Source organism: Hirundo rustica, chromosome 1, assembly GCF_015227805.2.
Source record: "Hirundo rustica isolate bHirRus1 chromosome 1, bHirRus1.pri.v3, whole genome shotgun sequence".
Lineage (NCBI taxonomy): Eukaryota > Metazoa > Chordata > Aves > Passeriformes > Hirundinidae > Hirundo > Hirundo rustica.
Window position 1 is genome coordinate 124693597 of NC_053450.1, and position 72089 is coordinate 124765685.

The 72089-nt window shown below is 39.2% G+C and overlaps 1 protein-coding gene across 1 annotated transcript; it reads right to left on the bottom strand.

Moving 5' to 3' along the window:
• Positions 1–1981: 1981 nt before the first annotated feature.
• On the bottom strand, positions 1982–29467 carry SP4 (Sp4 transcription factor). Its single transcript, XM_040073516.2, has 6 exons — positions 29188–29467; positions 28414–28514; positions 26370–27918; positions 6822–7050; positions 6387–6586; positions 1982–5355 (listed from the first exon to the last, which is right to left on the bottom strand). Exons 1-6 carry the CDS (start codon positions 29192–29194, stop codon positions 5108–5110), a joined length of 2334 nt encoding a protein of 777 aa, XP_039929450.1. The 5' UTR covers positions 29195–29467; the 3' UTR covers positions 1982–5107.
• Between the last annotated feature and the right edge of the window lie 42622 nt (positions 29468–72089).

A 72089-nucleotide genomic window follows, 5' to 3' on the forward strand; every position in this document is an offset into this window, starting at 1 on the left:
CCAACTAAATGCCTATGTTCCTTGACCTGGCAATTTACAAGTAGGCAATTTTTGGTACTTGCTATGAAAACCGTCCAACAGACCATGATAAACTGAACAGAAAAATGGCCATCACTACATCCACAGTAGCTGGGCAAAGCATCAATATACCTGCTCGTAATAACCTCTAGTCAGTTTTAGTGGGGCTCTTCTAGAGGAGTTATCTTGCTGTCCCTTTCTCCATGGAAGGTATTCTAACAAGCAAAGATAACACATGCCAGCTCTAGGTCCCCACAGCACTTCCACTTTCATTGGCAAATCTCATGATATCAGGAAATGATGCAAGTAGTTTTGGGGAAAAGAATTGGGAAGCAGGGGCATGGAAGGCATTAGGAAGTTCAATATGAATTAATCCTGATATTTGCTACCTAGCCAGACAGAAAATAAAGCTATGGAATAAATATAAAAATGTAACTTTAGATAATTTTAGCAATGGTATTGAATTTACAGTTGCAGACAGATATACTCAATTTGGTGTCACACTTAATGCTTCCCAGAGCAGAATGATCACATTTGAAGGACTAAAAGGGTAAAATGTAACGTGCACATTCATCCTTATGTTCTTATGTAAAAATTTCTTATTTTCTGATATAGTATTTTTGAAACGGTGGAAGCAGAGGACTAGCCTCTTACCAGTAATGCAGAATTTGCTTCAAAACACTCCAGTGCAACAATACTAAAAAATTGGTCAGTAAAGACATATTAGTTGGTCAGATGTCCATTTACTTTGAATTACAACATAGATTGACTTCAGAAATTTGACATTCAAAGAGGTTACTGAGACTTTAACAGGCATTTAATCAAACACATAATAATGAATTTTATATCTCAGTAGGAAAGAAGATTTTGTTTTGCAGTACAAGGTTAGAAGTCACAAATTATAAATTCATCTTGTTTTGGAAAATGGAAGAAAGTGGCCTTCTTACGTGTATATGTGGTGGTTAGGGACGTGTTTTAGTCGTGGGTCTTGCAGTGTTAGCTTTTCAGTGGAGCTCAATGATGTTAAGGTCTTTTCCAACCTAAATGATCCTGTGATTCTCTATGTATTGCCTCCTTCATGAAACAGCATTGCTTATTCATGGCAAAAGTACGGTAAAGTCTACCATAAAAATTTTTAGCGTTTAAAAAAAGAATTAGTATAACATTATCATTAGCAATTTGGCATACCATGAAAGTTATTTTAGTATTACACAATGAAGGAACCTGTTGACATCTCACTAAGAAAAGCTCAATAGATTTTCTGTGAGTTGAAGTCAGTACTTTCAGGTTTCCATTTATTTTATATTCATTCACTGTGTGCAATATAGTGGCACTTCTATTATTTATCTCTGTCAAACCGAATTATCTTCTGTTTTCTAAATTTGTATTTTATCTGTGTGTGCGTGTGTGTACATATTCCTTACCTTAGGAAAATTTTCCCTTTGGTGTGTTCAGGAATAACCGTAGCTTCCATTTGCAAGAGCTGAACAAACCCCATGCAATTCATGCTGAGCTAGAATCTGCTGGTTTAATTCCCTGCTGGGAGTCTGCCAGTTGGGAAACGCTGACCAGCAAGTACAGGTCTTAATTACACAAATCCAGAAGCTGCTGCCAACCTTTCCCCATTGAGAAGCATTTGTTTTCTAGTGTTCTTCTTGATGAACAGATTATCACACAAACATAATTTATTGCTGCTTTATATTGTAAGCAATTAAATGAAGAAACCTTTTAAACTCAAGGGAATTTTAATAGGTTACTTGCAAAATGTTATTGCAGGCAACAACTTGTACATGATTTTAGTTCCAAACCACCAAAAAATTATACAAATCAGCATTGTAAAAGTGTCAGATTAATGCCTTACAGGCTTTGCTGGCAGAATTAGTTCCTAAATTCTAGATGCGGGGAAACATTACTATCATTTTTTTCCTTTTCCATTTTTTTAGAAAAATTTACAAGTGAAATATTACTACAAAACTTTTTTTTTTTTTTATAAGGAATTTTTGCAAAACATTTACATTTTTACCATCAACTATTTTTCTGTTTCAAAATCGTTATGTAGATTTAATACCCTATGCTGCACATCAATTCTTGCGGGATGACAATTCAGTGACATGCATAAAAAAACACCACAAGGCATTAAAATGAAGACTTAAATACAAATATTGTTGCAATAAAACAGTTATAAAATTGAAAAATAGGACCTAAACATCATGCTTACTTAACTTTGACAAATTAACTTTTTCTCCTAGATTACACACTTTTATTACTGCTCTCGTGAAAGAATGTGATAAATAATGACTTAACACCAATTGCTAATGTAATCGGCAACACATACACAAACCTAACCAAAGAAAGTATATTGTAAGAAAAAAACTATTCTAACACTGGAGTTCTACCATGGTAAATACACTTTGCACTGATAATTACAATAAAGCAAAAATTTTAATGGTGGCAAAGGGAATGAACAGTGAAATGCCATTAAACAAGATACTACTGCACATCTGTGCCCTATTACTTACAACAGCTATATCCCACTGAGTCAAATAAAGGACATTGAAATTTACGATCCTTTTAAGACAGAAAAGTGGATTCAGAATGGTATGCAGAACAGACTGGCAGAATGTTTCTAATTCCAGTGGTAAAATGTGCACCTGCTAACACAAGTTAATGTACTTGAGATGCTATGAAGCCAACCAGATTTAGATTTGGATACATCTATAATAGGGATTCATTGCAGATTAAAAATTACTTCCGTTTCCTATCTGCATACATAAGTATGCATGAAAAAATTACGTATGAAATGGTTGTGCAGAATGCTTGTAATTTCAGTTTACAAAACTGTTAACTTTTAGGAAATACGATATTAACATTAGGAAAGTTCTCCTTTGCATAAAGTAATGTAGAGCACTGATTGTGAAGCATAATGATAAAATATATCTTTGACATTTCATTTCCTTTATAATAAAATTAACAGTTAATACTACCTAATGTTCATCTGTATTAAATGTAACACCTAATTGCTTCTGATGTTTTAAATCCAGATACATCAGTTAAGAGTACTTTAAATAAAATATACAAAATAATGTACAAAACCCAACTAAAATTTAAAGACTCTTTTACAAGTCTAAAAAAGCTTTAAGAAACTTGAAATTTATAACCACAGTGTAAAATTGTTTTTCTTTAATCTCAAAGCTTTTTATGTAAACTGAAAGTATAAAATACCCTCAGCTTAGTATTTTGCTACAAAGGGCTGGCCTAAAGTGTACACAGTGTAAACAATGGTATTTCTTTTGCTTCAAAAATACAGAAAACACCACAAGATTGATAAATTGATCAGATGAGAAGTATATGACCTTTAGGGAATGCACAGGGTACCTGTTATATCTCGCAAACCAACAGCTACCACACACATTCTTCCTTTCATAATTTATAGGGGAAAGAAGAACATCTTCTTGCACTGTACTTCCTTCAGTTACATTAAAAATATTTTGGTGTATAAATCTCCTTAAAAACTGATCATGAGAATTAAGTGACTGTAGATGTAAAAGGTTATATTTATGCCTAGGGGAATTAATTAAAAATCCTGAGAGTGAAATATTTGGCCATCTTTCCTCCTTGTATCTACTGGAATTTTCACACAGAAAATGAATTTTTTTTTTTTTTTTAAACTTTTTTTTTTCTCCCCCCACATTTTCTCTATATTCACTGTCACATCTGAAAATGTAATCAAACCTTTGAAACCAAAAGTCATGTCCCAAAAAGATGATAATATTTCTCTTTTCTCTTTGTTTTGTGGTTGGAGGGTCAATATAATATCTGTATCTGATAGGTACAGATTTTTATTACCAGCCTACATATTATCCTTGAAGAGAAAAAAGAAGATGGTTATAGGGGAAAGAGAAAAGGTTTACTTACTTCTTTTCTTATTAAAATGTGATAATTATTTTTTTTCCTTTGGCTATTAAGTCAAAGCACAAAGAACTCAGCACATTAACCACAACGTAATAAACTAGTATTTACAGAGAGGAGATACTGGACAACACTCAGTTGTCTGATTGATTTCCATGAATTCTAACAAAACTAAAACATTGAAACAACTAAGGTTGAGCTTTTAAGATTCACGTTATCTATGAGTTAGAAATGGGCCACAGATGTTTTAAAATACAGAATCACAGAATGGTTTTGGTTGGAATGGACTTTAAAGACCATCTAGTGCCAACCTCCTTGCCATGGACAGGGAAATATAAAATGAAATGGATTACCAAAAATTGACACAATTTTTTTCATTCTACATAAACATACCATTACTTTTGTAAATCTTACATTAATATCTTTCTATGGTTTTATCTTTCCTACTGTTTACATTAATTCTATGTAACCTAGCTCTCCACACGAAGAGAGGAATTAGAACTCACTGATTGTCATTTATACACACTACTATAATGTAGTAGTCAAAATTAATCTGAGGCCCACCTCAGAACCACTTTGCAGCATGCATCACGCAGCTGCTATTTGAGTAATTCCAAAACTTGAGAAAAGATGGCCAAAATGAACCAATGTGTTGTATGGACTAAGCAAAACCCCAAAATATATCCACTGTTGCTCATCCTGTATTCTGTTTTGCTGTGCCGTATGGGAAAAGAATGCTCTCATGAAAATATATCAAATTTATGTTAAAAACAAAGTGCCTTCATCAAATGGTATTAATCCTAGTCAAGGTCCACCCAGTTTTACATTGATACTATCTGATTTTATAAACACATTAACATACAGTGCTAAAATAGGGGGTAAAGTTCACTTAAAATCGTTGCAGAATATACAGACGTATAACTAAAAAAGTACAGTACGGAAATATTATTCCTCTATCTGTTTATCCAGTCATCAATTTGCGTTGTTTGTATTTTTGAAATTTTTGTCTTGTTGCACCGGTGTACACTTCCCATGCTGACCCTCCAACCTGGAACACTTACAGAAGTCATGACTGAAAAAAAGATTTCCTGCTCTGTAATCCACTTTACCAGCCCACTTCCATATCCTGAAAGGTATGTAAACTTAAGTGCAGCACTAGGTGTCCATATAAATGATCCTTTCAGAATTCTTCCATGTTTGTTGAAACGTTAGGGGTTGCTGGGTTTGAATCTTGAGAAATGGCAGCAACAGTGACAATTCTTGGAGAACCAAGAACCTCAGTAACTGAAGAGTCCAGTTCTCCTGAGGTAACAATAGCAAGGGCTGTTCCACCACCCTTCTTGTTCTGATGAGTTTTGACGTGTTTCGAGAGATGGTCACTTCGCATAAACCTTTTAGAACATTCTGGACACTCAAATCTCTTTTCACCTTTTTAAAAAGAAGAAGAAAACCAAAACGTTACTGAAAGAGAGCACTTAACACTGCTTGATCATCTGAATCTCACCTTATTCTATTCAACATTCAAAGTGTCTTTAAAAAGACAGGCTTTCTTTCCCATCTGACTCATTTCCAGGTGTGTTCTGTTCAGTCACAGGCTTTTGGCCACCTACACTCGACAACTAAAATGTTCTCAACAAGTATTTGCTATCCTGTGATTATCTGATGAGAAGTTTGAATTTCAGGACACCAGAGAGTTTTCATAAACTTCCATAAACCTGCCAAAGGGATGGAGGCTATTTAGATTACAGTGATGGGAAGCAAATTTGGAAATATGAACTCAAATGCTCCATGAAGATATATGAAATCGACATCAAGAGAGACAAATTCAATTTACCAAAAGGGCCTGTCACTGTTCAAATGTAATTAGTGCTTAGACATCAGGTGCTACAAGTTGGGGGAGGAGGGACAGGGAGGGGAAGACACTCTCCTGGGGCTAAAAATATGAAGGCTGATAAAATATTCAGCTTTTAAAAGAACAACTTTTCCATTCTGAACTGTTAAGAAAATTTGCTTTATCAGTTCCCGCTTGAAACTCCAGGAAAATTCCCAAGACCAAATCTAGTGTATGGACTAGGTTAAGGACTGAGATAATCCAAGTGAGGAAAAAATAACCCTCCCTCATCCATGGCCAATTCTATGTGCCTGACCTAAATTTGTTACATTTAGATTAGGCACTAGCTAAGATACATCATCTATCTAGGATGAAATGGTCATCTTTTTCTAGGCGACACACAAAAGAACAGTTGGAACAGATCACTTTTTATTTATATGATTTCACAGTCAGCCTAAATTAATGAAAACTGGAATCTACCACTTCCTTGTTTTGAAGTTACTTTATTTACATTTAAGGATAATTTTCAGCTAACTTATTAGTAAGTGACAACCTTGATACCATTGTTTAACTATGGCCACGACAACTCAGACTTGCTGTACTATGGATACAGAGAGGGACGACCAACCTGTGTGGGTTCTTCTGTGCCTCTGTAACTCATCACTTCTTGTGAATCGTTTGCCACAAAAAATCCAGTTGCAGACAAATGGTCTTTCACCAGTATGCCAGCGCAGATGTGCCCGAAGGTGAGATGTCTTGCCATAAACTTTTCCACATCCTTCAATATGGCAGATATGCTGTTTCTTTTTTCCTGGCTCATTGCTGCCTCTAAAAAAGATCATATTTAAACAGCTAAGTGGTTATATTCTTAAACATTACTAGCTATTAGGAGAAACATTTCATGCTAATAGAGGCAATTTTAATCCCTGTCTAAAAAAGCCCACACAAATGTGCTTCCTAATAGAAAGCATTAAAAATCTAGGCAATATAGGACAATCTCATTCCTAAATGAGGCAAGCTGTGATAAGGTGCTTAAATACATATTGATAAAAGTTACATTTACCTTCCTTCTCCCTCTCTGCAATTCGGACATGAGCAGGCAACTCTTCTCAGTCTCTTGCCAGGCTGCACTTCCTGGTCAGAAGCTTGTTGAGCTTGTTGAAGCTGCACTTGTGTTATCTGATCAGGACTAACAGCACCAATTGCTGCATTAGCAATGCCACCTACTGCTACGGTTACAGGAGCTATTGTGGCTTGCTGTACTTTTACTCCATCCTGTCCTTGCTGTTGACCTGTAAAATAATTTTTTTTTTTACCTTTTATTAGTCATTTCAATAAGTGAAATGCACAAATAAACTTTATACATTTACATTAGGTGGACAAAAATCCACCTAATATTAAGGGAAGCCACATACAAAATATTAAATCCAGCCATTTTCCTGAAGCGCTACCTACCTGCTAGCTTAATGTAATTTGTTATTAAAACAGCACAAGACTACAAATTACTGACTGATACTAAGAAAAATTAACTAGCTTAACAAATGTACTCTTTTTATTAAAAGCTGAGATAGGCAAAATCTTACACAGGAATATTGTTCAGTCAATTGACAATTAATGTCTCTCTAATAGCCTCTGAACTATATCTGCATTGAGAAAACTACAATCAGCTAATTAAGAAATTGTTTTAAGGCACTTAGAGAACTGTCACTTCTCTTACAATCTGTCCTGAATCAGCATCAAGACAGAAAGGAACTTTTGAATGCAAAAGAAACTTAGGACTAGACTTGAACAAGCTAACATACCAAAGCTTTCTTGAGACTGTTCTTTTGCAGGATTCTCTGCTCAGGATGAGGTAATCCTGGGTCAGATGTATAAATGGAGGGACAAGAGGCAATAGGAGCCCTGGGGAAAGAGATCTGGTGTTTGGGTTGATGGCAAGCTGTAGATGAGTCAACAGTGTGCCCTGGCAGCCAAAAGGGCCAGCTGTACCCTGGGGTGCACCCAGCAGAGTGCAGTGAGCCAAGCGAGGGGGAAGTGACTGTCCTGCTCTGCTCTGCACTGGTGCAGCCCCACCTCGAGCACTCTGCGCTGGTTTGGGTGCCTTGATGTAAGAGGTACATCAAATTGCTAGACTGTGTCCAGAGGAGGGGACCAAGATGATGAAAGGTCTCGAGGGTTAGACTCACAAGGGGCGGTTGAGGTAATTTCGTTTGTTCAGCTGGGAGAAGAGAAGGCTAAGGGGTGACCTCCACAAAGTCTACACCTTCCTCAAGGGACGCAGAGGAGGGAGAGGTACTGATCTACTCTCTCTTCTTTCAGGTGACTAGTGATAGGACGTGAGGGAATGGCATGAATCTGCACCACCCAAGTTCAGGTGGGACGTTAAGAAAAGGCTCTTCACTGAGAGGGTGGTTGATCACCAGAACAGCCTCCCCAGGGAAAGGATCAAATGAAATTCCAAGACCGATTTGATGAACAAAGAATTCTGCTTCATTGTGTAAGTCCATTATCTCATTGGCTTTCTTGATCTAAGGAAATCTGGATTATTGGCTTGATATTAAAGCAAAAGAAACTATTCCAATAGAGGTATGAAGTGCAGTTTCTTGAACAACAAAGTGATTTTACATTTCTTTTAAAAATTAATGCTATACAGACTTAGAAAATACATCTAATAAACTAAATCTGACACAGAAACATGCCTTCCAGCCACAATATGACAACACTGAATGCCTGCCCTTCTAGTAACAGGAATGGGACAAAATATAATTAGATACTGCTATTTTCAAAAATTCACTGCCCTCATAGTGAAATTAAATACTATATCCTTATTTAGAGAGTGTAATAGGCAACCAGAATCCTTTAGAACAGAATACAATATTTTAAGACATGAAAGTCCTCAGTATTGAAACAATAATTTCAAATGTAGAAATTCCTCAGGAATAACATGATTCAGAGATATTTGAATGGGTTTAACGACTTTTGTAGCATCCATAACAGACACCACCAATGAGGATAAGAAGAACTCTCTCTCTGAAGCCTAAAGTGCCCATCTACTGAGCGAGTTGACACACAACCCAGCATGGGACAATGACTATTTCGTTCACGTGATTGCTGAGGGGCAATAGATGGCACAGACTATCTTGTGTAACACCATGCTACCAGCCAGAGACAAAACCTAACACACACCACCTAACACCACCACATACATGCACACAGGTTAGGACTGAAGAACATGATATACAGAGAACCTCATAAAGGGACTTGATTTGTATCTGAAGGCCACTGTTTGCTACAGGAAATAGAATAAATCTGATTTCTGCCTAGGTCAGTACCAGGTTATTTTCACCTGACGCATTGACCAAATTTTCCCATTTATCTCCCTTAGTTTGTGACTGGAAGTTGTATCTGATCTGCTTAAATATGAATAAACATGAATTCCTTGTCTTCTTAATAAGGCCACAAGTACTGACAGACTGTTTTCAGCTCTCTGAAAAGAACAAGGACAAGCCCATTAAGAGATAGAGCTTGAACCACACTTGCTGTTGGAAAGACAGTAAAACAAACAAACAAAAAATCCAAAAGGATTCTGGTATCAGCAGAGAAGAAAAAATAATTACAGGCTTAACCTTGAGTGCAGAGTCCCCATATGTTTAGGATAGAGCCAAGTCTTTCTTTTCAGAATAGCAATGTACTGGAAATGTATTTATTTCCCATACTTTAATGGGAAAGAAAAGCACTCATGATACTCCTTGAGGGAGAATATGATAGGGTAAGAAGAGCATTATGATATAAATGCAAATAGTAATAGCAAGTATTTTGGTCTAACAGTGGCTGAAGAGGACACTAGAGCTTCCAAAGAAAGTGCTAGTCCTGGGGCAACTTCTTATCAGGCTATTAAGCTGTTGGAGCACTGACTGAATGCTATAAACTGGCTATAAACAGCCACAGTCAAAAAAAGGCTAATAATTTTTTTTTTTTATATCTAACTCTTATCCTAATATGATAATACTAACATAGTAATGTGATTGCTTTTGATAAAAAACAGTTGCAGTTTCTGGTGAGCCAAAGGTAAATTAAAAGGAAGAACTTGCTCAATGTGCAGTCTTTTGCAGAGCACAATCCACTCTTCATCTGTTAAACACACACAAGGTACAAACTCCTTTAATTCACAGAGCAGCTCTATAAATGAAGGGTCTCTGAAAGGTCACTACAGAAGTTAAAGATATAATGGATATTGTGGCCTACTGCAGCCACCTATTCTATTCTCATTATCAGTAATATTTTTGAGTACATTGTTAAGAATTATGTTTTTTATTACAGTCTGTTAGAAGGATGACTCCATCTATGTCACAAAGTCCTACTAGAGCAAAGATGTCCTGAGACCTAATCAGTGTGTGGTCAGAACTCAGTTGAAAAGGATCATTAGCTCTTTCTCCCCAATTTTCTTGAACTGATATGAAAGTTTCAATGAAACCTTCCCCTGGATTGCTATCTTGAGGTGATTTGAGGATGTGGTATCCTGGTATCTCCATCATCTGTATTTTTGCTCAGAAACAAGCCCTGCAGATCTAAACTAGGCCCAGAGAGACAGAGAGAGCAAAGGGTGGGGAGAAGATGCACACCTTCTGCAGAATCCTATCATCAGAAACTCCATTTTTACTCCGTTGAAATTCCTCTTCTCACAGACTGTGCTGCCTAGCGTGGACAGCGAAAGAAAAATAAAGCTCTCAGAGTGTCCTCTGAATTCACAGCCCTGCAGCCAGGAAGAAAAACCAGTCTTTCTTTACTTTTAAACTAGCTTCTAGTTCAGTAGCTGAGACAAAAAAGTTTTCCTCTACACTGTAGCTTCTTCAGAGGAACTGTTCAACTCTGCTCAGCTCCAGAGGACCAACACCAAGAATCCATTCCAGCAAACCCCAGAGTGGAGAGGCCTACACTGCACCCCCCTTGGACGCTGCCTCGCTAGCTCCTAAACAACAACAAAAAAAGCCATAACTACAAAAAACACCTTTGGACTCTGAATCTCTAAACCTACCATCTCTTGACAGCAACAAGGAGTTTTACTGTTTAATATTATTAATTTTTTCATGTTTGTGAGTACTTTGCTCATTAAATAAACATTTTTTTTCCACTTGCCTCAAAGAAAATTTACCTTCTGAACTGGCTGGGGGAGGGATCACTTAAATCTGCTTTCTAAAGAGACCCCTTCAAAAGTTTCCTCCCTAAATTTACCCTAAACCAAGACAGCTGCCAAACCAAGGCTTTTCAAACAAGATATAAATGGAGGCACTTAGACCCTGAGGAGGATGACTCCTTCTCTCATCCCATGATTACTGGTTAATATTCAGGATATAATTCTACTATATGACCAATCACATTTATAGAGAAGCCTGTTCAACATTTCTAAAAATCCAATGTATTTTGCTGATTCCATATGAACAAACATTCACTGTCCAAGTAATGAGATGACCAACTACAAAAGGGTCTTCTGACACTTCTTCACAATATCAATTACCACTGCTGACATACACTTTACCTTTTTGAACTTTCCTTTTCCCATGTAAGGACAGGGCATATCTTGGAATACAGGATATACACTACAGAGCTACAGCCTTAATCTATTTATGAAACATAATACAGTGACACATTTGAGTAGAAATTCTTCACAATAACCATAAAAATGACAAACAATACAAAGGGGATAATGCCGAGTAAGGTTGCTCAGACAGACAATTACATTCCACACATGGTTTCAGTTAAACAGTAATTAGATGACTACACTTTAGATAACATTAACTAGTTATAACATTTTCTAATATGCATGTTGAGTTTTCTTCTTTAAATTGATTTCATGGAGTCACTATCTTAAACTCTTCTCTTGGATTCCACTTAGTAAACTCAGAACAGAAGGTTCTGAAGCTCTGAAACATCATAGACATTGCCTTATTCAAAGAACCAGGCTGCAACATTCAATAAGCAAATCTAGTTTTTTGAGGCAAAAGAGTAACTGAAAAAAGCACACATACATGATAAATATTCTTTGTCAGAGATTTACGCAGCTATGAGAAAACAATAATGTAATTACTGGACTTAATTTTTGTTTTGAACTCCTGAGAGAGCACCCCAACAAGCTAGCACACTAGTAACACACAGGGTAGAAATGTACCTACTCTCATTTTAAAGCTGTTAAATATAAAAAGTCTTTGCTCTTTGAGAATAATAGGAGTGTATTTTAGACCATTTGAAATACCTTTTCTCCTGATGAAAAATCAGTAAATTTTCACAAAACAAATGACAGAACATGCCCCAAATCTCAAAGTAAGTCTGCTATAGACTTGAGTTCTATGGGATGTTTTTTTAAACTATATACTAAAAATTCTATGGATCACTAGCAGCTTTAACTGTTACATCACATGTGCTTATTATCGAGGACGAAAAATAAAGAGACTATAAAGGGAAGATAAGAGATAAATCACCTCTACCAAGGAAAAGATACTGAGAAGACTTAATATTGATATGAGTTTGTCAGCAGCCTACTAAATTAAATGAAGACAACTTCTAAAAGTTTAAAACAGAGAGGATTTTTCAGTTGAGAGGATCTAGGTCTAAACTGGCATCTTATTTAAAAAAAAAACCCAAAACCAAAAACAAACCCAACAAACAAACCTGCTTACTCTAAAAACATGTGGTTGAGATAATGTTATCCACACAGGAACAGAATGATCTCTTGACACTCTTTGATGGAGAAAAAAAAGGCTTATTAAAAATATTCCTTTCAATGTCTTACTAGAGACATTAAATGCTATTTAAAGCCTTCCAGAAATGCTGCTACAATCAGGAGATCACTTGAAATTGCTTCTTCCTGACATACTCCAAACCACAAGACCTGATATCACTACACTTCACCATTCATAATCAAATCCTTCAGTAACAACAGCTCTCATGTTTCAGCACAGGTTTCTGAAAGAGATCTAAGAGGGTACAAAGTCACACTTCAGTTCCTCTATGTTATTCTGTATGAGCTGTGAAAGCAGTCACTGCACACTGACACCTGATACTGGAATAGAGAAAGTTTTCTCAAGTTCCCATGACTTCTTTAATAATTATTTCTAAAATTGTGAAATATCTTGATTAAAAAAATCATCACTGAACTTGTGTATGTCTGATCTTTATTGTACATACTGTCAGGATATAAAGTTAAGGCACAAAAATATAACAAAATAACATTGATATAAAATAACATTGATACTCAGTTGCATTTCATTTCCTCTCAGGCCTAAGTTCTCTCTATTGGATAGTAATCATTTATTTGACCATAGGACATAATGCATACAGCAAGGAAACCTGATAGATATTTACTTTACAAGTCAAGTGCAACTGAAGTTTCACTTTTTGCAATATTACAAATAATATTATGACTAAATAGAAAATTTTAAGCTTCTTAAATAAAAGAACCTGCATGATCTTAGTCACTAATCTAAGCCATTTAAACCATTAAGTAAACCCATTACTTATTAACATGAGATACAGGATTATCAAGAAAAATTATTGCACATCCTTTATTCTTCAGCATCACTTGCTCAGCTTTCCGATTTTGCAGTAAAATTGCATCTTAGCAGGTAAAACTCACTATACTTTCCCATACGTGAGTTTGTAACACATTCATGCAAGACAATTTAACAACTTTAAGTAATTACTATGAAACCAAATAATACATACATAAATGCCCCCAATCACATTTTCAGTTAAAGTTAATTTGCAAAACCATAACAGCACTTGAATGATTTAAGAAAGCTAATGCATTGTACCTAAAATGTACTTTTCTACAGAGTGATTGACTGCTGGTTATTAGGCTTGGCTATCCATTGTAAGTCAAACCAAGCTTCCTTTTACCACACACTACACCTGCTCTCCTACTCTTGTTCACCTGAAGTAGCAGGCATGAAACACAACTCTCTGAGGCAAATAAGGCAGAAGGGAAAGAAAAGGACTTAACTTCATTGATATACAGAAATCATGAGAGTAAAGCATTGGCTCTTGGAAAGAAGAGAAATTTAAGACTAAGAAAAGAATACTTCTAAGTGCTGGTACATAGTTCCTCAGAAAAAAATATATGTATTTCCTGTTGTTGGTTGTGCAGCCAAAAGATGAGAGCATCAGTGACAGAGTTATCTCAGTAGGGTGCATCTTACTGCAAAATCTGAGAAACACTTTGCAAAATGTACTTAGAGCCACAGTTGCTAATGACGCAAAAAAAGAAGAAAATTTGTTCAACTGCGTATTCTAAAAAGCAAAGATAAGGCTGCTGTTAGAATCCATAATTCAATGCATATCACTACAAGACAGCCTGCAGAGTTCCAAAGCTCTACAAGCATCAGAGCTGATGCAGCAACTCATCCATTTACAACTCACTGATAACAAAGCAATGGGAAGAAAGAAGTTTCTCATCTTCCCTTGCCCTGCATATTGCCAGGTACTGTAAGCTTGAAAACATCCTTTAATATTCTTTTTCCACAAAGACATACACATAATTTATACTTAGATAATATCTATATACTTTATATATTTAATACAATATACTTATAATAACATGTCTATATAATAGAATACGCTTTGATTAAGGTATAGCCAAGATTTAAATATTGTTTGAAAATATCGTTAGAGATCCTCAATTTTTATGAAAAAATATCTACTATGAAGGATGTTTCATGCTGAAAAAAAGCATAAACCATGATTAAAAATTATATATATATGTAAAGACAACACTGAATTTAAATATTTACACTGAAGGTTATGCCGTATGCTGACAATTCTGCTCTCTCTTCTAAGCAGTGGTTAATAAAGATTTATGAAGAAATAATATGTGACAAAAGAAGAATTCCCCAGATCAGAAACTGCAAGCACTGATACAATGGACCCACACACTCTGTACAGAAGATCAGTTTGGAGTAAGGAGAGGAATTGGATTCACCCAACTACTACGAGTCATCACAAATTACAGCATTGTGTCCAGATGCTACTACAAGCAGAAAGTTTCCAGTGCAAACTGCAGCATTAAATAGACATCTGGCTTTTCTGCAGCAAGTTTCCATCTTTTGTCCATGGCTAACTCTGTCAAGATTTGTAAGAACTTGTTATACTCCTCTTCAAAAGCTTTTTAAGTCTCAGTGTGTTAAAAAATTACTGAACAGCGTAACTATGCCTAACTTCTGTAGAAAGTACCTCCTCAAGAGTGAAACTTAAGACAATAAGGCTTGAGGGGTTTAAGCATACTAAAAAACATGAAGTTTGTTTCCATTAGTGCAAGAATCATATTGGTAACACAAAATCAAACCACTGCCCCAAAAATTTCACCAAGTCACTTTAATGATTTTTCAAAAATATAAGGCTTTACCCAAGTGCTTTAGGACAACATGAGGGCACTTCAGTACTTTGAGACAGAAAATAAATTTTCCCAGCTGGTAGGACCTTTCATTAAACTGAAAGCAAGTTCACTTTTTATTACTTTATTAAACATAGAAAGAGCCACCAAAAATACTACACAAAAAGACCCATACAAAACAAATATAAAAATCAAACACAGTGCAACAATTTCACAACATTTAGTTTTGAACAACAAACTGGTGGTTTCAGTTAAAGCAAGGCAATGTCTCCAGTTGTTTTGGATACTGTGACTTCAAATGAAAAGAAAATATGGTCAATTGATTAAGTATTCCAAAGAAGGAGATGGAATCAGAAAAGTAACTTGTTATACTAATGAAAAAAGACCCTTTCAAAAAAACCTTGATTTTCATCATTATTCAATAGTCAAAAAGAAAAGTATATTTAGGGTGAATGTCCAGGAACACTTCTCTGCAGATGGACACAAGTAGTTTCCTGCATGCTGGAACTTAGAGCAACAGCTGAAAACCCAAGCACCACCAGTGCTGCAATGTATGAGACACACTGCATGGAAACTAGCAGCAGATGTAAGAAATTGAGATTCTTAGATTTACTTTTATGGAACATCTCCCTCTCCCCCATCCTCTTGTCCCAATTCTCAGATTACTCTACAGTTTATAGCCACAACAGAATGTGGCCCAGTTCTTTCCTTCAGCTCTTAAACAGGGGTAGGACTAGAAAGAAACCTGTGGACTGTCAGTCTCCACAGTCTGACTAGAGAAGCTCAATACCTGACAAACTGAAACAAAACAAAAATCAAATGCCTTACACACTTCTGTCACATGGCAACAAAACCACACACTCAGAAAGTGCCATTTCCTGCATCTCCATCCAATTTATGAGTATTGTCATGCAGTAATAATAACTGAGTAGAAGCAGAATAACAGAAGTGGGCTAACATGAAAAAATATAAGCTAAGGTTCCAGTACTCAATTTGGATTTTGGGAGATAGGGCTGGGAGATTTTCTGGGTGGGTATTATGGGATTTTGACTATGCTTTAGCTGGTTTACATATTTTACACTTGACTAGAAGGTTCATGACTTTCCTTGAAGTAAATAATCTGGCTATAGAAATGTAATGTTGATTAATATAAAAGTAAATATACGGGGAAAAAAAAAAGAAAAAAAAAGCAAGGTGATTAAAAGGCATTTAAAGGACATTATCAGGAAAAAACCCAAGATTTATAAAACATTTTTAAAGATCTTACACAGTAAGACCTAATATGAGCCACTAGCTTTGGTTTTATTAGCAGCCTATGGATGAATAGGCTGACCAATAAAACTGACTTGTTCATTAAAGATGTAAAAACTGAAATTTTGTTACAGCCTTCATCAGGCAAGGACCAACAAAACTACATATTACAGAGTCATAAAAGAAGGGCCACATAAATCTGTAAGATCCAAACCCAGAGAAGTTCTGACATTTTCTCTAACACTGTAACCCCACAAAATTTTTTACCTAGTCTTGTTTTTCAGATTAGGACAAACTAAAAAGCTTCATGCTTTTGTCAGTTACTTCCTGATGACCAAAGAAACAAGAAAATTGAGGTCCATATTTCTGTAACTTCAGTATTTTTCTCAAGAGAAATGCGGTCACATCATCACTTGAAACTATAATTAAGGAAACTCAGGCTTGTTCTTAACATGTATCCCAAGGGTTTTCTTGGCAGGAAGACATTAACTGATAATTCCCTCTTTAAAACAAAATAATACTAGTCTGCCAATCTCTGAAGATTAAATCTGGATGTTGGAGTGATACATTTTTCCCAATGACCACCTGATCAAACATCAGTGGAAACTCCACTGTTAGGAATGGATGCATACAAAATCAATATAACTGTATAACCACACCCCAAACTAAACTAAGCATGTGCACTGATGCTACATTTCTTAAGAGACTATAGATGTTCAGAGTGACTATTTTGGTGAGAGCGTCACAACCAGAGTAAAATATTAATTTTAAAAATTATACTTCATTATGCAGTCCTGACTACTTCCAAAGTTACTGTGCTATACCATATAAATCAAGCTACTTTTATTAACTAAATTATCCATTAAAAATCACTGACCACTAAAAAAAATAGTTGTTTTTCAATAATCATAGAACGTCCTGAATTGGAAGGGACTCACAAGCATCGAGTCAAATTCCTGGCTCTCCATAGGGCAATAATAACACTATTCCACTTGAAATTAATATTCCTCTTAGAACACAACACCTTATTCCAAACATAGTTAGCTTTTTCAATAATCAACACTGCTGCTAAAATGTTTTTAATATGTTAAAACAGTTAAGAAATTTTTTTCATCTACCAGCTCCAAAATCATATGAGACTTAGAACTCCAAAATTTAAGTTATAGTGAGGAAGCTGTTGAAATTAAATTTTGAATAGGCTTCTTGTCTTTCCCTCACACCAGGTGGCAATGAAAGAACAAGCAGGTTGGCTTAGCACTTGCTTTAAAATAGAAAAAAATACTAACAAACTAATGAAGATGTGCCGTATCTCTCACTTGCTTGGCATTTTACGAAAAAGGAAGCTCAGCCAATTCTTCTCCTGTTCTATATGTTCTGACTTCTGACCACAGGGATTGAGAGGGAGGATGGCAAAACCCAATATTCTCAAGAGAATGTATCTGTATTGATGATATACATAATCTAATATGGAAATGTAGCTTTAGTAACATTCTTCTTTGACGACTTTAAGGCTTACATTTTGTTCTTGATGTTTATAGCATAAAAATAGTTCATTATAAACCTATTTTACCCGGCAATTATGACCAAAGTTGGTACTTGAAATGCTTGCCCTTCCCACTTTATTTTAGAAGTAGCGATGAAGTCATGCCTTGCTACTCACAGGTCATGCAAAAAAGACTCACTTTAGTAAGGCATATTTACCAGGTTATTCTCCATTGGCAATTTATCTGAACAGGCAGATTGCACATTCCTGAGGCATCCAGTTCAGAACCAGTATATTGACACTTTTATTTTTATGCTGTCATACCATGGCAAATGCTTGTTTACAAATGCAGTTTGTTGCCAAACTGTTTCTGCCACTGTACTGAATTTCAGTTTAGGAAAATGCCATAACTAAAGCAATTTTGTCATTAGGAGACTAAATGCTTCTCCTGTAATTACTTTGAAACATTTGAAAAGGATGACAGTACCACAATATTTAGAACACTGTGGTTCTGCAACAATTCTCAGCTCAAGGCAGCTTGAGAACAGTTGTGACCTTTCATGACTTTGGAAAAAGTATGCTACTTTTCTATACTCCTCCCATCTACACTCTCAGAATGCCAAGTCACATACCATGAAGTAAAAACCAAGACAGACTCCTTTTTTCACTCGTTAGTTTTTAATACAGCTCAGTACTTTGTACTTATCTTTTTAGTACAGATTCCACAGCTTGCAGCTTGTTTCTTTCAAGATGTTTGCTGCATCTTGCTTGTCAATGAACATCCAGGAAAACACTGCATGTTATTTTAAAAAAATAAATCATGGAACCCCTGTCCTACAGCTCCTCTGACTTTTGTCTTTGGTGTTTATATTTGCTTGTATGTAATGCGGCTGTTTTAAACCCTTTTCACCTTGTTACCACCTACAGGAATACCTGCTTAGCTATACCACTCACTGAGTTCTCTTTCTAGACATACTCACTATTACATTAATGCAAGAGGTGCGCCACAGGATATGTTGTCACAAAAATGCATTTTCTTTTGTTCAACAATGTAAGTGTAATATTCTAGAACTTTAGACTAAACATCTTCCCTTCCCTCAAAATCTAGCATATGTAATAGAGAATAATAGAAGACTGATAATAGTATGAAGATTAATCAGGTATTTTAAGTTTTCATAATAGAGGAACTTAAGAACTTCAAATAAAAGCACGTTTTATGCAACAATTAAAACACAATATATTGCAGACAAATACTGAATGCATAAGAAATTAAGCAGACTCGGAAAAGACAAATTCAGAGAAAATAAATCTATCAAGAACTATTAAACTTGTTTTTTAAAAAAAAATCCCACTTTTGGCTCAGGAATATGCAGATGACTGAATGAGGGAAGAGAATCTTAGCTCTGCTCTTGTATGCATCACCTGTAGTCAGCATGAGACAGGGTCAGAAATACTTTTGATTCTTATATTCATAGAATCACAGAATGTTTTGGGTCACAAGGTACCTTTAAAGACCATGTAGTTCTGATTCCCCTGCCATGGGCAGGGACATCTTCAGCTAGATCATGTTGCTCAAAGACCTACCCATCCTTGTCTTGAACACTTCCAGGGATGCGGCATCTACAGCCTCTCTGGAAAACCTGTTCCACTCTCTTACCAGAGTAAAGCAGAATAAAGCATTTCTTCATTATGCCCAATCTAAACCTACAACCTCTCTGGAAAACCTGTTCCAGTGTCTCACCAGAGTAAAGCAGAATAAAGAATTTCTTCATTATGTCCAATCTAAACCTACCCTTTTTCAGCTAAAAACTGCTGCCCCTTGTGCTGTTACTGCAGGCAGGTCTTGGTAAAAAGTCTGCCTTTCTGACAAGATCCCATTGTACATCTAAAAGCTCCCAGAGCTTTCTCTTCACTAGTTTGAACAATCCCAACTCCCTCAGCCCATCTTTATACAAGATGTGTTTCAGCTCTCTGATCATTTTCACAGCCATCTTCTGGACCAGCTCGAACAGATCCACGTCTGTCTTCTAGTGGGGATCCCAGCACAGGACACACTGCTATGGATGGGGTCTCCCAACAGGGGCAAAGAGGGAGAGACCCACAGCCCTTGAACTACTGGCCTTGTTTGTTGTTATGTAGCCCAGGATACAATAGGTTTCCTGGGCTGCAAGTGTACATTGCCAGCATATATACCATTTTTTGTCAACTAATATTGCCAAGTCTTTCTCCCCAGAGCTGCTCTCAATCCATTACTTCATCATGCAATCTATACTGATATTAGAGATTGCCCCATCACAGGTGCAGGACCTTTCATTCAGCCTTGCTGAACTACAACAAGGTTCACATTGATCCACTTCTCAAGCCTGCTAGACCTCTCTGGACGACATCCTTTCCCTGAAGCACATCAACTGCACCACTCATTTTGGTGCCATCTGCAAATTTGCCATGGGCACCCAGAATCCCACAACATCATTAGTAAAGATACTGACTGTACTGGTCCCAGTATGGACCCCTGAGGGACATCATTGATTACTGATCTACATTTGGAGACTGAATCATTGGTGGCAACTCTGAACGTGGCCATCCAGCCCTATCATCCATAAAATCCATATCTCTCTAAGGCTACTGTGAGGGACTATGTCAAAAACCCTTCCAATAAGTCATGGCAGATGAAGTACATTATTATCAGCATCTCTTCCTTCACCTACCGATACAGTCACTCCATCACAGAAGGCCACTGGATTAGTCAGGCACGATTTGCCCTCTTGAAGCCATGTTTGGTGTACATTTAGGAGAGCATGCTGGCTGTCTCTAACTACCTCTGTACCCATATGCCTGGACACAGCTGGTAGGAGGTGTGTTCCATGATCGTACCAGACACAGAGATGAGGCTGACTGGTTGGTAAGTTCTCAGGAGCTTTCTTATTACCTTTCTAAAAATGGATGGGTGTTTCCCTTTTTCCAGTCACTGAATGACATACAGTTAATCTAATCCATTTGTTTCCTCTTTAAAGAATTGGGTAGAATGCTTCAAAGTCCTCATCAAACTTTGACCCAGAATGACAGTCACATCTAAACAATATATTGAGCCTTTGAACTCCAAGTTCTAAAACTAGTGACTGTCGCACAAGAAGAGTTAATAAAGAGAGAAAGAAGAGAAAGCCTTCAAGCTGGGTGCAGACAAGTGGGAAAATACACAAGAAATCAGGAGACCTCAAGGTACTGACAAACTGCATAACTACTAGTCATGGTGATGTGGCCAAAGAGAGAAATAGAAATGCCTTAGTACCTCACATTACTACAGAGTATGAAACAGAATGACAAGGCTCATTGTATTTTTAGAGTACACCAATAAGAACATTTGGCATTGGATTTCACTGTCATTAACAACAATTTTAGAGCCCATCGCACACCCCTACATAAGACTTAAAACTCTCCAGCTTTACTATTGCCAGACAACAGACTGTTCCACTGAACAGAAGTCATTGCTGGTTATTTTGGGTGGATGAACTCCAAATTCTCCATAATTCAGGCCATGTCACCATTCATCTTCAAGAAAATGGCTTGAACTTGTGTTGCAAGGTGATGGAATCCGATGACTTTTGTTCAAAACAAGTAAAACATCTTGGAACAAGTATTCATAAAATACAAGTAACATTTTTCACTATTTTAAAACAAAAACATCTAATTCACTTTTGTATGGGGCAAATAACTCCATCATCACGTAAGACAATTACTCTAAGATGTATAATTAAGGTAGATATGTGTTTGATTGATTACTTCTTTTTCTCATAAGAAAGAGGGAATTTTTCTGAAGGACAAAACCAAACCAAAGAACCACCAAAGAAATCCCAAACAAACCAGAAAACCCAACAACAACAACAACAACAACAAAAAAAAAAAAAAAAAAAAAAAGAGAGAGAGAGAGAGAGAGAGAGAAAAACACCAAAACCAACCAACAAGACAAACCAACTTAGCCTACAAAAAGGAAACAATTTTACAGACTGCATTTTTCTTACAATCTACTAGACTAAAATTAGTCCCTTATATTGTCAATTAACACATCTAGACAGAACAAAGGACCTGAAAATAAGCTTTAAAAAGGCAAAAGATACCTTATTTTTAAAAGAGGCTGGGGACAGGAATCTTTTGAGCCCGCATCTGCAACTCTCACAGCAGAAACCTTGAAAAAAGGCAAGTGTACCTTGCAGTATCTTCTTTTCCCTAAGACCATAGGGGCTAAATCCAGGATGTTGCCACCTATAACATTCCAGGCTATCCTCTTCCATAGGGAGCCATGAGCAAAATAACAACTGACAGAACAGAGAAGAAATACTTAATGCAGAACTAGCTTAGTAAAAGGCTGTGGGCAGGTACTGACCTCATAGCAAGGCAGGTATTAGTAGACCCCTGAATGTTCAAGCAACCATAGTAGGTTTTATGTAGCCTGTTGTTTGCCTCTTAATTAAATAACTGCTTGAAGACCTGGTTCAAACGCTCAGAAACTTAACTGGATGAGAATATTAAAACTTTCCTCTGTACACCTAATTATGCCTTTGACTGACACTTTGTACACCTTAAACTATATGGACTCAAAGATTGGTGTAGACTTTAAGGGACCTCTGGAGACCATCTAGTCCCATCACACTGCTCAGGCAGGGACACCTACAGAAAGTTGTCCAGGATCATGTCCAGCCAGTTTCTGAATATCTCCAAAGATGGAGTCTGCAACTTCTCTGGGCAGCCTGTGTCAGTACACAGTCGCTTTCACAGTAAAAAAATAATTTTCATTGTTGATATGGAAGTTTTCCCTCACACCAGAAATTGCAAGAATGTGAGAACTTCTCTGCTTTGCTCTGCTTTTCGAGCACATGCAACATACAACCCTAAGTATGGTACTTACAAGGATCGTTTTTTGAACTTTTAACTGAAAAAAACACAACAAAAAACCCCAAATACACTTATACATCTTGCTAGGTTTACAACCTTTCAGTAAAAAGATTATGAAGGGTAGACTAAAATAAAGTATTTACCAGAAGATTTTAATATTTTTCTTCCTAATGTGAAATTTTTCTCGTTTGGAATTTAGAATCCATTTGACAAAATAACAACAACAAAACCCCAACAAAAACTACAACTCCTCCCATTTCTCAAAATTTTCTATAAATTAACAACTGTTATAAATTTAAACTATGTATTTTTCTGCTTTACTATTTTCTATCACTCTAGGAAAAAAGTGCTTAAATATCTCACTGTGGAAGTAACTAGGAAAACCACTGTTCATGGAACAAAAATATGACACAAATACAAAACCAGTTATTTATTGTGATTTTTTTTTATTGTGATTTTAAAAGTTTTTGGTTTTTCTTTTCCTAGAAATTCAGCTGTCTTGATTGAAGGGGTTTGATTGAAGGACAAAGTAACTTCTTTTCCCTAAGGAAGTTAGAGCACCTGAATCAATGCATGGGATGAGTTCTTCACCCAGCCTTCTTAAAATTTTCTGGACATACTCCATACAGGTCTTTTCTAACACCTACTTCTACTGCTCATTTGTGGCAAATTATATACTTGTGGAGAGTTCAGCTTATTTTCAAGACACTTCACACTGGCAAGCTCAGGTACTGCAGAAAAGAAATACCCGTCTGCAGATACTGAGGTAGCTGAGCTGTTTGTTTTTCAAAAGGTTTCCTGTAATGATGCTTGGGAATAACAAAAAAACCACTTCAAATAAAACCCAGCAAACCTGAGGAAGTTAACAGCCCTGGTAAAGTCAGCTAATTCTATTCAGGTGGCAAGCAAAGTTGAGATCTTAGCATGTTCGCAGTTTTCTGTTTCATAACCATTCTTTACTTGGAATCTTAATACAGCATTAAAGACTGCACATCATGTTCTTTCCTTTCCATTCTACCATGTCTCCCATTCCCAGAGTGTAGAGTCAGGAAGTTTCATAGGAAAGAAGCAGAGATAAGTAAGAGAAGGAAATTACAATTAATCTCTTGCATTCACAAAGCTTGTTCTTTCTCCATAGTATCAGGTCCAGGGGGAGAAATAGTACCTTGTTGACAAAGGAAAGGAAAAAATATCAGAATATTTACAGGGGTGTGGCACTCCTTCTATGGGGAAAAGCTAACAGAAATGGGGTTGTTCAGTCTGAAGAAAAGAAGGCTCTGGGGAGACCTTATAGCACCTTCCAAAACATAAGGGGCTACAAGAGACTTGAAGAGTGAAGACAAGCTTTCTACAAGGGCATGTAGTGATAGGACAATGGGGAATGGCCTTAATATGAAAGAGGGTAGGTGTAGATAAGACATAAGAGAGAAGGCTTTTTACAATGAGAGTGGCAAAATACTGGAACAGGTTGCCTAGAGAGGTGGTAGATGCCCTGTCCCTGGAAACATTCAAGGCCAGCTTGGATGGGGCTCTGAGCAACCTGATCTACTTGAAGATGCCCCTGATCATTGCAGAGCAGTTGAACTGCATGACCTTTAAAGGTCCCTTTCAGTCCAAACTATTCTATGTTTCTATGATACACTGCTGTCAAAAAATTATGGAAATGGCTGTAAGGCCTTTCAGGAACAGGGCGGGAGAGAGCAGGCACAATGAAGAGGAATTCAGTGGTTACAAAATGTAGTCTAGCTAACATACAAATACTGTGTGACTAAGGCTTGGCTTGTCCAGGACCATACTTATGATTCATTCCCCTTTTTTCATCCTCAAGTTACCAATCTCAATTCCTTTATTTTCTAAAAGACATCATATGCAAGCACAGGTAGGGTTAATACAACCAATAAAGATGATATTCAGAATATCTTGCTCTAATACCTGCTAGTATGTACTGAATAATAGTACACCATTAGTAAGCAGAGAAAAAACCTACATGCAGAAAGGTTCTTCCACCACCCCCAAATCTAAGCTGTTCCCAGAGGAGGCTTCCTATGGAGTCCTCTACCAAAGCAGAGATGGTTTTCTATCTAAGAAAACTGTCAACCAGCACCTTCCCATCAAGATAAAAAGTGTTCCAAGGTAAAAAGGACTGCAGCTGCTCAGCTACAGCTAACCAAAACTTCTCTTTGAACCAGTACAACTAAACACAAGGTCAAGATTTTACTTGTGATTACCCAGATTAACACTTGTGTGACACTCCTTAAACAAGCCAGGTTTAGTGCATCTAACTCACCTCTTAGTTTGATTCATGCCATTCCATGCTGAGAAGTACCATAGCAGATGAAATTCTCAGTAGCAGATTTCTTACTACTAAACTATGTTAGTAATTATGTCTCCTCAAAAACATTTCAATTAAAGAGAACAATATTTTGCCCAGTTAAACATTTGTCATCTTAGCATATGATTATAAAAAGCCAAACCATTTAAGAGTCAATATGATACTAATGTTTGCTTATGCAGAGTGGAGAGCAGATGAATATGATGTATTTTTTCTAACAGTTTTATAGTAAAAAACTGTGCCTATAGTCAGGCTGTTGTTGAAAAGAGTTTATTGTAATTACTTCAACAGAAGACTTTACTTCTATGACATAAACCCAATTGATCAAGTAGTGATCAAACTGACAAAGAGAACTCCTACCTAAATGAAGTTTTATCTGAAACACTAAAAGTCAGCAGATTTTTTATAGAGAGTTGTCCTTGTGGGACACTGAAGAGTTTGCACAGAGTTTACTGTAAAACTAAGCCCAGTTATCCAGTCTAGAGCCTTTTAATAGCTCCCTTCCCAACTATTAGACCAGCATAACCAAACAGGCATTTCATACTATGTATCACAAATTCAACAGCAAGTACTGAAGTAGAGTCACCAGTTGGTTTTACCTTTTTATTTTAAAGCAAGCCACAGAAACTATGTGCAAGCACACATTATTCCACTCAATCACTTTGCAGAACTCAAACTTTTAGGGGAACAACTTCATGAGCTACTGCAGAATGCAATGAGTAGTTTCCATATGAATATATGCCAGGACACAAGGCATCCCAGCTCACATATTGTCACTTCTCATTCTACATCCCCCAAAACGAGATTAGGAATACTGCCTGGTTGGAAAAAGCTTTTTCGTGTTGTTTTTCAAACATATCAAAGCTCTAATAGTAAAGTCTCATGTTCACTTCTGGAGCCTACAAGTCTTCAGTAAGATGGAGGACAGAAGTATTTAAATATAGTTTATCAAATACAAACAGTTCCATTTCAACTGACACAACTGGTAATATTAATTCAATGTTTAGCAAAAATGTCAGTTGCTTTAAAAATCTCAATTTTAGTGATAAGTGAAAGATATTTCCTCACAATTAAAGGTTTAACATTCATTACAGAAAATTATGAAGAAAGAGTATTAATCTAAAATCATCTGGTATTCTTGTAAAAAACAAAACAAAACAAAACAAAAAAACCAAAAACACCATACCAAAGCCACAACCAACCACCACAAACATAACAAAACAAAAAGCCTCTACAAACACGCAAAACCCCAGAACTTTGTCAGACCACTCACCTGCAACGCTGGTAATGGTAACAGGAACTCCCTGAACTTGAACACCTGCAGCACTGAGGTTGGCAACACTTACTGTTTGAAGATTAGGTACTGAAGCAAGCTGGGCAGCATTCAGAGTGATGGGGGTACCAGCAACAGCCACGGGAGCAATCTGGGCAATGGTTGTGCCACCACTTGAAGACACAGGGGTAATGGTTAGTTGTTGGGGTAACCCAGCATTTTGAACTTGCAGATTTGAAAGGCTTTGCAGATTCTGAACCTGCACAGTTTGCCAGCTGATCTGTCCTGACGGTGTTAAAGTTGGAGCCCTGATGAGCACCTGAGTTGGGCTCACTGCCTGCAGCTGAACATTCTGCAAAGGCTGCTGCTGGATGGTCTGTATAGTCTGCCCTGACTGGAGCTGAAATGACTGTGGAGGAATGGCCTGAATAATCTGCTGTTGAGGCTGCTGGATCTGTATCTGCTGTAGAATAGGCTGACCTACGATCTGGACCTGTTGAAGGGAGCCTGACTGGTCCTGGACATTCTGTAGTCCATTGGACTGAAGCTGACTGGAGCTTTGGGCTTCGGAGTCTGTAGCAGTTGTCTGAGGTTCTTCAGTCGCCGGCTCTGAACTGCTACCTGCTGTGCTTGTGTATTGGCCTGTTTCTGCAGAGCTTACCAGTGTGTCACTGCTAGTCAGAGATGTTGAGGCAGTGGTTGTAGCAGTAGAAGATGAGGAAGGAGACTCTGGCATGGTACTACCAGAGGCAGAAGTGACAGGTGTAGATGACAGCTGATTTCCATTGGAAACTCCACTCTCAGTAGACTGGCCAACTTGCCCTGAACTTCCTCCAGTGGCAACATTGTTAATCACAGGCAAAGCCAGGGTTACCCCACCAATGTTTATAGGGAGCGTTGTTACAACTTGCGCCTGAGTACCAGGAATAGTTTGCAGTTGCAGTGGTATGGAAACACCAGGCCTAATTTGGACCGGAACTGTCTGATTTGCTAGATTTTGAGCAATAACATTTCCCGAAGCTGTCCTGTTTGCAGTTGTGAGGATAGCTTGATTATTTCCTGCAGGAATAAGCTGAATTTGGCCCTGTATATCTTGTAGGCCAGTAGCGTTGGATGGATTGATTTGACCTTCTGTTGTCTGAATCTGCGGAATCACTTGGTACTGGACGCTACCACTTGGATTCTGTACTTGAATGACTTGGAATTGTCCAGGGGTCGTTGTAGAAGAATTGCCTGATTTGGTTTTTGAAGGAGATGTACTTCCATTGTTACTGCTGGAGGGACTTGGTGCGCTTGAGGCAACAGAAGATCCTTGTTGAGCAACATTATTTTCTTTTGAAGCAGAAGGAGCAGCGGCAACAAGCTGCCAAGCATTTCCAGCAAGCTGAGTTGTTACCAATTCCAGCTGCTGTGGCTGATTCTGAAGCTGCACCAAACCTTGATTTGGGTCTATAATAATCTGCTGCTGTCCAGTTCCTTGATTCTCACCAGGAGTTCCTATTTTGCTGCAAGTGGCTGCTAGCAAAGCAAGAGGTGAAGGCTGAGAATCCTATCCATAAAAAGAGAAAACAGAAGGGATTCAGGAGAAGAGTGCAAGTATGAACCATCAGAAGTTAGCATTAAGGTTTGCACAGGAAGCTTAAAAAAAAAAAAAAGGTGCTTCTGCATAGAGACTAATGATACAGCTCTGAATAAGGAAGTATGAATTGCTGTAAATAATCTTTAAACATAGTGCTCTTAAAAGTCCCTAATTATCAATGATTATGTGACAGCCAAGACCTCAACTGAATCACCAATTTAGTCTTTCCCCCCCAACAAAATAAAGAAAAAAAAATTAAAAATGCTTCTATTACACGGAAAGCAGCTGATCACTGCAAAATGCAATTGAACAAACATGTCCAGGCAGTAAAAACATTGCACCCAACCAACTGTGTTTCATCCAACCCAAAGAAAGATGCCCTGAACAGGAAATGCTGTTAGCTGACCATTTCATTTTAAATGCTAATAATTTGGACACTTCCCTATTCGGCTTTGTGTTCTTTACCTGTGAGCCTCCAGTTTTCCCTTTTTTATTATTATTGTTGTTATTCTCTGCCTCGGGAGATTTCTCTCCCTCTGTGGGCATAGTTTCCTCCTTCTTTTGATCTGCAAAAATATCAAGTGTAACAGGTTAATTATTCACCTTCATTTATACAATAACAAAACCTACAAGCATATCCTTTTCGGTTCCCAGCTTGTCGCTTTTGCCTCTTCATAAAAACAACAGTACAAATCATTATTACAAAAGAACGAGTCCTAAGAAACGTGGTTTGAAACCCAACCCATGGGGGCTGGAGAGTTAACACCCAGAAAGGGGAGGTTTGGTTTCCTCTCCCAGAGACAGCAGGAAAAAACCACCCACAACCCTCCTCCTCCTCCTGCCCCCTAAAGCATCGACGGCCACTGAGTGGCCGCCGATGCTTTAGGGGGCAGGAGGAGGGTTGTGCATGGGAGGGAAAGAGGGAGGAAAAGAGGAATGAAGGAGGGAAGGATGTGCACAGGAGGGAGGGTTAGCGAAGAAAGGGGGAATGGAGGAGGGAGGTACGGAGGAGGCAAGCCGGAGGGGCAGGCAGGAGAGGAAGAGAAGAAAGGGGGCATAAGGAAGCAGCACGGATGGGCGGAGGGGCAACGAGAGAAGAGCGGGGTAAGAAGGGGGAGAACAGAGGGAAGAAAAGGGGGAACACGGGAGGGCGGGATAGAGGGGGGATGAAGGGTGGAGGGAGGAGCGGAGGGAGGGAGGGGTGTGCACAGGAGGGAGAGGAGGGAGGGGGTTACATACCGCTCATCCCGCATTAATGCCCCGCTGAGGCGCCGCTCTAGGGGGGAGGAGAAGGAGGAGGAGGAGGCGGAGGGTGGGGTGGGGGTAGCGGGGAGAAGGCCGGTCGCAGCCGGAGCTGGGAGGAGCGGGACGGCCTATTTTTCCACGAATGGCCGCCGCTGGGCTGTGGCGTAGCTGCCTCTCTCTCCGCCCGCCGCTGCCGCCGGCTTCAGCCCGCCGCCTTGAGTGACAGCCGGGAGCCGGGGTGGGCGGCACGGGGGCGGGGCCCGCCCGGACCCCAACGACGCCCACTGAGCAGGAAGCCGAGCCCAGCCGCCGGCCCCTCGGTCGCCCCGCTCCGCCTCAGCCCGGCTCCCCACGCCGCAGGCACAGGGGGCGGGCCGGGGGCGGGCCGCGGCCCAGGGCCCTCGGCCTCCTCCTCCTCCTCCTCCTCCCGGTCCTCTGCCAGTCCGCGCCGCGCGGGAGGGGGCGTGGCTGCCGAGGCGCGCGCTCCGCGGGGGCGGGGGCGTGCGGGCGGCCCGGGGCTTCCGCGCTCACGCCGCTCGCTTGACAGCGCCGTGCCGAGGGGCGGGCGGGGGCGGAGCCTCGGGCGGGGCGGGGCGGGGCCCGGCCGAGCCCTCAGCCCCGGGTCCCGCCGCGGCTCGGGCCGACGATGGACGGCGCGCGCGCCCCGGTCGCCAGCGAATCCGGCGAGGGGGCGGGCGGGGCCGCTCGCGGCCGCCGGCCAACCCAGTGGCGCCCGCCCTCCTCGCGCGTTCGTAACTGACAGCGCGCGGGAAGCCCCCGAGCCGACGCTTCCCTTGAGGGGCGGCCCCCGCGCCCGCTTCCCCGGCTATCCAGGGAGCGGGGAGGAGACACCCCTGTGGCTTCCATGCGGAAGCCAGGGCCTATTCGCTCGGCCCCCTCTGTGCTCCTTTGTAACAGCCTCCCGCGCCTGCGGGCGGGGGAAGGGTGGCCCGGGAATTGCGTCCACACCTGCTGCGTGGAGGCGGGAACTGCTTCCTCCCTCCCCATTGGCTCGGCCGCAGCCGCGGGCACGCGCGGCACGCCGGGATATGTAGTTCTGTGCTGGCCGTGGCTACGAGCGCGCACGCGTGGCGGCGGCGCCCGGCAGGTGCCTCCGGCGCGGTTCGGGGCGGGTCAGCCCTGAGCCGTCAGTGCTCGGCCTCGCTGCAGATTCACAAAGCGGGAGTCAGTCTTCGGCACGCTGTGCTGGACTAAGCTGGTTCTTGTCGGATTAAAACCAGATGAATTACCGTGGTGCTGTTGTTTCCCTCGATGCTTGTGCCGCTGTTCCCTTCGGCTCGGTCCCGCTCAGCCTGACTGGTTTGGACCGACAGCTGGGCGAGCCGAAGCTGGTCGTGGTAGCTACGTGGTGCAAGATATGGTAGATCTACAATATCGGCCTTCATGGCAAGGCCTGTTTTCCTTACTCAGATTTGGGGAAAAAGTGGTGCACGTGTGCAAATTTTTCAGTTTATATTTTCTATGCTCTGTGACCGAGTTGTTTGTCAAGTGCAGAATCACCAGCCTTCGTGATGATTAGTGGCGTGGAGCACCTCTCCTACAAGGGAAAGCTGAGAATTTGGGATTTTTCATCCTGGAAAAGAGAAGGCTCGAGGGTTAACATTTTTGCAGTCTTCCATGCCTAAAGAGAGCCTACAAGAAAGATTGAGATAGACTATTTGCAAGAACTATTTGTCCACTATAGTGGTAGGACAACAGGGGAATGGCTTCAGTCTGAGAGTAGGTTTAGATTAGATACTAAGAAAAAACTTTACTGTGGAGGGGGTGAAACACTAGAACAGGTTGCCCAGAGCAGTTGTGATGCTCCATCCCTGGAAGTGTTTAAGAGTAGGCTAGATGGAGTTCTGAGCAACCTGATCTAGTGGAGTGAGTCTCACATGTCAGGAGTGTTGGAACTAGATGATCTTTAAGTTCCCTCCCTGTCCCTCTCCTTCTATGATTCTATGATAAGTCAAAGATGAAAGTGCCAAAGCAGTTCTTTATCAGCTGTTAAACAACTTCATCCTTTAAAGGGAGGAGGCCACCCTCCCCTCCATCTCTACTCCAGGCCTCCAACAAACTCTCTGGAAGAGAGGAAATGTAGAAATACCGTTGTAGAGTAAGAAAGTGATAGACATAAACATGGTACAGGCTGTTTCCAGACATTGTACAGACAGAAAACACAGGTCACAAGTAGAAAATGACAGTACAGAATAGTCGGTTAGAGGGACCCACAACGATCATCGAATCCAAGTCAAGTGTTACATTGTCAAAGCAGTGAATGAATGATGTTTGTCCCTACTGTGAACATAACACAGCCATGCTCTGAATGTCTGCTCTGTTGTGTTGTAACGTAATGGTGAGACCCCAGAACAGACCAACTGTTGGGTCAGAGGAACTTCCTTCACAGGAAGTTTTTGATAAGTTAGAATGTGCATGTGCCAGGCTGGTCTGGGAGTATTTGATCCCACCTCAGTACAGGGCTAGACAGAATAATTTTCTGAACTCTGACACTATTCTGTAGTTATAAAGGTTTCTGTTTTCTAAAGAGACAATTTTCTTGTGTGTCAGTCACTGTGGTGTGGTTTTATCCCCAGAACATTGCAACATACTTTTAAAAGGCTATCAACTGCAGTAGTGAAAATTAAAAACTACATTCCTTAAATTGGCCCATTTCCTAACAATTAACCAAAGAAAGGTACACAGAAAAGGTATCACATTGAACATAGTTAAGATTGCTTCTTCTGAACTTTCTGCAATGCAAATGTATTTTCACTTCTTGCTCCCCCACACTGTCCGGCCGAGTTGACGTGAACTGGAATTCTAAGGACATCCTACTATTGTGCTTTTAGAGAACGTAATTAAAGCTTCCTTCTTTATCTATAGATTTGAAGAATCTATGAATTCCTCAAAACTGCTTGAAATCATGCTCCGTCTACATGGCAAATTTTTTTTTGTTTCACAGCAACCACAGTTCGAGAGGGATCATGACCCTGAATTATTTGTGTTCAGATGAGCAAGCAGTAGTAGCTCAGAGTTTACAACTGAGCCAAATCCAAGTGCCTCCTAGTCAGTGCCAGGGAGAAGCCAGAGGAGGGCTTCCCCCGCAGAGTGTCCACTACTAAGGCAGGGCAGTGCTCTCCTGGTCAGGACACCATCCCTCACATCCAAGCATGCCTGAGGTACTGACAGGACCTGCTGGTGATCCAGTGGTCATCAGATGAGCAAGAGACTGGGCCACCTCCACCACGGGGCCAAGGCTGAGCTCCAGCCCCTGGACAGTGTGTGGGAGTGTATGGTCAGGCTGTTCAGAGCATCACAGCTTTCCTGTGCACTCCGCTCTGGCAAGCAGAGTATGCAGCACCTCCTGAAGGAGGAGATGTATGAGCAACAGGCAAATGTGCTATCAAAGTCACTCTCCTTTTTCTTTTTTTGTGAGAGACAAAGGTTTTAAGTACTATGGAGGCTTTTAAAATTTTATTGTATTTCCATCTGAGGCTGAAGTTTCAATGCTTTTGAAAAATTTGCTCTAGGGTGCAAAGAGTAAAATCTGTCTCAACTCAGCATGTGATTGAAGCAACAGATAAAAGATGGTGGTGGTGTAGGTGGTTTCAGTAGAGGCACCATGATTTTAATTTTTTATTTTTACCATTCATAGTTATTCCTATACCACCTACTCTTTCCCAAATTCCAAATGTCACTCTTGCTCAAATTCTTTCTGCCAGCTTAAGCTTTCTGAGTCTGCCCCTTTCAGCATTGTTCCCACATGAACCAGTTCCTTCTCTTTGCCCTGGTTATTCTCTCTGGGCTTTGACTGAAGTCAGCAGTTCATATAAGTCAACACCTGTTGACTTTTATGAAAGAGGGATCAGGTCTGAGGATGTATGTCTGTTGGCACAGGAGTTCCAGATGCTAATGGGGATCTGTGAAGGTAAAATATCAGAAACAGGGAAAAAAATAAAGAAAAGGCTTTAATCACTGCTTTCTTTCAGGCTCAGAACTTTAGAAGAGTGTTGTCACCCAGGAAAAGAGCACAGCATGGAAATGTGTGGGTGAGCAGAGACCCACTGAAATATGAGGTTCCTGGCAAGATGTAGCTCAGGCATAGTATCATATGAGGGTGGCTGATTTGCTCAACACTCCAAACTAAGAAAATCTACTTAATGCTGAGTCTCTATTGCTTTGTGTCTCTCACAGTGTGTATATATTTTAACTACAAAGAGCTTAGCTTATTGGTTTTGGTACTTTAATTATCCTTTCTCTCTATCCATGTGTGCAGTTTTCTGTCTCTTGTCAGTTCTATGTTTTGTTTCTGTTCTCCTAATCTTTTCATTTACTTTATTTACTCCAACTTTTTCCTGTGTGAATTTAATTCCGAGTCTTGCTTTTCCTATTATTTTTTTGCTGCTTTCTTTCCTTGTTCTAATAGCCACCCACTTCTCCACCTCAAAAATATTCACTCACCCCAAATCCCCACCTGTATGTTACATTCTTTTTTTTTTTTTTAATTTTTTTTCTCCCCTTCTTAAGCTCCCAGCTTCTCTTCTTTATCAGTTCTGTGTTGCTCTTTAAGCTGTCTTTAGCGTTCATTGATTTTTCACCAAACACACTGACTGATTTTTTTAAACTTTTTTAGGTGTGACTCTCTAAAGCACAGCGGAGCTTGTAATGCTGAACAGAACAACATCCAAATATCTTTACAAAGGAAAAAAAAAAAAAAAAAAAGAGGGGGTGTGAAGGGGGAGGGAAAGACAGCTGTCTGCATGCTCCAGTTTCATTGGTTCCTTTCTCTACTCTCTGCCAGCACTTACATAGGTTGTGTTTGGACAGAGAGATGAGAGGCTGGCAGCTGCAAACAGTAGAGACAGTAATGACATGCTGGCTTCACAAATCTGTAAGTTTAGTTGTAGGGCGGCTTGTGTTAGATTAAAAATGCTGCAGCTCTTAGACACGAGGTGATGAACTAGTATAAGACTACACTGTTTGACTGAAGCTGGCGGTGATGGTGGGAATATTTATATAACCTATAAGGAGTAATTTTTGTCTGCCAGGATTGAGTAAGATCAAGTATCAGTAACCATATTTCTGATGAAGCTTATTTGCCAACCCAAAGGCTCTTTTGCCAGCTCTTTCCTGCTGCCTTTGTGCCCTTGGTGCTGCTTTGCCATGGAACTCAAATGTTTCACAAGAGATATATGTAGGTTTGGGTGCATATTTACTCTTCTATTTCTGGTGTTTTTGTTGTAAACTGTCTCAGCTCTGTCAACAGCAACTTTGAAGAATTTGGTGATGGCCTAGCATTACTGATCAGACAGAGCCTGGACGAGAGCCACAGTGGAAATTGTGTACTTGGCAAGCAAGCCCCTTTGGCATTGTTCTACATGATCCCAAGTGAACCAAGCAAGAGGTATTTGACCTACTTGGATTCTGTAGAAAACATCTATTGACAATACCATGGGAATTTAAGCAATGATTTTTTCTGCAGTATCCTCTCTTTGTAAATGCATCAGCCTGGGGAACCTCAGACAGCACAGGACTAGATTGAAAATCCTGCCTTCAGGTAGACCAGTGGTAAAAATGAATGCTTCAGGTCTGATTGCCATGGCCCTAATTTCTCCAGGCCTGAAACACAAAGCTCCCCTTCCTTGTACTGCATTCCGTTGCACCTGCTTCTCACTCATCTGATGTTCTCCTAGGATTTTCTCCTGTCATTACTGTGTTGCAGTTACTATGAGAAAGCAGGTATGTCTCAGGCACCGACATCAGACATTGTGAGAGTGAGCTTTTAGCTTAGGAGGAGAAAGTGATATCTACCTGACATTATGCAAGACATCAGACTTTATTTCTTGTCACAGTAACAAGTGACAGCTGCAATCCAGGACTTCAACATATCAAAGGACATGGTGTGGAAATTGACTGCAGGACATTCACTGATGTGAGTGTAGCTTCCCCTACTAGGTCAAAAATGTGTTTTTCCAACACCCAGAATCATGTCATCTAGCACAGAGATGATCTGCATACCTTAAGGGAGTGATAATTCACTTCTGTACACTTTTCTATGCCCAATCTAGCACAAGTTTGAAAGATAAAATCAAGTCTTGCCTGAAGTATGTTTGAACTCAGGGAGTTGTTTGATTCTACTTGTGATTGGTATGAAGTATTTTTGGCTTCTCTCCTCCTGTCCCAAGCTTCTGTCAGGTGTAAGTCTCTTGCAGATATCTTGCCTTCTTTCTCCCAAGCCAGAGAGCCCCTGTTGGCTAAGTATGTGACATACCCTACCATCATCAGGGATAGATTAAGTAGGGAAGGAAAAAACCTAAAGATGTAGCTCCTTCTGATTAGGAGATAAATACTCCTAAATATGTTAGGAAAAAAAAAAAAAAAAAAAAAAAAAAAAAAAAAAAAAAAAAAAAAAAAAGGTGTAGGATAAGTAGAATAAAGTCTGACAGAAAATCAAAGATTTTTCTTGTAGGTGGACAAGTACACACAGCCAGTGACCACTTGAAAATAATTAAATCAGTAACTGAAAAGGTCTTAGTGAAGATTGCCAATGGATGAGCTCATGAGCTTGACTGCCAGGGTGCAGGGACAATCCCCAGTGTCTCTGATGGGTCAGTCTGTCAATTTCAGTGTGCTGGGAGCTTGAGGGATTGTATTCTTCTCGTGCCAGCATGGCCAGAAGGAGCTATGGGGCACCCAGACACCACGCACCCCCATGCATCATCTGACCCCAGCCTCGTCTTCCATGGTTAGTTACAAAAGCTTGCAACACAGTGACTCCTTCCTTTTGATCTGGAGCATGGGGATCTGGACTCCTGGATGTGGTGGTTTAAACCCAGCCAGCAACTAAGTAACACACAGCTACTGGCTCGCTGCCCCCTGGCCCCGGTGGGATGGGGAGGAGAAACTCATGGGTTTACATAACTACAGCTTAATAATTAAAACAAAACATAAAACACTAAACATCAAACATAAAATAAAATATTATAATAATAATAATGATGATGAAGATGTTGACAACAAAGAGAGACAAATAAAAATAAAACCCAAGAAAGACAAATGATGCACAATACAATAGCTCACCACCTGTTGACCAACATTCAGTCCAACCCTGAGCAGGAATTGTCTCCTCCTGTCAACTCCACCCAGTTTATGTACTGGGCATGGTATTCTGTGGTGTGGAACATCCCTTTGTCTAGTCTGGGTCAGCTGTCCTGTCTGTGCACCTTTCTGGCTTCTTGTGTAGCTGTTCACTAGAAAAGCTTGGGAGACTGGAAAGGCCTTGATTTGGAGTAATTATTTCTCAGCAGCACCTAAAACATCAATGTGCTATCAACATTATTCTCATACTAAATGCAAACCCCACAGTACTGTACCAGCTACTAGGGAAAACAAAACAAAACAAAACAAAACAAAACAAAACAAAACCAAACCAAACCAAACCAAACCAAACCAAACCAAACCAAACCAAACCAAACCAAACCAAAACCAAACAACTCTATCTCAGCAGCAACCAGGATAGTGGAGGGAATTTTTTCCCCATCAGTGACCCTGATGCAACTGAGGATGCATCCAAGTCTACTACCACTTCCTATCAAAATGGCTGTTTTAATTTCCTAAATAACCTTGCTTGCTGTTGATTTTCCAGTACCAAAATGCTGCCAGGGCACTGAGATAGGTGAAATCTGCTTTGGGTCTGTGCATGACTAGTTATTTCCTCTACTTGCTCAACAACATGCTTACACACTAGTCTTCTCACCAAAAAAAAGGGACTGAACTTATTATCACTAATATTGTGCTCCCCATTCTAGAAATCTCTTTTTTGCTGCTGAGCTGCCCCATCTGCATTTACAGAACTCTTCTCATAGAGCCAGATGTGATGCTCAAAATGATCCTGTCTTTGTCAACATTGACAATATATGACTACACAGAAAGTCATGTCTGATGTAAACAACTTTGCAGTCTCATTTTATGTGGCCCATTGTGTGCAGGAAATGCTTCTGGCTCAGGAAGTCTGCCTGCATCTGTGCTGCCACCAAAAGCACTGCTGCCCTGCCCACATACAAACTTTTTGATCAGTTCGTCTTCCAAAAATGGAGACACTGTGATGGCAGGTGTGGTGATAGGTCCAGGCCATTTTATATGAGTTGTTTAAAGTTGTTCAACTGAAACTGTTCAAAGAAAAAATCACAGAATATTCTGAGGTAGAAGGGACCCATCAGGATCCTTGGATCCAACTCACGGACTCATGACTCCTTTCACCTATTTCTCGCAGTGAAACCGGGTGGGCAGTTTACAAAGTACCAGAGGATGGGAAAGTGGGATGAAGTTCAACCAGGATACTAGTTAACATGCCTGTAATGTATATGGGCATAAACAGGATACGCTATGCTCTTTGTTGTTTGCGATCTGTAATCCAAATTTTGTGCATGGTACCAGTGGCCCACTTCTGCACAGGTCTTGTATTAATAAATGTAGATGAAAGCTGCATGAGGGACATGTCAATTACAGTGTTGGTACTTGTTTGAGAAAATCAATGAATGTACCTGGAAGTTCAAGTCTACAGGTACAGCAGACGGAAGGGGAAAGGGGAAGTAGATTTTTTTCCTCCTTGAACCCTAATAGAGAAGAAAACCAATGAAACAGCACATTCCATAGTCTAAAATATATTTTCTAATCTTGACTCTTCAATAGGATTTTACTTTCATAAAACTTCTGAGGAGAAGGAACTGAGAATGTGAGCGATAGACTCAATTTTTACATAGCTCCAAGTCTCAGTGCATTTTATTGTAGAAGAATAAGCCTTGCAAAAGAAGTGCACTAACAAAGGTCCAGATAAAAGTAAACTTGTAGTAATAGATAATTTCAAGTACCCTGGATTAATGGCTCAAATACCATTGAAGGATATAGCTAAGAGTAGCAAATTATTGTTACCACAAAGGACTGCTTTAAGCAGTAGGTGTTTTTGCTTGTGTGCAAGAGATTTAGTCCTAAGTAACAAATGAGATCTGATTTAAGAAGTAATTACAGCTGACTCTCTCTGTCACAGTAACTGCACGATAGTGAAGATTAGCGTAGTGATCTTAACTGTAGAATGAGTGTCCACAGGCATAAAACCATGAAATCAAAGGCAAAGTATTTTAGAAAATAAAATCCTTAAAAACAGCTTAGTAAATATTTAACTACACCATATTATAGTTATTAAAAGAACAAACATACTGCATTAGATAGTTTATTTGAGTAATGAATAAGCCTATAAAGAGTTAAAAGCAACCCCCATGAAGCCAGAGGGAGGTGTCAAGAACAGTGTCATCTGAATTCTGTAGCTGATGAATGTGTCAGAGAGGTTCTTCAAGGAAATGTAAAGTTCAAGTGGTCAGAAATAAATCTGAAAGAAGATAAATATTTGGAATCAAAGACCTGCAGGCATCAAAAGATGCATTAAGCTGTCTTGAGAGAATGGATTAAAGTCAGCAAGAGATCTAACCTCTGCAGATGTTACTGGTTAAAATGAGCAGACCACCAGGGCATGAATTTCTGAAAGGCAAGTCACTGTCAGAAACTGTCATGAAAATATTTAGTACTAAAAAAGCCTTAGCAAATTTAAGTTACAACTTTCTGTTTCTTTGAGACTGTAGCAGAAGCAGCAAGAATGAAAATCCAGCAGGATCAGCTCTTTGCTTCTTCCTCAAAGGAATGGAGAAAATCTGATGAGTGTTTTTCTAACCTCTTCTTAGAAAGTTGAATGGTGGAGTTTATACCTCAGCTTTTGGAGACCTATTTCTGTTTGTAGCTATCCTTAGAGTCAGAAGGTTTTCCTGTTTTATCCTAAACCTTTCCAGCTGCAATTAAAACCAGCAAGGTTCTGTCATGCCTTCAGTATCATGAAACACAATCATGAAGCGGGATCCCTGCTTTTCATAACTTTCTACATGTTGGAGGGTTGAGATATCACCTCCATACCTGCCATTAAGCTTTATTTTTTGGAGCTTCTCCCATTTTCAATCGTTTTCCATACTTTAAACCATTTTTTAAAAGTACTCTTTTTTAATATACTATTGTATTAAACTACTCCAAACTGAGGGTTCTGGAAGATGAGTTAAGAAAAACAATTACTAATCTTGCCTTACATATGACTTATCTGTTAAAATGTCCCAGGATGAGTTTTTCTGTTTTTCTATCAGCATGGTATCAGCATCTATCATCTATCATTGATTCTATTCAGCATGTTGTTTATTTTAACAGCCAGGTATCTTTCTACAGTGCTGTTAGTGTTCTCAATTTTGTATTTATGCATTTGATTTTTTTCTAGCCTCAGTATAGTACTTGGTCCTTGTATTTATTGAGTTTCATTTTTTGATCACAGACCGCTTCTCCCATTTAACAAAGTAATTTTGAATTCTAATTCTTCAGCTCCCTTGCACCCCTTTTATTTGGCATTTTTTTGGGTGTGCTCTCCATTTCATCAACCAATCAATTTCATAAGTGAAAATTTTGTATTGGATCAGATTTTGGCCAGACCCTAGCAGGATTCTATATTATGTATCCTTCTTATTTGAAAACAAAATGTAAATAAGTCTAGGAGTGTTTTCTGCAAGCGATTATGCATCTATTGTGTGCAGCAAGTTAGCCCAGAACAAAATGTTTCTGCACCCTGTTAATGAGGATGTCAAGTAAGACAGTGCCCAAAGATTCCTGTAAGTCAATAGACATGTCTTCTGCTCCCTTTTTTTTGCTATGTGCCAGATAATCTGTTGAAGAAAGAAAACACAGCAGTTTATCAAACTTTTTATGCAACAAATCTTTCCTGCCTGTTTCTTTTTCACTGACCCTCCAGGTGCTTTGAAAGTGTCAATTTAGTAATTTACTAGAATATTGTTCTTGATGTTGAAATAATGTTGACTGCTGATTTTTCCTTTCTGAAGATGATATTTTATTCTCCTCTATTCAAACTACCTGTTGTTCAAGAATTCTTGAAAACGGTGATGGCAATGCAGTGTTATAAATGTTTTAAATCTAGGACCACTTCACAGCAAATATCTGAGGTAAATATTTAGATACTGTGTGAACATAAAAATTGTGTCTCTGTTCTCGATATTTGACACTTGCTTCAAAAGGAGAAAATTAAGGCAACACATTTAAAGACAAAATTTGCAAGACAGAAAATAAAGTAAAATAACTTTTTGGAAGGAAAGTTGTATAATTACTTTAAGAGTATACTTTGCAGCTTTAAGAGACTTTTCCTTCTAAATATTACTGAAACTAATTAGAAGAAGATAGATAGACGTTTATTAATTTTCTCTATCCAAACTACATTATAATAAATTACTGGTTGCCAAATTGCTTCTTTGAAATAAGTCAGTGGCGAAAAGAATTAAAACATGAACTAAAAAAGAATATAGGTTGTGAGATATAGAAATGTTGAAATACACTGTATTTACACACAGCTGTCCATTTTTATCCCCTTACCCCTCAATTTTCCTACTCTTGCTCCTTCCCAAATCACCTAAACATACCCCTTTTCTTGCCTCTGGATCCTCCCCTAAACATTATGTAGTAAATCCTGTACAACTTGAAAATGCTTTTCTCCTGCATTGAATGTTGTATCCCACCCCTAGGCAGCACCTTTGCTTGGTCTAAAAGGGGATCTAGAGAGCTGCTTGCTTGCAGCACCTTGTCATGATGGCTTTTCCAGCTGGACACTGGGTCCTTGCTGGGACAGTCCAGGGAGGGGCATGAATAAAGTGTTTGTTTCTTGGTAGTCCTTGGTTCAGGTTGTGCTGTGGCCAGCAGGACCAGGGTGGTGATTGTGCCCTTGTACTGGGCACTGGTGAGGCCACACCTCGAACCCTGTGTTCAGTTTTGGACCCCTCACTACAAGAAAGACATTGAGGTGATGGAGTGTGTCCAGAGAAGGACAACAGAGCTGGAGAATGGTCTGGAGTGCATGTCCTATGAGGGAGCTGCGGTTGTTTATCCTGGAGAAAAGGATGCTCAGGAGGAACCTTACTCCTCTATACAACTGCCTGAGGGGAGGCTGTAGCCTCCTCAGGTGGAACAGGTGGAATTCAGCCTCTTTTCCCAGCTAACCTGGCATAGGACTTGATTAAAAGGCCTCAAGTTGCACCAGGAAGGTTCAGATTGAATATGAAGAAAAATTTCTTTGCTGAAAGGGTTGCCAGGCCTGTAAACAGCCTGCCCAAGGGAGTGATGGATCACCCCCTATGGAGGTATTTAAAAGATGTGTAGATATGACACTTAAGGACACAGTTTAGTGGTGGGCTTGTCAGTGGTGAATTAACAGTTGGACTCAATGTTTTTACAGGTCTTTTCCAATGTAAATGATTCTTTGATTGTATGATTCTAGGTTCCAGCTTGCCACTCTGCCTTCGCTGTACTCCTCTGGACTTGTGGAGATGGGTCCTCAGTGGTCTGATGGCTTCTGTGATGGGTCTTAGGGTAGCCCAACAGCGTATAATTTGGGTTCTCCATCCTTCCAGTGTCTTTGAGCATCTTTGTGGGTGTGCAGGTGAGCTTTATCGCACAACTGAACAGTTCTTCTGCCACAGATGGCACTCTAGATAATAATAATAAAAAACCAACAGAAAACCCCAAACCACTCCTCTTCCACCAAGGAGTTGTGATCTTTCAATTGCAACTGTTTTTTGCTAATGAAATTTAAATCTCTCTGGAGGAAAGCACTCATTTGCAGTTGGTCTTGTAAATTTGATGCTATGGGTTATGGGAGGTGATTACTAGAATGTGTTCCTTCTTCTTTTATAAGGAAAAAATATCAGAAGACATTTTTTCTTATACCAGAAGATATAAGAAAAACAGAGAAGAAAATGTGCCATTTTACATAGGTCATACTTTTATGGATTCTTTAGTGGTTTCCTTTTTACCCTGTTTTTGAGTTAAATTATGATGAAAATATAAGTGATTTCTTTTTTATAAAGAGCTTCATGTAGATTGCCAAGACTCACTTCCAAGGAGTTAAAAGTCACATTCTAAATCATAACAAAATTCTTCTCTTTTCATCAGGTTTCAGTTATTACATGAGGGAAAAAAAGGAAGTTGCTTTTGGATACTTCTTGGAATTATGTGGTGCTCAAAGAAGCTATTGCTAAGAAATTGCAGAGTTCAAGTTTTTCTTCTTAGCAGAAGAATGTGGCCATGAACAATTCTCCATCTGCCTTAGCAGAACACCTTAATTTATAGCTGTATATTTAAATTTGTATTTTAGAGCGCAGACAGTTGCCTGGCATGGAAGGCAGCTTTCCTAGGCGGTGAATTTATTGCGTGTTGAAATAAGCAGCTCACAGAAGTGGATAGAACCAATTTGACATCATGCAGCCCATTCATGTTAGTCTTCAGATGAAGAACTATTAAAGAGTATTTAATGTCAGAGTATGTCTCTTGTAACAGTGAATATCAGCTCTGCACCATCTAGATGCCTTTTGCTGCTCTCTAAGCGGAACAGGAAATCTAATTAATCTTGTGGTTTCCTGGTGAGATACATACTGGCAATGACAAATGTATGAGTGCTGCTAAATTCAGTTGCTAGATAGTGAAAGATATCTTTGGTGGGGGTTTTTTGGTGTTTTGGGGTTTTTTTTGTGTGTGTGTGTGTGTTTTTGTTTGTTTGTTTTTGGTTTTTTGTGTTTGTTTGTTTGTTTTCCCTACAATGATATATTAAACTTGCCAAACAAATGACTAAAGGTCAACATAAAATATAATATGGAAATTGTTTCTCTCTTTACCTACCTGAAAAAATAATAATTAAAACATAATTAAGAGAGAGAGAGAGAGAGAAGATTTCTGTTTTAATGTGCATATTTTATATACTAAACAATAGAAGATATTCTCACTAGAAGTGACATCTGTCCTGAAACTTCACAAGGGCACCTCAGAATTCTTACTCTGCTTACTCTGCTCTGGTGCTTAGCTGAGATGATTAAAGAGCGTGAATGGTGTGCCAAAGTCTTTGGGTACCATTAAGTCTCCCTCTTTGGGAATGTATGCATTCAATCACTAGGGAGAGGAAGAGGTAGAAAACAGCCAAACAGTGGCTGCCGAAACCACACAGAGTTGCAGGCGAAATATTTGGCTATGAACAGCTAAACTATTCTGTCAGTTTGGCAACAAATTTTATTCTAAGTAGAATTCCCTGGTCCACATCCCTAGGCTGACACTAGCTGTTTTTCATGGTTCAGGGAGTGAGAAGAGGAGCAACCGGGATAACCTAAGTCAAACCTGACACCTTCAGCTCCATGTGATCAGTAAATACTTTGCACAAAGTCCCTGCAATCTCTGTGTAAAGCTGAGATAGCTGGCACAACAAAGCAGGTAGCAGCTCTAGAGGCAGAAAACTGGCACACTGGGGCTTATGCTAGTTTGATCCCTCATGCTATTCTGTACCGCAGGACATATTGTGGGTTTTTTATTTTCTGCTTTTATTTAAAAATTTTTTGTTGTTTTGACAGAGTTTGTAATCTCCCATTTTTAGTTACAGAAAAACTTCAGAAATATTTAACATCTGTACTTTCTCTCAGTTTACTTGTTCTTGACAATACTTGTCAAGAACAGCCATGTTCTTGAAAGAAAAGCCATGATCTTTCAAATCATGGTGGACTATACTGATCTCACTAGTCATTGCAGCATTAGTCATTAGCAAATGCAGTGCTACACTAAATAATCAAAGTCTTCTGGGTTTGGCATTCAGTTTAATGTACTGATTCACAACAATGTACTTACTTGTGCTGGGTTCCTATGCAGCTATGTGGCTTCACAACTGCCTTTAGCCAATTTGAGAACATACTCTTCCAAAAAGGATAACTCTTCTTCTTGCCCAGGTGTGCATCACCATCGATTTCCTTGCGGTTGTACCAGTGTGGCCATGCAGCAACTCAGAGAAACTCATTTAACCCAACTGGAAGAAACAGTCACATAAAAGGTATTTTCTCAATTAAGCTGTTTCAGCAGCCTGTGGTGATGAGGCAACACAGCCCCAACACAAAGGGAAGGTGAGAAGATGTGGCCAGGCACATGTGACGAGAATTGCACCTTTCAGCGGCAGTAGAGATCAGCTATGAGAGGCGTAACACCATTCCTTCGCTGTGGGGTTAGCAGAGCACCTCTACACCTATTCTCTTTGCTTTCATGAAGCCTCTTCTTTCTCTCCTTTGTAAGAGGCAGCCATGCTGTGAGACTGTGCTTGTACCATAGCTGGAAAGAGAAGCATGCTGTTTGGACTCCTGAGCTGCCTTTGCTGGCAGCATGACCCACATGAACACCTTATAGCTATTACTTCAGCTCAAGTTTCAAGCCCAGACTCCACAATTATCTACATTGGTTTTCAGCTTCAACCTGTGTATGAGGATAAGTTCACTGATGTCAGATTGGGAGGGAAAACCTAAGCAGGAAATGCAAACAGGAGAAATTAATCTGACCTTAGGACACATGGGGCAGAATTAGCTTAAATTATACCTACTGAACAAACAAGCCCAGAATGAGGAATGCCTCACAAGGACTCAGCATGAGACACAGTATGCAAGCAGCTTCAGGACATGTGATGGCCTCATAGTGATTTTAAAGCATCTAATTAAAGTTTCACAGGATATGTGGATGAGCCTAAAAATAAGCAGGAAGGATGAAACAGTTACCATTCTCAAAGCATTTATGAAAGTTGATCCCCCATCTATCATGTTGCCGATGCAGATATTTACAAAGAGAGGTTAATGCTTCTTTAACTGGTGCAATACAGTAATGCTCTCTGGAGAGCTACTATGGCATGTGAGACATGTTGGTCTTGTATCCTCTTTGGCCTTGCTCCTAGCCATTTCTCTTAAGCCCAAAGCTGAACTGAGTGATCAGGCACTACCGTTTCACTGGGTTTACAAGTTTCACAGTACTCTATAATGTGGAGAAGCTCCTCGGCTGGACATTTCATATTCTTAAAGAATTTCAGATCTAAAGTATGTCAGCCGATTATATTATTATTATTATTATTATTATTATTATTATTATTATTACTACTACTACTACTACTACTACTACTACTACTACTATCATTATTATTATTGTTCTTTATTGCAAGCATTTTTTACTTGTTTTCAAAAAAAAACCCCAAGGTTCTTGATGAGCCCAGTATCTCCCAGTTATAAGTTAATGACCATTGTTGCCAGTTCTGCTATTTGGCTTCTGAGGAGGGGATGCCAATAGTGGTGTGTCTGTGCCATACTTTGGGAAGAACCTGTTGGTTTCAGCCCAAGTGTCTGATCTTCTAATTTCATCAGAAGAAGACCCAAAAATCTGAAGAACGTGCCTGGGATGTGACTTCAGCAGATACCAAACACCCTCCAGAGAAGAATCACTGAAAATATCACTTTAGTAGGAACAAACCTGCCCTGCCTGCTGACCTTTTTAGCCTATATTTACTATTAGTGAAGGAACACATTAAAGGCAAGAGTCAGCAGTGACTGTAAATGACCTCGCTGGCCAAGAAAGCCTTGGTCCCCACGCCCTTGCTCCCTTTCTTCCTGATCCACTTGTTCTTGTCTTCTCAAGCATCCGTCCTTCCTTGTTCCAGTTATAAAAGACTTTGTTGTGAATTGACATGACCCACTGCTGACTAAAAGTGACTCCCAAAAAAGACCTCATTAGCTGTGGAGCTGGCGTGGTGTGAGCATGAGGAGTGAGTGGTCAGTGCTGGGGCAGAAAGGAAGGGTGGGAAGGGCAGGGAGCAGTGTGTGCATCAGCTGTGGAGGGGTTTTGACTCAGCTGCCTAGAGCTGTGGAACCGACCCTCAAAGATGAACAGTCTGTCTTGCAATCAGCAACAGGGAAAATACTAATCAATGAGGTTATTTAAACTCTGGTTAACAGTGTTGCTACAATTACTAATGAAGGCAAAAACTAGAAGGTAATGCTCTTCAAGCTTGTCTTTGCTGCAGGTATACCACTGATAATAGAGTAATATGCAGTTGAAACTTAATTGGGACACTAAGGAAAGCTTGAGCTATTTATGGTATTTAATAACTTAATAGTACAAAGTGCACTGATTGTAGTAGTATTCATTTTTCTATTTAATTTAATTATTACTTCTATTTCTTAATTAATAATGCAAGAGTGTATTTTTGTGTAGCACTTCTTTTTGTGCAGTTCCCATTTTGCACCAGAAGTTAATAAAGATCCTGTTGCTTGTAAAAAATTAATACATGCTGGTATACACACAATCTGAAAAATTGCTTGAGTCTGTAATCAATGGGATCCCTGCAAGGCTCATAAAGAGGATCTTATCACTTAATGTTTATTCCAGGATTTGTAAGAGCCCTGTAATTTTTACAGTCTTATGTTTACAACACTCAGGTAAAAACAGGGAGTTTTATTTCTCCCACTACAGCTGGGATATCAAAGCCTAGAGATGTTAAAGTCTTTACTCAAAAAGATTATTTAAGATCACAGATCCCACTAGATGACTTGCCTAGAGTACTAAGAAAAGCTTTTGTGGATCACTGAACTTACATCTGCCAAATCCAAGAGGACCTTCCTTACTACTGGACTTTGCTGTCTCACTAAAATTGCAATAAAGAGTCCCTTAAAGCTGAGTTTAGAGTACTGTGTTGAGTGGGAGGAAAGATTTTCTTGTAAGGATAGTTTTGAACGTAGGTAACAGGAAGGCAAAAAGGATGTAAAATAGCTACTGATGCACATGATGGCTTTCATGGGCAAGAAAATGAAAGCTGTAATATTTTGGGAAAAAACCCAAACATTATCCATGACATGAAAAACAAGCTTAAATTAAGGAATACTGGGTTATACTGAAGCCCTAAGGGATTGAAGTCAGTAGAGACTATTCATTCTGCTGGGAAAACAAAGGAGATAATCCACAGATTAACTTAACATTGCTCTAGAGCAAGATGTTACTGAGAAAGCCAATGTGCTGACAGCCTGTGCACCTATTCAAAATGTATAGAATGGAAAAATTATAAAATAATCAATTTTAAGGTTATGTCTTAAATGTGAAGAAATAAGATGCTACATTTATGTTATGGGCTTGCTTTGGTGTATTGATGTTAAAATACTTCTCAGTGTTTAAGATCATTTATGAGTTTAATCATGAGTCTAAATTTTTTACCTCTCTTTTATAGGAAGTCAAATTTGTTGAGATATTTATAGTAGACCTGCATGCAGCTTTTATGGCTAAGAAAGCAGACTTTAAACTGAAGTGCATAAAATGAGGAACGAACATTTTCCAAAGGAATTTGCCCTGACATGAAAGAAATTTTTGGTGGGACCGCTAATCTCCTATGCTTGATATAGGAGACCAGTCTAAAGGAAGTAAAAAAAGGTGAATTCTCAACAGGTGGCATAGGCAGGATATACTTTATCATGACCTGCCTTGTTCTGGGAGATTTAAGTATCATTGGTAACAGAACTGGACTTTAGGTCTCTGCACGATCTAGTCTGATTAGTCTTACTTTCCAGAATATAGTTTCACTCAATAAACTTTTTATATGTTCATAATGTAGTATTCAACTTTAATTTTTATTTAAATTTTTATTATGACATGTTATTTACAAAACTGATTTTATATAATGCATTGTATATAGAAAAATGAATATTCAAGTGTTAATATTTTGCCAGTTCTGTGAGTAATGTATTTTCTGTTCACATTATTTTCTTCTGTAGTCTATGTAAATATTCTATTTATATGTTTTATAATAATAAATTATTCTCTTCAGGATGTTCAAAGTATTTGATTTAATGACTGGAAAGCAGTTTAAATGCTAGAATTAAAGACAGATATTATTGGGTAATCTTGAAACAACAAAATTATTAAATGCACGAAAAGTTGTCAGAAAACAACAATATACATGTTGGAATTATGCAGTAAGTTTTTTATTCTTGTATTGTCCAGGTTAATACTGTTCCAGTGATTTTACAAATAACAATCTATTTCCACTGCCTTTCATCTTTCTTTCTTTCCCTGAGCAGTATTCCTGATAAGACTCACACAAGTAAACACTGACACATTTGAGAAAGAAACTGAAGGTAAAATTTTCCAGGATGAATTTCCATAAATCCCCTTTTCTAACATTTCACTGACACTTGAGAAGGGGAGATTTTGCTCCTCCTGTGCTCCCAGAGCCTCATTGCAAGCACTGTTGGCTCCCAGAGTCCTTTCTCCTTCTCTACTTGCTGTAATATTCATCAGCCCCCTCCCCAAGCCAACTGAGCTCACATCTGGAGAAGCTCGCTGCTCACAGAGAATGTTCTCTTTTCCTTCTGTGCTGTGTTACTGAGCTGATTAGGTCACAAAGAGGTGCCCGGTGCTGCCTACGTGGTGGGAGCAGGTGCTAGGGCACAGAGAGGAGGGGAAACAAAAGGAGTGTTTTTCCCTTCTCTGTGGCGAGGAGCAGTTTCATCAGCCCACCCTGCTTGTGTAACTTCGAGTTCATTTAGTGAAAAAGGAAAGGGGTTTTTTTTGCTAGGTCAATTATTGTGAAGACAGTTAGGGGAACCCTTAGAGGGACTGTAGCCTCTGAGTGACTCCCAGTGGAATAACGACCATGATTAAATGATCATGAAGGCATTGTGTTGATATGGCATTTAATATGGTACTGAATTAGCCAATAAGAAATTTTAGAAATTGTTTGATCAGCTTTATTCTGAAATGATTTAGCTGGTGATACTCTAATGAAGAATTTTTACAACAAGCAGTGTTCTGTTTCTCTCTCTCTCTTTTTTTTTTTTTTTTTTTAATGAGGCTGTCCCACATTTCCTAACAGAACTGATTTTTAGCTCTCTGATATTCTGTTAGTGTACACACTAGCAGCATCAGCTCTTCACAGCAGCCTAACAAAGCTTTGAAGACTAAGCAAGTCTTCTCCCAGCAGTCTCACTACCTATTGAGGATGGGTTCATAGGGTTCAAAGCACAGTGAGCATCTACCAGGTTGTATCCCTAGTCCCTGGATAATACTGAGCTAATTACACATTAGCTGGTGTTTAGAGCAACTGGGAAATCAAAATTGCAAGAAAGCAGAGTTATTTTTCAGTGTCTTTAGCTTCCATTCCACATATAATGACATGGCTTGTTCCTTCCAGCCCATGTGCTAGAAACTGCAGCTCCTTCATCTCCTCCCAAACTAGCCTCTCATCACTGCTCAGAATAAGGTGTTCATAACTTCAGGAAGTCATAAATGTCAGGTATACATCAGTGAAGGCATGAAAACAAGCTGAAGCAGAGCCAAAGTCCTGCTTCAATCAGCCTGGAAAAGAAATTTCACAGTGACCTAATTTCAGCCTCCTAGTATGTGAAGGGAACAGACGAGAGAGATGGAGAGGGACTATTTATAAAAACATTTACAGAATGAGAGGGAATGGATTTAAACTGAAAGAGAGTAGGTTTAGATTAGAGATGAGAAAAAAATTCTTTCCTGCAAGGGTGAGGAGACACAGGAACATGTTGCCCAGAATAATTAAGGAGGCCCCATCTTTGGAAGTGTTGAAGGCCAGGTTGGGTGGAGCCCTGAGCAATCTGGTCTGGTGAAAGGTGTCCCCGCCTGTGGCAGGGTGGTTGGAATTAGATGATCCTTTAGGTCCCCTCCAACACAAACCTATTCTATTCTATTCTATTCTATTCTATTCTATTCTATTCTATTCTATTCTATTCTATTTGATTTGATTATATTCTATTGCCTCCCAGGGAGGTGGTAGATCATGGTGGATCACCTATTCCTGTCAGTGTTTAGGAGGAGTTTGAACAACGCCGTTGATGATATACTCTAACTTTTGGTCAGCCCTGAAGTGATCAGGCAGTTTGACTGGATGATCTTTGTAGGTCTGTTCCAACTGAAGTAGAAAATAAATGAAACAAAGCACCAGTTTAGAGCAGCTGATCATCTGAGTCTTAATCTGTCTGTCTGGGCCCTTGCACAATGGGCTGTGGAAAGGTGACCTGCTCTGGTCAGCCCCTTGGCCCCTTCCAGCTAGCTTCTCTGCCAACTGCACAGAAGGCACAAGAAGGGGTTCAGTTTATAAATAGATATCTCATCCAGATCCAAAAAGATTATTTTGCACTAATGAAATACTGTTGAAAAATGAGCATTTTTCTCTTTTAAATGAAAGTAACAAGTAATAGTTATTTGAAAGGATATTAAAGCTAAGAAGTGCACATTTCAAGAGACTGTAAGCAATGTCACTTGTGGCTGTCAGACACCTTAAATATCTGAGATTAGGCTTGAACAGGAAGAATGACAAGTGTGGCTTTTTAAAAGAAAAAGTCAGTGGTTTTTCTTTTCAGCACTGAAAAGATAAGATCCGGTACTTCGGCATTGAACAAGAGATATTTTTCTGTGTGCCTAGTTGAAAGGAAGAGTGAATGATGAGAGAATGACAAGCTCAAACCCCAGTTCCTTCTGCTAGTTTACTCAGGTGGAAAAAAAGGACAATTATTATGAAGAAGAGGAAAGTTACAAGTATATCAGATTACAAACAACACAAAAGATAATTCCCTAATGGCAGATAGCAAAGCCAACTTACCAATGTTTTCTGGAAACATTATGTTTTAATTTTATGTGGCAGATGCTTCCAGAGAATATCAAAAGCACTTTCACTTACTTCTTCAGTGGCTATAAAAGCTACATCTAATCGCAGAGAGATTGATATAATCATGTTAAAAAACCACCAGCTTGAGCTGTGTTTAGTTTCAGACTGTGTTCCTTGTATAAGGCAAATAGGATAAACTTTTACTCAGAATAATTCTTCATTTTGTTAATGTTTCCCTGCTTTATTCAAGCTAGGACATTCTCTCCAAAGCAGCCTAGGCTTAAACTAGTTCTGATCACAGCCTGGATTTTGGGATTGTCTCTGATTTGCTGCAAAAGTAAAAACCTGTTCAGAGTCAGTAGGCATGTACAGCTTTCTTGTAGCTTCCTTTAATAACTTATATATACTGGTCAGGCCAAATGCAAAGCATCATCAGAAGTCATAATTACAATGTGCAATTATCTTGTAATTGTAGTCTCGAGTGAGGAGATGGAGGTGGCAGAAGCTGAAAGACAAGGAAGTGGTCAGGAGAGAATGAGGCACGTAGTGATGTAGCCCGGTAAAACTCCCATTGATGCAAATGCATCACAGGACTCTTAGTAACCACAGACTGCCCTTGGGCTCTCCAGCTTTCCCCCAGCAAGGTGGTCTACCCAGCCTTTCTTAAGCCACAACTCGGTGTGTGTTGCCACTATAAGGACAGCAGTGTTCCCTTGTGTCTCAGAAGGCCAAAGGAATCCTGGGGGGCATCAGGAAGAGGATTTCCAGCGGGTTGAGAGAGATGATCCTGCCCTTCTTCTCAGCCCTGGTGAGGCTGCATCTGTAGTAATGTATCTGGTTCTGGGCTCCTCAGCACATGAGACATCTGGAGTTCCTGCAGCAGGTCAGGCAGAGGGCTACAAAAGTCATTAAGGGACTGGAGCATCTCTGTTACGAGGAAAGGCTGAGGGAGCTGGGCCTGTTCAGCCTCGAGAAGAGATGACTGAACGGGGACCTCACAAATGTCTGTCAGTATCTGAAGGGAGGGTGAAGAAGCTGCAGCCAGGCTGTTCTCAGGGGTGCTGAGCAATAGGACAAGAGGCGATGGGCAGAAGCTGCTGCACAGGAAATTCCACCTGAATACGAGGAAGAAATTCTTTACTGTGCAGTGACCGAGCGCTGGAACAGATTGCCCAGAGGGGATGTGGAGTCTCCCCCACTGGAGACATTCAAGAGCTGTCTGGATGCACTTCTGTGAAGTGTGCTCTATGATGATGCTTCCAACCTTTCCCATTATGTGATTCCATGTTTCTGTGAAAGAAAACCTAAATCTGACACTTTAAGTACCTAGAACTAGGCCAGCATCCCCTTGGAAGGATGTGCCTGAACATTCCCATCTATTTCAGAGAAATAAAACCGGTGTCTTTTGCAGAAAATTCCGGGCAGATGAGGAAAATATATTGAAGACAGGTAAACAATACATTATTCTTCTTTAACCATTTGGTAGCATAGAATATCAGAAACCTTTTGGAATTTCCATGGTCGCAGGCACCATGAGGCCACAGATGAAAAAACTCCTTCCCAATTAAATTTTTCAACAACATTGTCTCCACTGAAAAAGGAGCTAAAGAGTTCATGGCAAAACACAAAACATTTGGTCTTCATAAATGTGTATTTTAACCTGGGTGCAACCTGGAAAACTACGTCACAAACAGGTGATGTATAAATGAAAGATGATGGATAACATTAGTGCAAATACTTGCTGCTTCTGCAGAACCAATCTTGTAATTTTCTGTATTTTTTGTGTGCGTTAGTGGCATAAACATTGAAAGAATTTTATTCTAAAAAGAATAGAACAAATAAATGCCTCGGTTTGCATGCTGTGTTATACTTGACAGTCCACCACCGACACCTCTGCATAAATTTCACTAGGTTTAACCTCAATTTTTACCCTTAAAAATGCAAAAAGAAAAATTACATTTATTCAAGTTAGAGAAATAAATTTTATTTTTAACAATTACCATCATTATTTTCATCCTAATAGAGCAAACTTGGTTAAAATTAATGATAAAGATGATGGTTTCTATAAGCCTCATATCTGTGCTAACATTAGCACAGCACAACTATATATAAAGCTAAAGGGTTGAATATAGTATTTATTATGAGGATAATAAACAAGATACATAAAACTGAAAGGTTACTTGGGCCTTTTTTGTTAGTATTTACTATGTGATAAATATTTATCCTAAATATTTAATTTGACTAACATGTGAAAATATATATGTACAAGGAGGTACATAAGCTACCCAAATGTGCTTTAAAAATTTAGTAGCAATGGGGTTAATTTCTACAGGAAGCTTGTAAGAAAATGAAAGATTATTTGTTTTAAAGTTGCCGCATAAATGCTATCTGTTATTTGACATCAAATCTCTGAGATACTTTATAAATTTCTAATGTCTTCTTCAAAGTGTTACTATCTTCTAGTAGCCTAGATGAAGGAGTCTATGTTTGACTGTAAAATTGGGGAAATACAAACTATTGGTTTCCTCATTGAATCCCAAACTTTGCTTTTTCTGCAACCTATCAGTCATTATCAAGCTCTGAAGGCAAAAAAAATGAGCTGGTTTCCTTCAGGCTGTAGCAGGAGTGAATGAGAGCTCTTTCCAACAACTGTCCTGCATAGTCTTAGAGGACATATCACTGAATAATAGCCCATATGCATTAGCTTAAGTTTAGTCATCTGATTTTTTTCTGTGTCTTCAGCACAGAAGACTTAACTTTACTCTTACTGCTTAATTTGTTATTAAAGCATTTGCTTCTAATATTGAAGTATATATCATCTTACTGAAAAAACAATTTGCTGATGTCAAGGTGAGCTCTGTGAACCCCTGACTGTGGACCAGAAGAAAAGGGGTAGGAGTATGAATTAAGGCTGGGAAAACCATAGAACGGCTTGCAAAGACGAAGAAGGTATGAAAGAGATATGATAACAATCCATTACCTTTTTCTTTTCTAGGAAATTCACGGAATGGATGGGAAACAGGACCAGGATAGCAATAGACATGTCTGAGCATCAGCATGTGCAGTGAATTCTGTGAAGAAGCAGGGAGTTGGTCAATGCTACCCATTTCACCTGATCTGTCATTGCTATGGGGAAAGGAGCAGCAGGGGAGAAGATGAGGCTCTGCGGAGGGTATGTGTTACCCCTGCTTTACAAAAACCAAGTTACAAAGTCGTAGAGATCCCTGGAAGATCTATGTCTCCACCTATGGATAGACAGGTGATAAGTAATTATGTTAACTGTACAGCGGTCTGGTCTTTACTACTTGATGTTTCTGTATACCCTAGGGAAAGTGCAGCTATGGACTTGTACAGACTAATTTAACACCTCCAGAAGGTGATTATTTTACTCCAGGAAATTATGCACTAGGAATAGGTTGATCCATTTCAGGAGGTGCTTAAACACAGATCAGGATGTGAGCATCAGACTCCTTGCAACAACTGAGACTGCTGTGGCCTTTTTGCTTGGTTGTTTGTTTAGAACCTAGTTTTTAAAGGTAATAGAGATATTTTCCTACCTTTAATTATGTGGGATCTGATTCAAAACCCATCCAGGTTACAGAGTTTATAGTGAAATGCAGTGATTTTTGTTTTTTCCTCTTCAAATCTTACCCCAGGATGGTGATGAACACCACCAGTTCCCATTAAATCTGACACAACCACAGTGGCAGTCAAGATCTCTACGCTGAGAATTGTCTCTCTTTAAGCAGATGAATGGTAAATTGCAACATAATGTCCATATAATCTGTAGTATTTAGCAAAATGGAAAATATAACCCTTTGAAATAATGTCTTCTTTCCTGAAGTGGCTCAAGTCCTTGTGGCACTATTTGACAGTCTAGTAGTAAAAAGTCTTATTAATTTGCCTGTAAAAGAAAGGTATACAGAATGATTTTTAATGCTCTTTGCCACAGGAAAATTTACTGGCTGTGTACCTTCATAGGTTACATATGTTGAATATAGTATTTATGATGAGGATAAGAAACAAAATATATTAATATATAACTGAAAATTACTTATGCTGCCTTTTTGCAATTAATCTCTGGCATAAATCTGGAACAAGATCTATGGAAATTTCAACATGAAAACCTGAAATATAAGATTAATAACCCGAAATTGAGTACTGTTCTTGAATTGTAAGTAGAAATTTTATATCTTCAAATTTAATTAATTCCATTCAAATTCTGAGTGCATATATGATAAACCTGCCACAGGCCAGCATTAAGAAAAAATAAATGGATTAGCACATGCTGCAGTTCTTGCCGCACAATGTTAGATTTGCTGTAAAAACTTTAGATATGGGGGGATTATAACTAAAGGATAAAGTTTAGATTTCCTTTTAGAAAGAAATAGTCACAATATACTTTTAATAATTATAAATTATTTTAAAAATTTGAATTAACTATTTTTTTTTAAAAAAGCAACATTCAAAAAAAGTAAAACATAGTATTAATAATTATTGTAATTAAAAAAAAAAAGAAAAGAAAAAGAGAGACAGGAATAAAACTCAATGAAGAGAAGTGATGCACAATACAACTGCTCACCACTTGCTGACTGCTGCCCAACTCAGCCCTCAGTATTCATTAGAACCTCCAGCCCAGCTCTCGTCCAGTTTATATCCTGGACATGGTGTGGAATATCCCTTCAGCCAGTTTGCTCCTGCTGTCCTGGTTATGTTCTCTCTCAGCTTCTTTTGCACCTCCTCTCGGACAGGGCATTGGAAACTGAAAAGTCCCTGAAAAAGTATGAGAACTGCTGAGAAACAGCTAAACATCCATGCGTTATCAACAATATTCTCATGCTAAATCCGAAACACAGTACGGTGTCAGCCATTAAGAAGAAAATCAACTTTATCCCTGGGGAAAGCAGGACATCTGAATGTATCAGAGATTTAACCAATATTCAGGAATCAAGAAAAAGGAAAAAACCATCACAGATTCATTCTTATTTTCAAGGGTTTTCTGATTTTCAAGTCCTGTGTTTTTCTTGGGGTTAAAATCATAGAATCACAAAAAATGGTTGTACTGAATTCCATGCACTATTGTATTAACTTGTACAGTTATTTTTACCTGCAAGTCAGCAGCCATATTGTCTCTATCTTTTATTATGTTATTATTTTTGTTACCTTAGGCAGTTGATTAAAAAAGAATGTTATTTGGGATAAGCCTATATAACATATAAGGTTATGCCATTACTTGCTCAGAATGCTGTATGATAATATGCACCTCAGTAAAGATGAGTCGACAGTTTAGAAAAAGAAGCATTATTCACATATATACATATTAAATAAAGTGTCTATAGGAGGTGGGAAAAAAGTGAAATTCTTTTTGCTCTTTCTTCTATAAAGATTGCCTTTGCAAGGGAAGAAAATACGCCTTTTCTTTCAACTCAGTAAGTACCTTCTGGGTCAGTTATCAAAAGGGAAGAGGACTTCTGTACAATCATCTTACCAAAGGAATTACAGAGCTCTTCAAGGAGATGACATGCTTCTGGGGACCATAACGCCCACATCAATAATATTAAATAGCATTTTCTATTAAAGGGAATCCTGTTACAAATGAATCTCTGGTCTAAAACTCAGATTCCATCTAATCTTTTAGTTGGCTTCATTCCTTTGAGACAGTCTTGAATAGAAGCATTAGGTTTACTCAAGCTGTATAGCATGTCTTTAATGCCAGCACCCACAAAGAGGTTTTTGCTCCAGGTCTTAGAAAAGGAATCTGGAATTTTAGATATTCTTTTGGACCTTTTTCAAATCTGTTGTTTTCTAGTACTATGAAGCATTCTCTTTTTTCTCTACTAAAATAAAAAGTCTTTTCTGCAGCTGTTCATAGAGCCCCATTTTACACCTACTCTTTCAAATCACTGATACCCTGTAACTAAATGCCTGTTATGTCCTATCCTTCGTCGACAAGGAGGAGTTATGCATGGATGTGTGCACTCTCACAGACAGAGTGACCAAAAAGGAATGTTGGAACTGATGTAAAATGATCATCTGATTCTCCACCCACATGCTTATTGATATGTATAATATGTGTGTTTTCATGTGCTCTGTATTGATGTATGTTATCCATGTGCAAAAATAAGTAGGTTGCCATTTAGTACATAATTACTAAACAAATATTCTGTTCAGAGTTCTTTTTGTTCAGGAATATTACCTTCTGGAATATAAATTTTCTGAAAGATATGAAATAAAAAGCCAGCCAAGTATTCAAGAAACCTGTCAGTTAAATAAGAGAAAACACCAGCTTTGAACATTTCCTCTTTACCTTGTGTTTCTCTTTATAACTGAAACTGCTTTTATGAGAATGCCTAAAGCAATTTCTCTGCTTTGTGTCGGTGAGGAATAACACCTCTGGTAAGGAATAATGTGGGTTTGTTTTCTGATTAAGTGTTAAAAGGAATCCCATTGTGCATTCTTTTCCCTTCATAGTGTATTCTCCTAAGTCATTAAAAAGCAGGAGACACTTCAGTTCTCCCAGCTGATCATCACAATGAAGCTGTGAGATGAAAAGTGATCTGAATTATACTTTTCAATTTGAAACTGAACATATATTTCCAAACATGTATGCTAACATCAACTCAGCGGCCTATTTTTAGGATTCTATCAAGTCATTCCTATGATGAGATTTTTAGTTAAATCGCTATCAGGAAAATCGTTTGGGGAAAGAAACTCTAAAACCGGAGTAAGCTCTAGAGTCCATCTTCAAAGACAATTACACTCAAATTTTACTGCTACTTAAAAGTTTTCACCCTGTGATCTGCAGAGTGTTGCAAAAAATCCTCGGAGAGGAGTGTTCTCCAGTGTAGCTGCCAGGTAAAAACACATTTTACTTTCTGTAAAACTCTGCCCATGTGTGCAGTTGTTATTGTTGTCGCAAGAAAGTTGTGTGACCACGGTTAAGGGATGTACACGATGCGGGCAAAAGTAGATGACAGGTGAAGTGTCTCTATGCAGTCCTCAGAGGGAGGAAGGAAGGACTCAGAGACATTTCCATGCTATCAAAAGATTTAAAAGTCCTATTTCAGGATACAGCTTATAAAAAGTCTCCTTAAACAAACTAGTTTCCCATTGCAGGCAAAGAACAGGCAGGAAGTGTGGAATGTACAGTGACAGAAGAAAACATTCCCTGAGAGAAATTTCTCACATAAATCCGCTGCACATGTATCTGCCTTATCTCACGCTCAACAGGATGGGTAGCCGAGCCCGTACACTTTTCCCGTTCTCTGAAGAGAAGTGTTTTCTTGAAATCTTTTCCTCCAAGCCCTGGGAGCAGGGGGCGGTCCCACCGGGACGGGGGAAGCGCTCTCCAGGGTCCTGCAGAGAAGGCTCTGCCGTTGAAAGTAGGAGGCTTTCACCCAGAGTCCTCAACACTGTTCCTGCTTTTTCCATTAGTAAGCAGAATTAGTAATTTAGGGGAGCACATGGCTCATTTCTAATCAGTTGTACATTAACACTTGGGAATGGGTTCTCCCCACCAAAAAAACCCACCAACACCCCCCCCCCCCCCAAAAAAGGAACCACCAACCAACCAACAACAACAACAAAAACCCACCCCCAAAAAACCCCACACAAACAAACAAAAAAACCCCACCCCCCCCCCAAACCAACCAACAAAACAAAACACCACAACCCACGCCCTCCCGCACCCCCTCCACCCCCCCCCCCCCCCGCCCCCAGCTTTATGAGAAATGAATTGAATGAATTGCACATAAGGAAAACTAGCTAAAACAATGGAAACAAATGAGAACAGACAAAGCAGTGGATCTGCTCTGCAAATGTGTGAAATGGGAGTTCAAACTACAACTGGACAATTCAACAAAGAAAAGAATGTCACCTTCCCTTTCTGACTGAGGAAGTGAGCAGAGATTTGGGTGTAATGTACTAATGTTCACCTTATACACCATATGGGGGCTTTCACTGTATTTATTCTTTATTCCACAAAATAATATAACTAGAAGAACTAATACCTGGCATATCCCAAGACAGATGAGCTCTTTCTCATGTGACTGGTGACTGTGGATGTAAAATTGAGTAGCAGGGAAATCGTTGGCTTCTGCTCTGAAAATGAGCTGAAACCTGCAGAAAAAGAGTTGGACCTATTTAAGAAAACAGGTAGCAAAATGATGCCAGGAAAGAAAGTGAATGGATGAGATGATCTTTTTCTATTTGCAGTTTGGTTGTGTGGCATGTTAGTTCCCAAAGGCAGTATCTTTTCTCATTTTCTGAATGAAATTCTGTGTCCAGTATACTGTGCCCCATCTCCTCTTCTGCTGATCTTCGCTGCCATCAACTTTGCTGAAGTTGATCTTTGTTTTCATGGTAATAGAATATTTTAAAATATGAATGTTATAGGTTGATGATGGAGAGTAGAAGGTGAAACTGAGTTTTGAGGTGAATGTTTATAAATATAACTCAACTTTTTTAACCTTACTACCTTTTTTGTTTATACAAGATGAATTCTTCAGCTCCTTCTAGGCTAGTGTTTGTGACAGCAATGGTAGAAAGGCAAATTTAAATGTCTGAAAGCCCTTTCTAGCATTAGAAATTTATATATATATATATGTGTGTGTGTGTGTGTGTGTGTGTGTGTATATAAGCTATTCCAAGGAACTTTGAACTTGGAATCTAGTTTTCCCAAAAGCATTATCCTCTCTTCTCTCCCACCAGTGGTTCTTTGAGGAATATGAGTTCCCAGTGTGTCCACAGGATCAAGAAGGCCAATGCCAGTCTGGCCTGTACCAGCAATAGCATGGCCAGCAGGAGCAGGAGAGCAATTGATCCCCTGTACTCAGCACTGGTGACACCACACTTCAATCCTGTGTTCAGTTTCAGGCCCCTGACTTCAGAAAAGACATTGAGGCGCTGAAATGAGTCCAGAGGAGGGCAATGGAGACTGGGGAATGGTCTGGAGCAGAAATCTTGTGAGGAGCAGCTGAGGGAACTGGGAGTTTTTAGCCAGAAGAAAAGAGCACTTAGGGGAGACCCCATTGCTCTTTACAGCTACATGGGAGGAGGTTGTAGCCAGGTAGGGGTCGGTGTCTTCTCCCAAGTAACAAGAGACTGGATAAGAGGAGTTGCACCAGGGGAGGTTTAAACTAGATATAAGAAAAATTTCTTCACTGAAAGGGCTGCCGAGCACTGGAATGGACTGCCCAGGGAACTGGTGAAGGGACTGTCCCTGAATATGTTTAAAAAATGTGTATATGAGGTGCTTAAGGGTATAAATTAGTGTCAGGCTTGGCAGTGCTAGATTAATGGCTGGATTTAATGATTTTAGAGGTATTTTCCAACCCTAAGAAGTCTATGATTCTATGATTTCCTACTCAGCATTTGTGTAAGACTTGGAGACATAAGTTGAGAAAATAGAACTAACCGTCTGTTTGCACAGCTATTTGTTCCTGACCTTTGTCCCTGATTATCCAACATCACTTGCTCGAGGCTAATGACTGACAGTCTCTTCAGTACACCTGAGTCTGAGAGCCCCAAATTTCCTAAGAACTGCACCCTGTTCACTGAGCAGAGGATTCAGATGCCTGCTAAGCATTATGAAAGACTCATTTGCAATTTCAGTCTGTGTGAAGTAGTTTTCAACTAGACAAAATGTGGGGCAATATCCTTAAAGTTACCTAAACTGCCATAAATTATAAATGTGCTAGACAAGGCTTTTTTTATTTGTGTGTGTGTTCACTTCATGGCATTAATTGCTCAGGAAATAAAAATCAAGCAATTAGTACCTCTAAAAAGAATATGTACACATAAATGTAAGACTTTTGAACAGCTGGAAAGCTGGAGAATATGAATTAACTTTGATCTGTGTGTTCTTTGTATAGAACATTCTGTGCCACTGGCCAATTGCAGAACACCACAACTCAGGTGGTCACTTCTAACATGACGTGCAGCTCTTAAGAAAATAAAGAGACAATGTCCTGTTTTCATTCCAATTAAATTCTAAAATCATCACTAACGGTTAGGATCCACTACCAGGAAACTATTGTTAAATGATATAATAAATAAACGTGTTAGAGGCACTCAGTACTCTGCATGCACATCACACCTGCACATTTTATAAATGTTCTTTTGTACACTGTAAAACTTGTAGATAAATACAGATGTACCTCTTTATGCAGTTAATTTTCTAGTAGCTGCCTTGGTCCTAGTCCTTCATCACAAAAATCTTTCAGCTTTTGGCCCTTGTTCTCATGGTCTCCTTTCAACACAATATGTAGGTTGCCTAACACAAATCATATTCCATGCCCTGCATTAGGAAGTTTGGAATTAATTTCTTCCTGGCAATGGGACAGCAGAGCATTTGCCATAAACGTGGGGTTGTCAGGGTTGTCCAGAATGTTTTCCAAAGACACAGCTGAACGGGACCACTCCACACCAATAGTGAGGAAAACCTGGACAAAAGAGCCATGTCTTGATTAGGCAATGCTGATTCTACATTTTTTCACTATGATTCTTACAAATAAGGCAAACCCTACATAAATTAATTGTTCTTTCTACATATAACATGCTGATTACTCTCGGCATAAGGCATACTCTTGAACAGTTAACTTAAATCTTCCATGGGAGTATGCCAGATAGAGAAAAAGTGGGATTAAACCAGTACTTCTCTGACACACAAGAACTTCCTCCAAAGACCAGCAGTACTCAACAAGGGCAAAGATGCCACTCACCAGGTTATGGGTGCTGCACTGTTTTAGTTCAGCCTAACTGGGAAGGCAACTCCTTTTTTTTCATTCAGTCAGCACCTGCTCCGCTCTGTGTGCTGCCAATGGGCACTGTGTGCTTGACAGTGGTGTAGGGAGGGGGATATAGGAGGGGACAGTAGGTCACATGTAGATAAATGAACCTCTGTGCTTAAGAAATGGCATAGATGAGGCAGTCTAGCAGGGAAACCCAAAATTAAACATGTACTGCCTGTGTGTTTAAGTATAACCACACAATGATTTCCGCTGGTCTCCCAAGGCTTCATGACCACAAACAAGATGTGGTTCTAGATGGAGACTGAAAAGACCCTTTCAGCTCACCAAAGATTTCATTATGAATAAGTATGTTGGGCAAGATTTAACCCAGCTGACCTGAGTAAACTGCTCATCTCACCCAGCAGCACGGACAGCAGTTCAAGTGCTTAGTTACCATCATAACTTGCTTAAGAGTTCAAATGGCTCCCTAAGCAAATAAAACTGCAGATGGCAAGGAGAGGAAATTATTTACCTTTACTCTCTCTCTCATTCTCTTTTGTTAATTTTTTCTAATTTTCTTCTTTTCTTTTTCTTTTACTTTTTCTTTTTCTTTTTCTTTTTCCTTTCTTTTTCTTTTTCTTTTTCTTTTTCTTTTTCTTTTTCTTTTTCTTTTCTTTTTCTTTTTCTTTTTCTTTTTCTTTTTCTTTTTCTTTTTCTTTTTCTTTTTCTTTTTCTTTTTCTTTTTCTTTTTCTTCTTTTTCTTTTTCTTTTTCTTTATTTATTTTAGGTGCCATTATACTTCAAAATCTGAAGGTTCCTTCTTCCATCACTTCTTATATGTTAGGCAAGGTTTCCATACCATCTGATGAAAGATTCTATAGAGGACTTCTTTTCAGAGCGAATCTTCTCTTCAGTCCTAAGAACATCATTAAAGTCAACATGCAGAAAATTTTAGAAACGAAAATGAGGAGTATGTCTGCAGCTCAGGCTGGGAGCCTGAATTTTCACTGTTATCCTTATAGAGTGCAGAATGGAAACACTGAGAAATATCTACACTGAATCATTCTTCTAACACCATACATTCTGTTATGATCAGTCTGGTGGAAGAAAGAATGTAAAAAGGAGAATCTCACACCTTTTCTTTTTTTTTTTTTTCCCTTACTCTTTAGGACATTAGCTTAAATATTACTTCATACAAAATGTGAGTTAACTTGTAATGATACACTTTCTGGGCTTAAGAACTTTTTTCTTCCAGATTTTGTTGATCTGTAACTCATTCATGATTTCCCAGTTCATATGAATTGAAGCTTTTTATGTATATATATACATACACAAAATTTCCCATAAAATGAAATAAAAATATCTGTAAAAATACCCTTCAGCATAACTAAGGTTTTTTTCCAAGATAAACATACCCTTCAGTGCACAGGTGTGACAGTGGTGACACTACAGGTCAGAGTATGTAAAGTAATGCTCATTATTCTGAAATTTTTCCCCAAGGACTATGACCTTCACTGAAAATAAACAACATTTTGAAAGCAAAGGTAATGCAATTATTCATAGACTGTTTTGGATTAGTTGGCAGAAAAGCAAATATTTCAGTTTCAGCTTAAAAAGCAAGCCATTATTTAACTTTCAATGTGCAGTTCCCATAGTAAATTCATTTTTAATGGGATGGTGTACCTGGTTTGTACTTGGTAATTCAGCTGTAAGAAATCTGAGCTGTGTCCCATAAATCAATCTGAATGGTATGCCATGAGACTGCAATAAATTTATGAGCTGACTTAAAATTAAAAAAAAAAAAAAAAAAAAAAAAAAAGAGCAGAGCATGTATTAAGTATTTTATGTCTTGTACAGATCACAATTCAAGTCTTTGACTCTAGAAAGAAAGCTGTGGAAGATTTAAAATAAAAAAAAAAGCCAAAACAAACAACTCCTCATTTGGGTCCCCTGGAATTCTTTGTATTTTGTCTGTCCCCAACCTGAGACTGATCTTTTGGATCCCTTTCAGATTTAGTGGAAGATCTGGCACTTTCAGGCAGTATTGCAGAAGCAGCTGTAAGATAATGTACATTTGTGCTCCTGGAAAATCTTTACTAGTGGGGAATGGTTGCTGTGTATGTGACAGCTCTGTCTCTCAGGTCATTTATTTCATAGTTGATAGCAGGAGTTTTATGACAGCAGCCCCTCTCAGAGGTCTTGGGTGAGCACACGGACCTGCACCTCTGCTGAGACACCAGACTGGCTTTGGGCAGCCACAGTGCTTCTCCCAGGGAAAGAGGGAGTATTATACTGGATTGATTTAATGGCTAGTTCATGCAAAGCTGAAAATCTGATGGAGCGAGCCGGAATAATGTCATTGTCCTCTTCCCACCTAGAGAAAAAGTTAGAGAAAAAGAATATATTAATATTGAAATACTGAAGGACACACTGAAAAGTGGCCTTCTCAATTACATGATACTTGATTTGGTAAATCAGAAACCGTATAGTTGTACTGAAATTTTTCTCCTCTACTCTTTTATAAACATACCTTCATTTAACAATCTCAGGTTCTGTTTTGGGTCATTTAAAATTAAACTTAATTTTCATTCAAGCAAGGTTGGTTCAAGCCATATTAAAATTATGTCATCCTTTACTATGTAGAGAGATAAAAATATGTAAATTAGGAATGAGGATTACCATGTTAGATATATGATAATTTAAATAAATGTTCATATACATAGAGTATCTGATATCACTGTCTACCAAAAAACCATTCTGTAAGGGAAAGGGGAAAAGCTGAAATTTTGTTGACTTTTCATAGAATCACAGAACTGTTAGGATAGAACAAGACCTCTGAGACCATGGAGTCCAACTGTTGACGCAGCACTGACAAGTCCACTGTTAAACCATGAGCCTAAGTGTCACATCTACATGTCTCTTAAATACCTCTGGTGATGATGGTCCCACCGCTTCCCTGCACAGCCTGTTTCCAGTGCTTAGCAACCCTCTCAGTGAAGAAACTCTTCCTAATATCCAATCTAAAACTTCCCTGGCATAACTTGAGGCAATTTCCTCTTGTACTGTTGCTTGTTACTTAGGAGAAGACACTGACCCTCACCTGGTTATAGCCTCCTTTCAGGCAGAGAACAAGAAGTTCCTTCCTGAGCCTCCTTTTCTTCAGGTTAAACAGCCCCAGCTCCCTCAGACACTCCCCATAAGTCACTCTGCATGTGATTCAGACCCTTCCCCAGCTCTGTTATCCTTCTCTGGACTCGCTCCAGCACCTCAACATCTTTCTTTCAGTGAGGGGCCCAAAACTGGACGCAGTATTCGAGGCGTGGCCACATCAGGGCTGAGCACAGGGGACAATCACTGCCCTGGTCCTGCTGGCCATGTTATCCCTTATCCTTGATCCAATCCAGGAAGGCATTGGCCTTCTTAGTCACCTGGACTCACTCCTGGCTCATGTTCAGCTGCTGTCAACCAGCACCCCCAGGTTCTTTTCCACCAGGCAGGTTCCCAGCCACTCTGCCCCCACCTGTAAGGTTGTCTTGAATGTCATACAACTGACCTCATGCCATCAATGCAGCTTCTCCAGACCCTTTCTACCCTCAGCGAGATCAACACTCCTGCCCAACACAGTGCTGTTTGCAAACTGAGAGAAGGGGCATTTGTTCCCCTTATCCATATCATTGATAAAAATCTTAAACAGGACTGATCCCAATACTGAGTACTGCTGAACACCACTTGTGGCTGGCCACCAGCTGGGTGTAACTCCAGCCACCACCACCCAGGACCTGGACATATTTTTTTCCATGAAGCATATTTTATTTTTTTTTAACCTGTCCAAACCATGAGCAGTAGTTTCTCCAGCAGAATAACATGGGAAATAGTGGCAAATGTGTAACTGAAGTCCAGGTAGGCACATCTACAATCTTCCCCTCATCTACTATGTGGATCCCCTTGTCACAGCAGAGCAGTTGCTCAAGCAGGAGTCTTTCTTGTTCTTGACAGCAAATATAATGAGCAATACTGGTGGTGTAATGGATCGGTTTATTGATGCTGATATATGTTGCCTAAACTTAAAGGGAGAAAAGTATGAACTGAAAAGGTTGATGCTAGACAGCTGAAGACTCAGACCTCTTTATTTGTATTTACAATAAGTGGTTAATGAGTTATTATTTCAATTTGCAAGATGCAAAAGGGTGTATCTTCTTTTTTCCAGCATCTGGAGAGAAAATTTTTCTCTGTGTCAGGTTTTGTCAAGACTGGTTCACATGTTTCAATTCCTGCATATTTCTCACTTCCAGGTATTTTGAATCTATTTCTCTCCAGAAAGCAAGAACTTAGAAGACATAAGAATCCATTGTGCTTAACCTTTCATGCAAACTGAACATATATTTTAAACATGGAAAAACTGTTGACAGGTATTTCAGTGAAATGAAATTTCCTTATTAAGAACTGAAGTTCATTTAGTTACTGGTTCTACTGTACACCTGAATTCTCATCATCAGTTACTGGAAATATAATGTTTTTTTTCATGGTTTTATACATTTGGAGAGTTAACAGCAATTCCAAAGAAGATCCCTATCTTAGAAATGAGTGATCTAAAGACAGAGAGGAATATATTGTGTGGTATATGTTCTGGGTAGTCTACTGAGAGAAGAGAAGATGGAAGAGAGAAAAGACAGAAGAGGAAAAAGAAGAGAAGAGAAGAGAAGAGAAGAGAAGAGAAGAGAAGAGAAGAGAAGAGAAGAGAAGAGAAGAGAAGAGAAGAGAAGAGAAGAGAAGAGAAGAGAAGAGAAGAGAAGAGAAGAGAAAAATTAGGACTGGAATAGAATAGAATGCTTCAATTGGAAGGAACTTTCAATAATCATCTAATCCAGCTGCCTATCACAATCTACAGAGAATTTTTAAATAATGAGACTGACTATGGGACTTCATTCACAGCATGCAGAGTCTAAACATAACATCCTGCAGCTGTACCCTGGCACTGAGCAGAGCAACAGGCTGTATTTATTTTGATTTGACACTACTTCACCACAGCCATCTGATTTTGGGTCAGTTTAGAGAGTGATCAGTGAGGGTTTGTGTCTTGCATTTGATAAAATTTTGCTATATCCTCGCTGATATTTTAAAGTTCAGCATGACCTAGTTCCAAGAAATATATTTTTAATGCTGTGAAAAAAATAATATCAAAGACAAATGAGAGTTGCTATAAGTAGACTATATATTCCAGTTGAAAAACCAAGCCCTGCATGTCTCTTCTTACCCTTGCCATGCAGACAGGCCTTAAGTAAGACAAATTAAAATAATTTTAAAAATAAAATTTATTCAGGTGTTGACTGTGACTGAGTTTCTCAGCAGTGGTAGTGAGGCACTGTCGGGTTTAATTCCCCGGCATTCAGGTGGTTTTAGAGTCCTGGCCTTCTGCAAAGCTCTGAGCCAAACCGAAGGAAGAGAAGGAGTCTTCAGGTTTAGATTTTTCAAGGTTGCATACTTCATTTATTGTTTCTTATCTTACAATTTTCTCAGTCCAACAAGATGTTTGCCACGTCTTGGACTTCTCACGTCTCCCCCTGAGCTGGGTTGTCCTTATCTTTTATACTAATTGCTACGTATTTCTTATTTACTATTTCTCGCCAATGCCTATTACTAATACTAAAAAGGTCATCTTTACTCTGACCCAATCCTCACTAACTACTTTGTGCCATGTCACTGCTGAAATGGAGTGAGGGAAGGAGAAAGAAGAAGCAGGAGACAAAGCCCCAGATTCTCCATCTTGCTCCCATTCACTTCAATGCTGGGAATCTAAAATTACTGGTTTTTTCACCCTGTGATAAGCTAAACTACTATCTTTCACACTCTTGTGGCCTGCAATGCTTCCTGCAGTGCAGGAAGCCTTTCCCATAGACTGAAATCAAAACCAGTGTCTCTCTGAGCTCTGGGCTGGGGTCCCAGACCCCCCTGCCCAGGTTTCTGACCCTCCAGGGCAACCAAAGGAATGCCCTGGACTCCAACAAAGCACTAGATGAGAGACAGAAGGCAGCCATCTGAAGGATTATAAACCCTACTGTCAGCTGTTTCCCACCATCATTCTCTCCTTACACAGCTACATACATGGTGGTGGAAAGGTAACGTCGTCCTCCTTTCACACAAGACAACCCTTTGTAGGGCTTTGCTTTTCCTCTAATGATACACCCAAGTGCCCTATACACAGCCTAGGAGGAAAGAGGGAGTTTGGCTGGTAATTACCAGCCTTTACTTGCATTTCTCCTTCCCCTGCTCTCTCTTTCACCCATATCTCTTTACCTGCAAAGAAAAGAAATTCTGAAAGATCTGAGTAAAAGGCTTTGATTTATGTATCAAAGGGAGCACAGTCACATCTGCAACACACATCTTTTCAGCCTCCACATCTTTGTGATAAAACTGGCAGAACATGTCCTGCTAAAACTTTTGCTACCTTTGAAACATAGGTAATGAGCTTAACCTCCTGAAGTTCTTCATGGTGGTGCAACTTGTAATTAATGTTAAAAAAATTGTCTGACGGAAGACATCATTTTTCCCCTTTCATTTCTTCACATCTTTAGAACTGAATTTTGACAATATCTGCAGGTTTCCTCTTCTATTCCTCTTGCTCCCAAATGGTTTCTGTAAGTGCAAAACATTTTCATTGAAATAAATCACTAAAACTTTTACTTTCCTAAGATGTTCTTAAAATTAGCCAAAGAAACCCCTCTAAAAGAATATAGCTTTTAACATTTTCCCAACTTTGCTTCCATCAGTAACTTAGTGTTACTGGCCACATCCCCCCCGTTCTGAACAAACACCTTTGAAAGCAGAGTGGATGTGATCAGGAGGCTGGTTCTCATGAAGTGTAGTCTTAATATAGCAGTATAGATGTGATCTAGCAGAAATAGCGGCAGAAAACCTTTTCCAGGCTATGAACATCTTCCTCTAAAAGCCACAGTAGAGCAGACCCTAAGCAGCTTGGGTGCTTCAATCTCATATCTCCTTATTCAACAAGCTTGGATTGCTTCTAAAATGAGCTATCAATAAGTGAATTTCATTATTTTTTATAAGATTTAACATTTCTGCTTTTGGAGATGACAGTAACCTGTTAGCAGCTTCATGCTTCCTTACAAGTATTTTTTGTCAGTTGCACTTCTAATGTTCAGTGTTTTTTTAAGATTTTAGGAATTCTCTAGACGTTTATAAACGTTCAAAAGTGATGCTAATATTTCAGTTCTGCAGTTTTGCCACAAAAATGCACCCCAAGTACATAAACTGGGTAGCACTATTGTGGTACTACTTGAAAAATAAGAAAGGAGAGAGCATGCAGTGCACAGCAGAACATCTACAGCAGCAACAAGTGTTTTGGTGCTACAAGCTACCTAATCCTTCAACTAAGTCAAACCTGCTATTTTTAAAGGAAAAACTGAAAAAAATCTGTTCTTGAGGTTATAGAAATGTAGATGTTTAAGTCTGGTTTTTCTTTTATCACAATACACACAGACAGGTGATGTTATCACATACAGCTGACAGAAGTGTTTCAAATGGAGAACAATATCTATGTGCAAGATAAATTAGATTCTTTTTCTTTGTGTAACTGTCATAGATACATCACATGATTTTTTTTTTTTATTCTGTGTGTGAGGATTGATTGCTGGTGAATTTCACAAATGGAAATTATCTTAATTGCAAAATATTCCATCCCTTTCTTTATTTTCAAAGACAACATGAATATAATTTTTTTTACAACATTATGATTTCCAGGCACAATAAAAAATGAAAGAGAGGACAAAAAGCCTATCCTGTATTTTGCTGACATTAGCTAGGTTCTTAAAGCACTTTGCAAGGCTGAGTGAAATAAAACTCATCAGACCAATGTGTTAAGCTCATAATATTTTCACTCCTGTATTACAGCTAGGGAAACTATGGGAAAAAATCACCAGGTAGAACACATGAAACCCAGAAGGAACAACATCTGTTTCAACTTAATTGTGCATTTTACCAACTGTCCTGTGTTTTTCAGGCAGCTTCCTCAGCTGTGCAAAGAATAGACAAGTTTTCCTAGCAAAACTGGAAAATAGAGAGGGAAATGTTCAGGTTGCCACTCTCAGATGTTTTATAAGTTGTATTGTCCATTCACAAAATTGCCAGACATGTTCTGCCAAAAAACTTTGTATTGTTCTGACGTAATACAACATTCCATTTGACACCTTTAAGAGCAGGCACAAGGTAGGAGGGCATGGATTAGAAAATGGTGTAAAATTAACAGGAGAGTCAGAAATCATCAGAAGGGATTAAAGATGGAAATTTTCAATGTAAAACTGTTCTCTGTAATGCATGAGATATATTTGCAGTATTTTATGTGCAGCACAAGAAATACCTGCATCATAAATTGTATTAACTCCAACTTCTTCATGATGCCCTCACCTTGAAGGGGAGAGTAAACTGCCTTACATTTCAAGGCTGCCATTTCCACACCTTTGGGGAGAGGAGTTACTTCTGAGCCACGTAGTGACCACCAACAGCATCCATCTGCAGGGAAGGGCTGTCTAGAACTTGCAGGGCTGGTCCCTTCATGGGTAACTGCGTGATAACATCTTTGCCTGCTCACTCTAAAAATGGTCAGAGCTCTTTCCTGTATGAAGTAAGGACCTTTCTAAGAGGCAGGAGGAGAGGGAAGGAATTAGAGCAGAGGAAAGGATATCCGACAAATCCATCCTCTAACCAGGTGCACTGCTGAGTTCCTGAAGATAACGTATTATCTAGATTCATCAGATTTACATGAAAGACATTACCAGGAAAGATTTTTCCTTTTTTCCCTTTCATCACTTTGAGGGTGATTAACAGTGCCTGTACTTTCACTGCTGCACCTGCAGGTAGTGAAGAGATGTATTCACAACAGCAAGCAATTTCACAGCATGAGCACTCAGAAACATTATTTATTACTACGGTTCCAGCTAAAAAGTCTGAGGCTGCAAAATAGTAACACGTACAAGATCTCATCACTCATCTGTAATTTGCATTTTTCATGGATACAAACCTGGCTGGCTAATTGGGAAGTCATTTGACTTGAGGCTTAATATACTTTTACCTTATGATGGATTCAGCATGAAGAGAATATATTGTGTTTTCATTACTTAGAGCCAGGAGCAATTTTCAACTGTGTGTTCTCCTGTTTCAAAAAAGAGAAAAGATTTATCTGTGAGAATAACAGATTGGCCCATCTAATTCAGCATACTTCCAGCAGTTGCCACCAATGCAGTAGCTGTTGCTGAGAGTGTGCCCTTTCCTGATGATTTTATCAAAGAATGCACAGTTATACAAAAACATGCAGTGGTAGTAAAGCAGGGAAAATTATTCGTTGAAAGAGCACATGGGATGTGCATTGCAATGAAGGAAATCAAACTTCCCTCCAGTTGTTGTGTTTTCTGTGGTCAAGGTGAAGGAAAGAAGACTAAAAATTGAACATGGTAAGGTGGTTAATTTCTAAAAAATGACACAGACAATCCACAACTACAGAGTGAATTTTATCCATTTTCCTGTGTGTCACTGTATACCAATACCCAGTATGAGCCTTTATCAGGCTCAGCTAAAGGGACCAAGATTGCTTGTGGTTTGTTAATGATGATGTGCAGAGAAACACGTTCCAGACAGAGATAGAGTCACAAGTCTAAAAAGCTGGAAAGCATCAGCATCTCTCCCCTTGCTGAGATGCAGCTGTCAAGGAGAAGCACTCTGTTGCTTCTAAAAAGAAGAGATGCATGGGCACAAAAAAGACTGTCCTATGCCTCTCTGGACACCTTTGTTCTTGGAAAGTTTACTTGGAAATCTACTTAGAAGATTAGTCTTGCATGGTTAAAGTTATTTATGGTCTAGGGTACTGAAGAAACAATGTAGCCTTCTTTGCCTAGTTTATAAATGTTTACTTGTAAACTTCTGTTAATGCTCCTTACTTACTGTGTACAGCAGAAAATATTATTTATTCCAATAGAAAAGACATATTGAAAAAAATTTCTATGTCCATGCTGTTGTGTATCAGATTTAAAATGACTAATAGAGTAGATATTTCAGGGCCAGGTACAAGGAATACAACTTACAACTATCAGCTGTCAGTATAGTATGTTGTATTCAAGGCATAGCCCGAGAGAAAACCAGATTTCACGGAGGAGTTCTTACACCTGTGCCATGTGCCTTCAGTGTAGTCCCCCTCCTCAGGTGCTGCAGGAGCTCTGCACCCAGCTCTGATGTGACTCAGAAGAGTGAATTCTGCTTCTCTTTAATGCTGCCCAAGAGTTCAGTATGGCCATAAAACAAATCTCTTCAGTGATGGTTTTGGGCGCGTCCCATATACTCCATAGAACAAAACAGTTTGTGGGCGCTCGAGTAGAGCAAAGGCAATAGGGAGACATAACTTGAACGAGTCGTTGTAGAAATGTAGTGACACACCAAGGATTTTTTTGGCTCCATCATTTCGTCACCTCTTTATATAAAGCGGTAAAATATACAATCTTTGAAACGGGCTGAAAAAAGGGGGGAAAAGAGCGCGGTCCTTGTAAGACGGCGCATCCCTGAACGCCGGAGCAGCCGGAGCGCGTTACAAACAAAGGCAGAGCGCCCTCGTG

Bases quoted from the DNA above. Each gene is read 5' to 3' on its own strand.
- SP4 (XM_040073516.2), bottom strand. The intron at 6,587-6,821 runs GTAAATGTAACT...GATCTTTTTTAG, and splicing joins TGCAGAGAGGGAGAAGGAAG to AGGCAGCAATGAGCCAGGAA. The intron at 5,356-6,386 runs GTTGGTCGTCCC...CTTTTTAAAAAG, and splicing joins GCACAGAAGAACCCACACAG to GTGAAAAGAGATTTGAGTGT.